Genomic DNA, 71251 nt, shown 5'->3' with positions numbered 1-71251 from the left:
TTTAGTACAATGTAGATACAGTTGAGGCACTTAAATCATTTATTTATATGAATTGTTGGACAATTCTAAATATAGTGGAAAGATATCTCTCTTAGTCATTCCTTATTCACTGGAGGCAGCCTTGAAAATAGGCCTTTCTGTAAAACACCCCATGACGTGGCAATGTGAAACTCTTGTTCCAATGACATGATGAATGGGAATGTTTCCGTAGTCAATTGTTCCCATTCAGGTTATCATTGAATGATCATCAATAATTGGTTGAACATAGGCAATGGGAGTACCTTGCATTGAACCTTGACCAGCAAATGCCAGTTTGTGCTTCTGTCTAGGTTGGAAACATCTCAATTGCAAGGGACCCCTGACTAACTAGCAGCTTTGCCTGTAAACTGGAAACGTGTCTCCCCAACACTCACCATTAAGAGGACATCTACGAGCATTTGGGCCAAAGATTTTGTATGGACAGCAACAGGCTCATATGACAATTTTATTGTGACATTAATGCATTCAAACCATTACATCGCATGTTTGCAAGTGAACAAGCAACAGTTTACCAGGCATTTTTTTTCATTGCAGCTGTGTCATTTTAGACAGAATTGTTCACAAAAATCAGCAGGAAGGAATGGAGGAAAACAAAATGATGTCAGGGAATATAATTCTTTGTAACTGCTTTTTGAAAGGAGTGAAAAAGTAGTGAAACTTACCCCTTTTAAACTTTTATATAAATAAAATTCCTTCAGTGTATGTGAAGATTTAAAAAATACAATTGCTCAAAATGAACAGCCCACGGGTGTTTTTAGTTGCATGCTTAAGCTCATCATGAGGTAAGAATAGGTCTGAATCAGTTAACTGGAAGCTATATAATCATCTGCTTATAATTGTGAACATGACTTCATTTGTGTTATATACTGCGGATGCTGGAAATCTGAAATAAATACAGAAAATGCTGAAAATACTCAGCAGGTCTGGCAGCGTCTGTGAAGAGAGAAACAGAGCTAACGTTGCATGCTGATAACCTTTCATCAGAATATTTTGTGATTAACTGTGTTTGTATCTTATTTCCATTCATGGAAGACCCCGATTCCTGTGTGCCATGTCAACCAGGATTTTATTCAGATGGAGACGAGAAGCCATGCAAAAATCGGACAGAGTAGGTGAAACTCCTGTACAGCTTTGTTGCTAATATGTGTCTGTTTTAAAGCAGTGAAGGTCTGTATGTGATGGAAGTGTCAGGATTCAGGGTCCTCCCATCCACTTTCCCCTTGCTCAACAAAAAGATTAATTCCCACAAACAGGCATTCTCATTCCGCGTGAACTGGAGTGAAAGTTAGTGCAGCAAGTAATCCAGCAACACCTGTCCTGGGCAATAGTAGATCCATTTACTGTCTTTGAGTTAATATGCAGGATTCCACTACACACAGACAACACCTTCATAGATAATTAATATCTGACACTTACACATTAAACTAATAATTCACAGATAACAGCGGTTTGGTATCAGATGGTTGAAGACAGCTCTAGTAACACAGTAGCTTTGATAGTTCTGATAGTTTCAAGAGGGGATCTGGAAAGATATTTGGAGGATAAAGCAATTAAGGGTAGGAGAAGTAGAATGATGCACTAAAGACTGAAGCTGTACTTTGGGACCTTTGAGATCCAGTTAGGTCTCTTCCAGTACCTGTGTGTTTCTATGTTGCAACAGGTACTGTATATAAAGAAATACCCAAACAATGTAACCAGTTCAGTCTAACTCCAACATTATTTACTTTTCTTTTGTTCCATCCTCTGCTTTACGTCATGTCTCACCCAAGTGACATACCTATCCGTACTACAAAGACCACCATAACTCAAGGAAGAACAGCCTCTAACTCTACAACTGTGCCCAGTGCAACGTTGCTCAGTACTTCAACTGGACCACTTTCTTCAGTAACAGAAGGTCAACCAGGTTCGTGCCAATGACTGTCTCATGCTTAAACATAATTTCAGTTTAAAAAACATTGCTTTCTGTATAGTTTTTCTGATGAAGAAGGTTTCGAATGGTCTCCATCATTACACTTAACACTGTGTAAATTAAACATCAGGGCCAGGGATTTTTCTCTACGCAGCAGTAACTTTTCTGGAAGAGTAGCAGCAATCCTGCTCAGGCGTGGAAACACAGCTCATGGCTACAATTCCAGCCGGAGGAATCCCACAGGAATTCCAAGCCCAGGATTTCTTTTTATTTTCCCTGGAAGGAGCAAACAGATCATTGAATGAGTGCTTGCAGCTCTCCCACAAGAGGCGTATCCTCATGCAGGAGCCAGAAGCGTGAAGGCCAGTTGCCCGAAAACCTTTGGGATCAAGATCGGCTGATCCTAATTCTAAGAGCCTAAGTCTTTTCAAAAAGACTTGCATTTCTATAGCATCTTTCACAACCTCACAACATCCCAAAGTATCTTACAGCAGATGAAGTACTTTTGAAGTGTAGTCACTGTTATATTGTAAGAAGAGTGGCAGCCAATCTCTGCACAATAAGGTCCCATGAACAGCAATGTGATAATGATCAGATAGTCTGTTTTTAGTGATATTGGTTGGGGTTAAATATTGGCCAGGAAACTAGGGAGAACTCCCTTTCTCTTCTTCAAAGAGTATCATGGATTCTTTTACAACAACCTAAGAAGGTAGACAAGGCCTCTGTTTAACTTCTCATTTGAAAGACAGATTGGGGTATCATATCCAAGGGGTAGAGCGAGGCTCAGCTCTGCAGATTTGCAAGCACAGTCCATTGGACAGCGATCAAGGGCAAGCAACATACGGGCAAGTATAGAACCTGCAAGCTTTATGTTTTTATGATTTGCAGCCACACTAAGCAGCAGATTTTTTCACTAAGCCACCAGAGACATGTTTCATATTATATACAGGCATTCACGGTTGTGCCCCAAGAACTCCGCATTCTTCCAATTCTGGACTCCCATGCATCCCTGGTTTCCTTTGTTTCATCACTGGTGGCCGTGCCTTCAGCTGTCTCAGCTCTTAAGTTCAGAAATTCGTTCCCTAAGACTCTTTTTCCCTCCTTTTAAAAACATATCTTAATACCTCTCTTTGACCACGCTTTTGGTCACCTGTCCTAATATGTCCTGAAGGCTCCTGTGAAGCTCCTTGGGTCATTTTGCTATATTAAAGGCTCTATATAAATGCCAGTTGTTGTTGCTTCCATGGTGACAAAAGTGCTAGTAATTAATAAATGAACGTTTTGAGATGTTTAAAATTTTGAAATGTAGACCACTTCAATATCACACTGTCTTTTCTCTTTAGCCTTGTCCGTAGAAGTCAAATTTTATATCAGTGTCATCGCTGTGGCGGCTGTGATTTTTCTCATTTTCCTGATTAAGAGGGGAAAAATGAACCTTGGAGTGAAAAAACAAGGTGAGGACATAGAAGTTTTCAAAGACATCACCCCTTCATTTATTTTCTTTATCTGCTTCACAATGCCATTATGCTTCATTTCTACAAATATAAAAACAAAAGCCCCTCAGTAGGTACAGGCTGGAATCAAAATCTACTCTCCATGGTGCTTAATCGATGAATATCAAGGTGATGTTCCAACTAGTTACGGGCACAGGACCCCCTTATCCAGTGTCCCAAAATCCGGAAGGACCCAAGAACATTCAAAGCTGGCGCCCTGGATAGCAATTTAATGTAACCCCTTTATTCTTTATTTTTCATACTTTATTTTATGTATTATAAGTACATGCTAGGCCCAAAATCTGTAAAATCCCCAAATCCAGCACACATCCGGTTGCAAGCTTCCTAGATACGGGGCCCAGTACCTGCACAATGTTGTAGGTTTGCGATCTGCATCACTATCTGCACCTCACCTCAACAGCTGACCTCAAATGCCTGATGGCATTCTTGGCTGCCCTCTATTTCATGTGATGTCCAGATCTTACCTTCCTGCATTATTGCAGTTCCATTCACTCCTGTCATTAGCCTGCAAAATATTCGTTTGTATAATCCATGATCCTTCTCTAGTTGTTAACGTTCGTAAACAAAGCCAGTCAGGAACATGAGATGGACAGCCAAGTGAAGGTGGTAAAGCATGCCTGCATGCAGAGGGAGGGACAGCTAGCCTGTTTGGCGGAGTCAAGCACGTCAAGACTACATATGCTAAATCATTTTTAATTGTGGGGATGATAAACAACAGGACCAAAACTGTGATGGAATTTGGAGGTTGGTGGTGGGGGGGGGGGGGGGGGGGGGTGAGGGGTGAGGGGAAGCCTCAAATTCCTCTTTGTAAAGTTTAACCTTTAAGTGCAACCTAGCAAACTTGGGGTATTGTATAGGGGACTGCCACATAATACCTGCTTATAATGCAAAATGAAAGAAGACATGTTGCTTAAAAAAAAATGGAGCCACAACAAATATTGTGATGGTAAATGCCTTCAATTCTGTTTCCAGGATGCTGTGTGGAATAAAGAGCTGGCTGAGCAGGCAATAGGGAAAACTTTATGCCATTCTTGTCTTTTCCACCCTAGTTTGAAAGGTGTTCTGTAGGGTGATCTTTTTACACCTGGATTCTGACCCTGTCCAATTTTTAATTGAATTAGAAGAAAGAAACAGCCTGAGTAGAATAATAGAAAGCAAACTTATTTAGTAACTTTTTCATCCAAAAGAAATTGACAGGCACACCTTATAACTAACATGGAATTTTACTGCATTGTTAATTACAGGTTTCCATCGGTGTTTTGGGATCAAACAAGATGTAAAGGGTCCTGTGCAGGAAGTATCTGAGGATATCACATCAGTGCAAGTAAAGAACTGACCAATCGTGGGTAGAGAGAGGTCTTTAATTGATCTCAAGTTGACAGCTCAGTGCCTATACCTGAACTGGAGAACAAACCTGTTCATTGATCATGCACTTTTCATCAGACCTCATTATGAATTGGCTTTACTTGGAATACTGTATGTTATTTGTTAATATGCTTCTATACATTCCTGAGGGGGGCCTGGGAAATATAATGGGAACAAACGTATAGCATTTCATTGAGTCCTTACAGTACAGAAGGAGGCCATTCTGCCCATCAAGTTCATGCCATTTCTCATATTCGACAGCTTGAATACTACTTCAGTGCTCATACGGGTGAACTTTCTGTAGTGACTTATGGAAGCATAAAAAGTGGCTTGATAACCATCTATTCCTCGGAACAATGTTCTCATTGACGAGCTGTTCCTATTCAATGTCAAGGCCTTAAGAGTTGGAATCCTTCCTTCAGATCAAGCAGCTTAACTTGGGATATGGACAGCTGAGAAATAGTTCATTACACCAGTTGTTTGTGTCTGGCCAAAAATATTTCTGTCTGTCCAAAAATGTGTTATACTGGCAAAGTAAATTCTAGTAACATTGTTTAAATGTGGAACTCATGAACGGTTTGCTCCATTTTTAGTCAGAGGTGTGTAGCACTCTGGCTCCTGCTTATCTCCTCTGGCCTGTCCCTACTTTTCCCTGGATTTACAAAGAGGCTTGAGTTCCCTCTTGGACAATACTTCCTCCATCCTGCTGTCAGACCACTGTGAATACAAAAACAATTCAACCTCTTGAGAAACCTGAGAAATGGCTTTAGGCTTTCATGTAGGCAGTTCTACAGTTAGAATGCTAGTGCAAGATGAGGAATATGTGTGAATGGTGGACGCTAGGGAAAACAGTGGGCTTGCGCTTTGTCCTGTTGTTTGCACTTGTTAAAGTTAATGGGCTGTCCCGACCATTAGATCAGAACTGAATTCTCTGCAAGTTTTGAACAAAATATTCACACCTTCAGCCTTTATTGAATACAGTGCACTTCTCAAAATTACTGGCATTAAAGTTCTCATTCATAATTGACGTGTCAACAAGAGATAGCTTATTCAGTATTAAGTAGCTTAGTGGAAGCCTGGGGGAGGGTGCTGGGAAAACAGAAGGCTTACAACCAGAAATTGTCCTACACTGACCTTGACTTTATAAACATTGTGGAAATCAGGAACATATTGTTGAAGAAACAGACACACTGAGAAAGAGACAAGATAGGAAAAGCTGCAGTAGGCTGGCACACTGAGCCTTGGACTCTTAAGTTTGAAAGCAGGCTGCAGCAATGATGAAAGGTGCTAGCTAGATCTTGTGAAGATTCTATGCGAAACTGGCAGTACAGTTCCTCATGAGTATAGGTTTCAAGCCAAATATTGACCTTAATTCAGTAAGCAAGTAATTAGCCATGATCTGCAAAAGATTATAGGCATCTCCCTCCATTAGAGAGAGAGAGACAATTGGTTATAGTACTACTTGCAAATAAATTAACGCCTGATATGGCAAAGGGAAAAATGTTCAACGGGAATGATACTCTTGAGTTTGGATCTGAGGCATATTGTTGGGCATCTTAGAGGAAGGTTAACTTGGCTGTGCCAGTCTGGGAATGCTTGAAGTCAAAATGGCGTAGTTAAGATGGGAAAGTGTTCCATTTTGTGACTCTTAAGTGCAAGAAACAATCATCACCAAAATGCAATAACATGAAAATCTCAGGGGAAAGGGGAAGATGAACTGGAAGCTAAGAAAACAGTCAAATATTTTTTATTAAAGAAATGGGGGCAAGGTTATCTACATTATAGCTTGGGTGGATGATCACCTGAGACTGCTTCTGTGCATATGTCTTTACTGTTTCTGGGACGTTTTCTGTAAAACTGCAGTATATTGCAGACACTTAGGGATAGGTCACTGTATGTCTTGCTTTGCGCAATATTATGCAAGTTTGAAATTTCAGATGATTGTGCTATGACTCTGATGTGCAAGGCAATTGGATGCAATGCTATGAAGGGAGAGCAGGGCAGTGGGACTCATTCGGGATTCTTCTTGTAAAGAGCCAGCACAGACACAATGGGCTGAATGACCTGCTTTAGTGCCGTAAACCGCTATGGAAAATGTTGAGGAGCCTATTGCAGGATCTACATATTGTGCCATGCAAAACAAGTGCCCAAGGAAAACACATCTCATTAAGTTAATACTATAGAAAGTTGAGCCAAATTGAATCTTTAATGGGAGGTTAAAGAAATAGGAAGGACGTATGGTGGTATCTCCAAACTAAAGGAGCTTTGTATGGAAATAATTATAAAAACTGCAAAAGTATACAGCTCTGGGGGAAGTTTCACATTTTTTCGTGAAAGTGCTCTGTGAATACAAGGTAACAAATTCTAAGCACTTATTGCATTTTAGGCTAGACGATATAGAAGTAAGAACTCCTCGATCAATTTTTGTTTAAACAGTTGCTTGTTTGCACAGAACTTGGATTTTGTTGAAAAGAGTCATGTTGTTGAACCTTTTTGTCTTGCACTCATCTGGACAAATGCAAGAATGCCAAATTTCGAATGATCACAACAATTTATACTACAAATATTTATATACAAATTAAGCTTCACATCAAGATAAATATTGCAAAAAATCAAATAAAGCAAAATGCAAACTAAACTCTCCAGCAAATATTGGAGCTGCTAATGCCTAAACCTGACCAAATAAAATCTCATGAAAACCTCACAAAAGAGATTTGTTTAAAAAATGGCCTGTTAACATAAAGAGTTTTGAATCCAGCCAAAGCTATGTAACGGCGTTTGAAATGTTTGTGAAGATTTCCTCTGTTCATTATTTCTAATGTAAAGCTTGTTTAAAAAAATAAATTATTCTTCATAAATTTCTCCCCTCCTGAAGGCACAACCTCATGCTCTCTCAATGACAGGAGGTTAAACCAAGGCCCAGTCTTTCTCAGATGGGTGCAAAAGATCCCATGGCACTATATAGGAGTTATCCCTGATGTGCTGGGCAATATTTACCCTCAATCTACATAACTAAAACAAAACATTTGTTTATTATCATATTGTTTGTGGGAGCTAGCTGGGTGCCAATTAGCTGCCACCTTTCTAACATTACAAACAGTGACTACAATTCAAAATGACATCATTGGGTGTAAAGTGCTACACTTGTACATTACAGCACTGTTATGGTTTTACAACAATCAGCAATGGTTTTGTGGTCATCATTTTAATTCCAGATTTTTATTGAATTCAGATTTCACTATCTGCCATGGTGGGATTTGGACCCGGGTTCCCAGAGCATTACCCTGTGTCTCTATAATACTAGCCCAGTGACAATATCAGGGAGGAAAGGGCTGCATTAAGGCTTATAGCTCTCGGGATGAGTAATCAGGTTAGGCTGACAATTACAGCTAAAAGAAAGAGGCGATGGGGGACAGGGCATGCTGAGGTTATAATTGATATAGAAATTGTAGAATTATTTAATAAATATTTTGCTTAAGCATTTACTTGTGCATATAGAAAGGTAAATAATAAATTATAGGTAAAAGGATGTTCAGAAGACAAGGATGTTAATAATGGATTGAGATTTGACTGAAAGGTGGACAACAAAAGCTGGGATGGATTGAGAGATAATTAAGAGACAGCAAAAGGGTGCAATAAATAGAGGTTTCCCAAACTGGCAGGCAGAAGTTAGTGGATGTTGCAGGAACCGGCTTTGGAACTGCTTTTTGCTATTCCTTCCTCATGAAATGTTAAGCCTAGCACCCCCCCACAAACCACCAAGTCCTCATTCTATCACACTGGAATCCAAACCTCAGCCTGCATTAGTTGGTCCTAAGCTGCTTGTAAGATGTGCCATTGTATATACAGTGCAGAATGTATTGCTGTGATATTTTGAATAATGTAAAAAGCTAAATTACAATATATTATGGGAAGGAAATTCTGGGTTTTTCTTTTCTGCAGGCTTTGTGATTTTACTTTGTTAACACAGAGCACCTCTAATTTTTAATTTACCAAGATGCCAGTGGATGGCAGCTGTATTGATGCTCAAGAAATGTGATTCTTCAGGGAAAAATAGCTAATTTCCCAGTAAAGGTGGTACACTATCTGTACCCTATTTGCCAGTTTCATTATATTTTTGTAATATAAAAGTATTTTAAATAAATAAAATCTGCTAAACATCTCACAAATGGTAGTGTTGATTATTAAACAAATGACCACTTTACAAAAGAGCAGTTCTAGACTTCTCAATCTATCCAGTTGTACTGTGCACCCCTGGCTCTGAGTGTGAGGGCCGCACAGGGTCCAGAAATGCAGAGTTGCACTGTGGGAAGATGAGGTGGAGTCAAGTGCAAGGTTCAGGAAGCACAGCAATCTCTGTGAACACAGTGCACTTGATCACAGAAACAAAATCCTCGACATTGGGGAGACTAAAGGCAGATTGGGTGACCACTTTGCAGAACGCCTTGGCTCAGTCTGCAAACACGACCCTGAAGCTTCCTGTCGTTTGCCATTTAATTCACCATCTTGCTCTCATGCTCACATTTGTCCTCGGCCTGCTGCAATGTTCCAGTGGAGCTTAATGCAAACTTGAGAAAAAGCACCTCATCTTCCAATTAGGCACTTAACAGCCTTCTGGACTAGACATTTGTGTTCAACAACTTCAGACCATGAACTCTGTCCTCCATTTTGATTTGGGAACTGGTTGAAATGTAATTAAAGATCAAATGTCCACTCGAAATTCTGCCTAGCATCACTGGTTAAGTGGAGAGCTCTCCCATAAATGAACATTGTACTGCTTCTGGCAGATGACTGAATAGAGGGGCAGGGCAGGAGATCAGGTTCAAACTGGGAAGAGGCGAATTTAAAAGGATGCCAACTATTCCACACAAAGAGCCATCGGAATGTGAATGGACTTCCAAATGGAGACAAATCCTTTGAATAGTTTAGGGCACAGTTCAATTATAAGGTCTTCTTGGATCCATGAGGTAAAATGGGCCAAATAGCCTTTGTAGTGCATATTTATTTTATTGAAACATTGAACATTGAAAATTATTCAGCTGACTTGCTCTATGCTGGCATTTGACATCGAATGACCAATTTCAGTAACTGGTACTTTACATGCGATATTTCAGTTGATATTCATACTAACGTAGCCTGAACGAATCTGATTGTAATCGTGATGAATATTGACTTTCCTGTAACAAATGATCTCACAAGTGATCTTGGTTCGTATGAGTAATTCAAAAGCGTCAAAGGGGTGTGCCCTCAAGAATGAGCAAAATTTACAAGCGATAGAAACTGGTTTGTCTGTCATCCTGCGTTATTTTACGAGAACAGCTGCTTCGAATTCAATTACAAACTCCAAATACATTGTCTCTGCAATTCTGCTTTAAAATGATCAATCTGACCGGAGAAGCACTACGAAAGCAGGGAAAAAGATGATAGAGGCAGCATAGGGCAAAAGTTGTTGCAATCGAGCAAGTGATCCCCTCGCCCCCTTCTCTCTGCCTTTCTTTCTGATAGAGCAGTGCACGACAGCCAGCGGGCACATTTGCATTTGCAGGCAGTCTGCAGTCAGTGGGCACAAAGCTACAGGTGCCAGTCCCAAATAGTGCAGGGCCCATTAACATTTCAATGTGAAGTAGGGGGAAAGCTTCTTTAAACATCCCACTTTACTCAGCCAAACACTAACCGCCGCCCCACACCACCCAACCCCCACAAACCACAACCCAATCTATACAAGTCCCCAAGCAATGTTGAGGAAGTAGCACTTGCCTTATAACCTTTTACTGTACTGGGTATAATCCTCCCATTACAAAAAGAGGATATTCTCTGACTCACTGTGAGCAATACTATGACCCACACCAATAGTTAAAATATTGGTTTAAACAGATTATGACTGACATTTAGCACATCTACTGCCCACTTATTAAATTATGGGAAAATAATACCTATAGTACTGAAAATATGCAGTAGGCGCTTATGGTTTTCAAATGTTACTCAGTACAGAAGTTGTACAGTAATTTGGCAGTTATACTGTTCTACCCACATCCAAAAAAATGGAAAGTTAATGCAAATGTTCAACAGGAATATTCAACATGTACAGAAAATAGCTGCATTGTAGACAGAAAGACAATCATCGGTTCTGTGGCTTTTAATGGGAAATTCTAATTCCACTACACAGGACATTGCGTTTAGCATGGTCACAGTGAAAGGAGAGTAGGGCGTGTATCTTCATAAAGAGTAAAGGAAACTTGCAGTCACTTTATCTAAAGATCTTGATTCACCCATTGAGAAGGATGATGAGTAATCTTGCCTTCAAGTACTGATGAATATTTATTTTATACTCAGGTTGATTACACGCAAGCCTTAGTTTTAAAGAAAATCTTTTTCATGGAACTTCCCTGGTAAGGCAGCAATATACAGGAGTGACTAGGTGATGGATTGGGTCGGAAAATGACCTTTTCACCTCTGGGACATGGACACAAATCCAGACTAAATCAGTGGAATGAAAGTCCTCTCTGCTGACCATAGGATCCTATGAGAATCGAGATCAAACAGTCTCAATCCAGCTTCTTTTGGGTGTGGATCTACCGTACAAAACAAAATGAATTTGAAACTAATTGGCAATTGGCAATGTCATTCATTTAAATCTAAGGGTAGTTGGTATGGGAAAATGCTCTTCTAAGCCTGGGGCTGACCCATACTGTAGAGCCTTGGTAGAGGCAGCTTGACTGTGCATCATGACTATGTTATACCTGACCTGCGAGTACTTGATGCTAGAAATTTTGATCAGCATCTATGACAGATCATTTTCTTTTAGCTTCCCAGGTAGGGGCAGGAGGTGGAAGAAGAGTATTCACAGGCCTGAAATCCATGTTTCACGATGTTTTGCCGCAGTGTGGTGGAGCAGCCCAAGGACTGGCCCCTTCCTTGCAAAGTGCTTAACCTGCTTCAGCATAAAACACAAGAAACATCTGGGGAGGGGAGGAAGCCGAGTCTCCATGTTACATCATACCAACATTTCCTCCGCTGAGGTAAAATATTCTTCAATGGGGAATTCCGTTGAAGTGGACAGCACTTCCCCAAAATGGGCTCTGCAACACTTTATAAAAGAACAATCCCAGCCAAGGAAAACCCCAGATGAGGTAGCTGATTACAGTCTGGGCAACACTATATTTCAGCACCAAAGGTCCTCAAAACAGCAAGATGGCAAATTTTCTGCTTAAAAAAACATAGTAATTATGTTTTATGCTTTCAGGTTTTTGCCATACATTAATTTCGTTCACATATCTTCAATCACTCATGATCAAGTCCCAAACATGAGTATCTTTCCCTGCTGGAGATCCAGCTAAACAGCTAACCCTGCTTGGTGATAGGTTTTAGATACGGGAGTATCTTGTGGCACCGTAAGGTCTCACTTCATTTTTCAAAAGCGATACAGCATCACAACAGATCATGCTTATATGTAGATTCAAAATATGAAGTGAAATTATTACACAACAGCATAATTGAATAGTGAAGTTATACACTGACAATAAAACATCTTTTTATCTAAGTCAACAATTAGATAGAATAATAAAGGATAGTAACCTTATGAGCTAATCAAATCCTTTGCAAACGATTTTTAAATAGTGTTTCTCTTCATTTTCAGGAACATCAACTCATCTTCTCTTTGCTTCTCTCAATTCCCACATTCTGACTCCAGGAATATTCCATTGGCCAACTTTATTCTGAGCAGAGAAGAACCTTTTGCATACCCTGGAAACGAGTGACCAGGATTTCATATCTTTTGAAAACTAGACACTCAAATACAAACTGCATCAAAACACAGTCTGTATGGATGTCTGAAAATTGTGCACTAGACTTTAGCTCAAGCCTGTTACTGGGGAAATTTCACAAGATTGTATGGGGATAGGCTTGATACAAGTCTTTTAGCTGGCTTCTTAATTCCCCAAAGCACCAAAACTTGAGTTTCAAAGAGACAGCGATTAAATCAAACTGCATCATTCGTGCCACGGTAATTCACAGGAATGCCCTTACCAAGTGAATTACTGTCTCTTAATGTAAAAATCTCCCCAGGTTTAAAGTCACTTGGTGCTTGCAGCAAATGACGACAGTCTGGTCTAATGCAGATGCTGTGCAAGATGGGTGTGATGGCTCAAATCTGTCTGGTAGACGCAGCCGTTGAGCACTCTACCTCCTATGGACACGGTGGTGACCGATTAGATTGGATGCGCTCTTGAAGCCCTTGCCGCATTCCAGGCAGCGGTAGGGTCGATCGTCAGAGTGTGTGCGGTAGTGTACCTGCATAGTGGAGGTCTGCCGGAAGGCCTTGGCGCAGATGGGGCAGGTGTATGGCCTCTCCCCGGTGTGTGTTCGGCGGTGCCGCACCAAAGTTGAGCTCTGCTTGAAGCCCCGGCCGCAGGTCTCGCAGCTGAAGGGAGGCTCGCCGGCGTGGGCACGGCGGTGTGCCAGCAGCTGGGCTGGGTTGCCGAAGCGCTGGCCACAGATCGGGCAGAAGGCCGGCTGCTCGCCGATGTGTGTGCGGCGGTGGGTGGCCAGGTGGTGGGAGTGGAGAAAGCGGCGGCCACACACCTCACAGGCAAAGCGCCGCTCGCCGCTGTGAATACGCTTGTGCTTGGAAAGGTTCGACGAGGTTTTGAAGCTCTTGGCACACTCGGGGCAGCGGTACGGCCGCTCCTCGGCGTGGATGCGCTGGTGCACCATCATGGTGGAGGACTGGCGGAAGGCCTTGCCGCACACTGGGCACGGGTAGGGCTTCTCGCCCGTGTGCGTGCGCTGGTGAGTGACCAGGTGGTGCAGCTGGACAAACTCCCTGCCGCACACCCGGCACTTGTACTGCTTCTCACCACTGTGCACCAGCTGGTGGATCAGCAGGTTGTAGGAGGTGCTGAAGCGTTTGCCACAGGGCGGGCACCGGAAGGGCCTCTCACCCGTGTGGACCCGGCCGTGCCGCTTCAGGTCACAGTACTGCTTGAAGCTCTTCCCGCACTCGCTACAGATGAAATGCTTTTGGCCATATTGCCGGGAGTTCTTGCGGGGCTGGGGCTGGGGCGTGGGCAGTGCAGTCCCATCTTCAGCAGCCTCCCCAGAATGAGCGCCAGATTTTGCTTGCTGCTCGGTTTCCGTGAGGCCTCCTGTCACCCCTGCAATACAACAGGTTAATATTAGTTACACATCACAACTCCCTACAATTAAAAAGTCAAATGCATTCACATTCAACACCTCATATTACTGGGGAGAGATCTGTACACTACTGACCGGTGTTTCTCAGTCCTTCTCCTTTAAGGAGGTCTGCCTGTTTCTTGTTTGCTTCTGTCAGTTAATCATAGAATAGAATGGATACAGCACAAGAGGCAGCCATTTGGCCCATCATGTCCGTGTTGGCCCTCTGAAGCAGCAATTCACATGGTGCCACGCCCCCAGCCTTTTCCCAGTAGCCCTGCAAATTTTCCTTTTTCCGATAATGATCTAATTCCCTTTTGAAAGCCTTGATTGGACCTGCCTCCACCACATTCTCAGGCAGTGCATTTTAGATCCTAACCATTCGCTGCGTGAAAAGCTTTTTACTCATGTTGCCATTGCTTCTTGTGCCAATTACTTTAAATCTAACCTTCCACCAATGGGAACAGTTTCTCTCTCTCTCTACTCTGTCCAGCCCCCTCATGATACCTCTATCAAATCTCCGCTCAACCTTCTCTTCTCCGAGGAGAACAGTCCCAACTTGTCCAATCTTTCTGTGCAACTGAACACCTGGAAACATTCTTCCTAAAGTGCGGTGCCCAGAACTGGACACAATACTCCTAGTATTCTAAATAGAACAACCCACAACATTCTAGAAAGAAGTCAATTTGCCCTATCCCAGGTGTTAATAGATCCTTTAAAAAATTACAGGATCTAGATCTTCTCCAAAAACTAATCAGTTCTTCCTTGGGTCATATCCTGTGTTGAAATCCGTCCATTAGTTTTTGAGATATATTGTTTACAGATAAACAGACTAACAAATGGGATGAAAACATTACCTCTGCCCAACTTCAGTGGCGGAGGTAATGAAGAATATCTAACATTCCACAAAAGCATTGATTCAGAATGTGTTTATGTTACCATTCCCATATTGCTTCGAAACACTTTCTGCTTTGCACAGATTGGAAAGCTGAGAACACCTCTGGAATCAGGACCCAACCCAGTTGCAGAGAAAGTTGATAGAAGACACCATCATGGTGTGCTGCTTCACCACGGTCAAAGCAAGTGGACAAGTTGCTCAAGTGTTCTCCTGCCTGGACACCTGCAATGCTGCTAAGTTTTCTTGTTGCTGCAAAATTTCAGGACACCAGCCTTTGGGGAATCAGAAGGTGAGCCACTTGTCACAGGATACCCAGCCTCTGATGTGCTTTAGCGTTCACAGCATTTAGGTGGCTGGTCCAGTTGAGTTACTGGTCAATGATGACTCCCCTGCCCCACGATGTTGATGGTGGGGGGAGTCAACAATGGGAGTGCTATCGAATGCCAAGGGTACAGTTAGGCTCTTACTTGTTGTAGATGGTCATTCCCTGGTGCTTGCAACCTCCTTGGAACAGAGGAAGCTGGGGGGTAACAACTGAGATGTACAAAATTATGAGGGGCCTAGATAGAGTAAATAGGGTTGACTTATTTACTGTAGCAGGGGAGTCAAAAAATAGGGGGCAAAGATTTCAAGAACGATTAGAGGGGAGCTGGGAAAACATTTTTACCACCCAGAGGGTGGTAGGGACCTGGAACTCTGCCTGAAAGGGTGGTAGAGGCAGAAATTCTCATCGCATTTAAAAAATACTTGGATGTATCTACTTGAAGAACTGTGACCTACCAGACTACAGACCAAGTGCAGGGAGGTGGGATTAGGCTGGGTAGCTCTTGAGTAGCTCTTCCTGACCCGATGGGCTAATTGGCTTCTTTCTATGTCATAAATTTTCTATGATTCTATGCATAGTGCGGATGTTGCTAGCTACCAGTCCAAGCCAGAATGTTGGCCAGACAGCTTCATTATCTGAGGAAACAAGAATGGGGCTGAATACGGTAATCATCAGTGGACAGCCCCACTTTTAACCATCTGATAAAGAGGTCATTGATGAAGCTGCTGAAGACAGTTGATCCCCAAACATTGGTTAAAAAAAATCCAGAATACAGTGTAATATATAATAAAAAATTCCCCTATTCAGTCACACAGTTGTCTTAATATTAAATTATGTTGCAAGGCACAATATTCCTCGTAAGCAACTAAGCAACCTTACAAATATATATACCGTACTAAAAAAAAAATCAAATTTGGACCTTGAACAATATAAATAAACCTTAAAATGATCACCCAGCTCAAACATATTGATGTATATGGCTTATCTACTGTAAAGTCTAATAGCCTGTAAGACACAGGGAGTGTGTACAAACTGCAACATCTGGATTAATATTGAATAAATGCTCCCCAAAAATGTTTTGAATCAATTTATCAACATAGCATCAATGCTTTTGTACATAATTACTACTCTGTAAAAGGAGGGGGGAAAAGTGGAATTCTTCTCATATTCTCAGCTTGAAATGGTCCTGTGCAGGTTAATTCCCCTCCCACTTCATTTTGCCCACATTGTACAGCTAATTGTTGGTGTGGAGCCCAGTTCCTTTTCCATCTTAAGGCTATCAGCACAAAACCAAATCACAGAATGAGTACTTCGAAAATACTGACTTCCAACACTGGTTAGGGCTTGTGGTGACGAACAGGAGGTTTCTCTTCTTCCAATTATCTGTCCTCCCTTTCTTGGAAGCACTAATACAGTTCCTATAATTAAAATATAGCATTGTTTTGCTTAACTACATTTAGCCCCACAGTTGCCCCTTTAAATCCAGTCGCAATAGACAAGGAAGTTAAGGCAATCCATGCCTGAGCTAAATCCAATACAAATATTTACAATCGGTTCGATTGTTTACCCTACCCCCTCCCAAACTGTAGGCTTGAGGAGAGGAACCATAAAGCCTTAAACAAATGTAGACCTTAATGTGGTCTTGATTTGTTTAGTTAAATGTACAATCAATTACTTTAAATGGTTAATTATGAAAACAAGTTACAAGTATCAGTGAAAGGGTGTACAAGTGGCTAGATTTGTTTAATAAGTGAGATTGTGGAAGATAGTCTAACGTACTCTGATAGCTTAGTATTAGGTGCCAACTCTATTGTTTTTATTTAAGTTAGATGATAGAATAATATTTTCAGTAGGGAGTCTATTACAGAAATTTTAGACTATATGTTGACTGTTTAATAAATTCACTTCACCTTTTACACTCAGTGAGCTCTGATGTTGTGTCCCTCTTTTGCAAACTCAAAAAAGATTCCATGGATCCTTAGGATAAATTGCATTAGCTTGTAAATAATTCGCAAACAGGGATTGTGATTTGTTGTCCAGGATGTATCGCTTATCTGTCTCTCTAGGCAACAGTGGACACTCTCAAAACATATGGGAATTGATCATGAGAATCATTGAAGATACGAGAGGTGAGAATCTACAGGAAGGAGAGTTGAAAAGATCCCAAAATATAACTGTTGCATCAGTGCCACTCAACCTAAGTGGCCATTATCCACTTGAGAGTATTGTTAGGGTTCATGACAGTGGGAAGGGCATCACAGAATTGTTACAACGCAGGAGGTCATTCGGCCCATTGTGTCTGCACCAGCTTTCCGAATGGGCAGTTCACCTAGTGCCATTCTCCTGCCTTCTCCCTGTAACCCTGCACATTCTTCCTTTTCAGATAAGTCTAGTTCCCTTTTAAATATCTCGATTGAACCTGCCTCCACCAAACTCTCAGGCAGTGCGTTCCAGACCTTAACCACTTGTGAAAAACTTTGTGCCCATGTCCAAGCATGGTCTGCTCTTCAGCTGATACTTTCCTGCAAGAATCGGGACTTGGAATTCTAGCTGACTTTTGTCCTCTTCAATCCTCCAGCACAGAAACATTTTATCGCCTCTCCCTACTGGGGCAGTGGACTAAAAATAGAATGAAATCTGCTCAATCTAACTCTCTGACAAACTCCTCCAATTGGTTTGAGAATGGATCTGGATGACATATGTGTTGGGGGGGAGAAATAACACGAATGGAATTGACTGCCCTGAGATCTGGGGTGCTGAGTGGCACAGGGGAACTCTGGAAAGGGGCAGGCTCAAAGAACATGCATTTAATAGGAAGCTAAATAAACACACAAGGGAGAAAGGAATAGAAGGTTGTGCAGAGAGGGTGAGATGAAGCAGTATTGGGGCGGGGGGAAGAGGCTGGCGTGGGGCATCCAGCAGCTGGGCCCAGTGGTTGGGAAAGCTATGCATCTGAAAACAAATGGGAATAAAATACAATGCAAAAATAAATGAGCTTGTTGCTTTAAGGAAGAGGAAGCCAAAATACACGATCCCATTCTACAAATATCATTAGTCTATTGTAAATTGGCAGCCCAGCTTGTTTGCAGCTGGTAACACTGAAGGAGGGTTTTACCTGCCATTGTCTGCAGCAGCTCCAACAATCTCCAGCACCTCCCACCCAGAATGCAGCACCACCACAGATTCACTTCCGGACCTGCGCAATACACTCCTGCTGTCCATTGCAGAGATAGAGGACTTTCTGTAGCGCTGGGGACTCTGGGTAAAATACCTCCATTATTAAAGGTAACCCTGCGGTTTCTTCTTTGAATCTAGATTTGCGATTCCCGTTGTGTTTTTTTTAAATACTTAAAACACGTTTAATTTCCGTTAACTGCTGTACCAGTTTCGGAGCCGGCAAAAATAACTATTTGCAGTCAGAAAGAAAATACTCAAACGCAAAATACTGCGGATGCTGGAACTCTGAAACAAAATCAGAAAATGCTGGAAATAATCAGCAGGTCTGGCAGCTTTTTTGGAGGGAGAACTAAAGCCAACGTTTCGGGTTAATGACCGTTCAACAGAATTGGCTGTTGGTAGAATTCTTTGTTTCCTTGGCTTGATGAAAACAGCACAGAAAAGTTATTAGTGTACCTGAAAGGAACAGGGAAATTGTTAAGAACGATGAAAATGTCATGGTTCATTGACAATCCAAACGTTGTGAGGGACAAAGTTGCTACCCTTGGTCATTTCCATCATTCGGGAAAGTTTACGTTTATTGTCCTGTCTAATCTCAAAAATTTGTAATTGTTTGTGAACCCTGTTGAACTTTGGTTTCTCAATAAAACTTTTGCTAAGTGTAGAAGTTCCAGTTCACAAGACCAACAAGATCTTCATGTCAGAGTCTGGCGAGGATGATTACATTTGTAGCAACATCTTCGCAGAGAAGTAAAATAATGATTGTCAGCTCCGATAATGGTGTACTGGATAAATGCACCACCCAGTTCTCCTATTAAGTTACATACATGAGACCAGGAAGACACCCATATCCCTAGTCTGGGATGAAGTAATTGAATTCAATCAGATTAGAGGCAGGGATTTTACAATTGATCTCAAAATCTTTGACTAAGGGAAGGAAAAAGTCAGCTAGGCTAACTACCTGTTCTCCCATGGCCCCACTAGAAAGTGTACATGTACAAATGATAGAAGAAACGTGCATTTCTGTAGTGCTTTTCAAGAGCTTGACATCCCAATATACTTTGCAGCCAATTCGTCACTGTTAGTTGGCAAATGGAACAGCCAGTACACACAGCAAGCTCCCAAGCAAGATAAATTTGTTTCACTTGTGTTAGTTGAGGATTAAATACTGATCCAGAATATTGCTCTGCTCAGAATGATATCCTGGGATCTTTTACATTTGTCAGAGCAAACGGGAGAGGTCTTGTATTGTCAGCTTGGCTCAACTGGCAGCATTCCTGTCTCTGAATCAGAAGGTCAAAGGTTCAGCTCCAAGGCAGGACTTGAACACACGATTTAGACTCATACTTCAGTGCAGTACTGAAGGAGTGCTACATGGTCAGAGATGGCACCTTCCAGGTGAGACATTAAACTGAGGCCCTTTTGCATAGATTCATCTAAAGAGGCATCATTGTGCATTCTTTCTAGCTGGACTCAATGGATACTGATGAGGAACACTGACTGATTTTCCCAACCTTACTCCAGAAATACAGAAATTAATTGTAATGCCTCCACCATCCACTTGGATAAGATCACCTAACTCAGCACAAACTGGGAATCAAATGTAAGACCTTCTGGTTGGCACTGCTGAGGTACACATTGGCTCTACAAAATAAGAGTCATCCAATAAAGTAATGTGAACAATATTATTCACCTAAATTCTCAATTTGAATCTGTTCCTAACCATGACCCATTTTATTTGATGCATTTTGTTCATAGGATGTGGGCAGGGCAAGTTCACATTTATTGCTGATTCCTAGTTTCCATGAGGAGGTGGTGAGCCTTCTCCTTGAACCACTGTAGTCCACGTAGTGATAAGTTCTCCCACCACAGCATTAGGGACAGAATGGCCCAGGATCATTGCCCAAAAACGACGAAGGAACAGCAATCTATATCCAAGTCAGAATGGTGTGTGTGACTTGCGAGGGAGATTTGGAAATGTTTTTCCCATTGCTCCAGCATTTTAATTATTTGTTTTCCTCTAATTTTCTTCCTTTCCCTGAGGTACTCTCATATAGCTATGCAGTGCCAGTGAGCTGGTAGCTGTCTTGTGACCATGTCAGAATGGGCAGGTTTATCTGTTTATTGAGTTTTAAGGGCTTAATTATAAATTGAACAAGGATATCAACGTCTGTTATAGCTCAGTTTGCTCACTGAACTATCAGAACACACTATTCCTGTGTATCTACTTGAGAGGAAATCCAGTTTAATTTCATAATTTTGACCCTGAGAGATTGTTTCTGCTGATTGAGGAATCTAAAACACAGGGCAGTCTCAGGATAAGGGGCCAGTCATTTAGGACTGAGATGAGAAGAAATTACTTAAATTTTTTGGAATTTTCTAGCCCAGAGGGTTGTGGATGCTCCTTCATTAAATACATTTAAGGCTGGGATAGATAGGTTTTTGATGTCTCGGGGAATCAAGGGATATGGGGGACAGGCCGGAAAGTGGAGTTGAAACCCATGATCAGCCTTGATTGTACAGAATGGTGGAGCAGGCTCGATTTGCTGTATGGTCTAGTCTTGCTCCTATTTCTTGTGGGGGTGTGCTTTGAATAAAGCTGAACAGAATCTGTTCTTTTTAGAAGGTCATTATGTGTTTAGTTATCTCCCAATTACTGTTAAAGCACAGGACCATATAACAGGGCCATTTAATCTCCCTTGGAATGGATAGTTAATGAATAATTAACATGAATGCAAGTTGTTGGTGGTTTCCTGTTTCATCCGGGTGCTTATCAAATAAATTGCACCATCTACTGGCTACATGTGCAATTACCTGGCATAGTTATAAACCTTAAACATTTTGGAATATAATGATATGGGAACTATCAACTTTCAGCAAAATCCTTAACCAAGTAATTTCAGACACTGCACTCTTTAATTGTAATTACTTTCATCTGGGGTTGTGTCAACTTTTTTCTCTTCCCCAATAACTTTAGTGTGATGACAATTTAAATTTGGAAGAACCCAGACAGATACCCATCTGTATCTTTACAGATTAAGAGGCAGTGATGGGTGAATCACACTTGTGGGTATGCTAATGGAAGAGCCTGATCCTGAATGCAGATATACACCATCAATAATCATACTGAAAGCCAAATGAAGCAGTCACGAGTTGCCTTGTGACTGTCAAATGCCTGGCAGACATTTAGCAACTTCATATTCAGTCAAACCGAAACCCAGCAGACATGCTTGCATCGTGCAGGGATGTCTCCCCAGGTGTTCGAGTTAATACTGCAAAATTTGCACCTTTAGTGCAACTTTGTAGCAATTCCCTCTGCTGCAAACCTATAACTCGCCACACAAGATAGCTTTGGGAATTCTATAAAGCAGGCAGGTGAATTATATTTCCAGATGAGAACAGTTGGACCATTTGGATGAGGCAGTAAAGGTTTGGAGCATTATGAGCAATTAAAAATGTTCTCTCTTGACCTGTTAAACTGCTTCCCCAATTTGCCTTCAAAACCTTTGTTCCTATCAAATCACCCAAAGGGGTCGATTTTCATTGCCTTTGCCCAGCATTCGTGGCCTCAAAATGAGATCACTAGTCTTACCACCCTTAATATTGGCTGTCTAAATCCAATTGTATTATCCAATGTCAGACAACAGGGAAAGTGGGGTTCTATTATGTAAACAGGGCTCCGATTGTAATTTTTGGTCCGAGCCTGCCCCACCAAAGGTAAGGGTCAAATTATTTTTGAGGACCCTGCACAAGAATGAGCAAAATTCTGGTTTTGCTGAAGGAACACGTGCTTTAGTCTGGAATTGCCCATGGAACGAGGCACTAATCTCCCACTGCAAAGTGATCTACAATAATCCATCACCTAAAGCAGTACAGTTGTTATGTAATCCGAGAATGTTGAAAGAGGCAGCTAAAGAGATATTGGTGATCATCTTCCAAAATTCTATAGATTGTGGTAGCATTCCTGCGGATTGGAAGGTAGCAAATGTAACCCCTCTATTTAAGAAAGGAGGGCGAGAAAACAGGGAACGACAGACCTGTCAGTCTGATATCAGTAGTAGAGAAATGCTAGAATCTATTATAAAGGATGTGATAACTGAACACTTAGAAAATATTGGTAGGGCTGCGCAAAGTCAACATGGATTTATGAAAGAGAAATCATGTTTGACAAATCTGTTAGGAGTTTTTTGAGGAGGTTCCTAGCAGAATAAATAAAGAGGAACTAGTCGATGTGGTGTATTTGAATTTTGAGGCCTTTAATAAGGTCCCATACAAGACGTTAGTAAGCAAAATTAGGGCACAAGGGATTGGCATGGAATGGATTGAGAATTAGTTAACGGGCAGAAAACTAGAGAGTAGGAATAAATGGGTCATTCTCAGGTTGGCAGACTGTGACTATTGGTACTGCCAGAATTATGGGGAGGTGGTGGCATAGTGGTATTGTCACTGGACTGGTATCCAGAGAGCCAGGGTAATGCTCTGGGGACCTGGATTTGAATCCTGCCATGGCAGATGGTGGAATTTGAATTCAATAAATATCTGGACCATGAAACTATTGTTGATTGTCATAAAAACCCATCTGGTTCACTAATGCCTTTTAGGGAAGGAAATCTGCTGTCCTTACCTGATCTGGCCTACATGTGACTCCAGACCCAGTGTGGTTGACTCTTTAAAAAATGCCCTCTGAACAAGGGCATTTATTATTTGTTCGTGGGATGCCCATGAATGAATAATAAAAATCAGTGTTTGTGCCCCAGCTATTCACAATCTATAATAATGATTTGGAGGTGGGGACCAAATGTAATATTTCCAAATTTGCTCATGACACAAAACTAGGTGGTAATGCAAGTTGTGAAGTGAATACAAAGACGCTTCAAGGGGATTTGGGTGGGCAAGAACAGGGGAGATGGAACAAAATATGAAGTTATCCACTTTGGTAGGAAAAACAGAAATACAGAATATTTCTTAAATGGTGAGAGATTGGGAAGTGTTGATAACCAAAGGGACCCGGTGTCCTTGTTCATAAATCACTTAAAGCTAACATGCAGATGCAGCAGGCAGTTAGAAAGGTAATAATAAGCTGGCCTTTATTGCAAGAGGAGTTGAGTACAGGAGTAAAGATGCCTTACTGCAATTGTATAGAGCTTTGGTGAGACTGTATAGTTTTGGTCTCCTTACCAGGATATACTTGCCATAGAGGGAGTGCAACAAGGGTTCACCAGACGGAATCCTGGGATGGCAGGATTGTCCTTTGAGGAGAGATTGAGGAGACTGGGCCTGTATTCTCCAGAGAGTTTAGAAGAATGAAAGCTAATCTCATGGATGGGTTGGTGGGGGTCTAGAAACAAGAGACACAGTCTCAGAATAAGGGGTATTTAGGACTGAGATGAGGAGAATTTCTTCACTGAGGGCAGTGGCGGCTCAGTCATTGAGTATGTTCAAGACAGAGATCAATTTCTATTGATTAAAGATATCAAGGGACATGGGGATAGGGCAGGTAAATTGCATTAAGGTAGAAGATCAGCTATAATCTAGTTGAATGGTGGAGCAGGTTCAAGCAATCAAATGGCCTACTCCTGCCCCTATTTCCTATGTTACTAAGTTACGATGAGCATGACGACAGTAGTATGACATTTGGCACCAGCAGGCTGCTGAGAAATTCAATTTACTTACCTGTTTTCCTGCACTCCTAAGATTGATGAGCCTTAACAGTTTATACACCAAACACAATGCAAAATGATGTACATCACAATTTAATGCTTTTATACAATGAACATAATTATTCCCAAATTACAAAACCCTAAATTTTAAATAAATTATGAATCATTTTTGGTCAAAGATCAAATGTAAACATATTTCTTATATTATATAATTTTTGAAGTCCAGCAATTATAATGTTATTATAATGGTTGAAATTTAGACAAGTTTATAACTAGACTAACGATTATGAAAATCCTCCAAAGTAGGTCAAACCCATTCACATATAATAGTTGAAAACAAGGAGTGTAAGAGTTGCCTTTTTGACTATTCAAAGACTCGTGTTGATTAAAGCGGATATGTGAATAGGATTAGGAAAAAAATCCCAGTAACAATATTGATCTCAGTGAAAATAATCATTAAGACATTCCAGTGTTCTTCACATAATTAATTAAAGTTTATCTGCAATTGTTTGAAATCTCTTTCTTTTTGTTTCCTTTTCCCATCCATGTCCTCCTATGTCCTAAAAGCAGTGACTCTTCCTGGGGTAAAAGGCCACTGTCTCCATTGTTCACGTTTCAGTCTAGACAACAAGCAGCAGCTTCTTGGAGCACAGGGAGCATCACAGCTGAGCTGATCTTGTTTTCGCAGAAATTCTGCACATACTGTTTCCAGCTGCTGCGGAAACACTGGATTTTCCACTCCCTAACCAGTTAATAGACCGGCGCTGTTAACAGAATTCACTGACTACAATTTCTGTTCTTCTATAAGGGTTAAAAATGACTAATCTTCCCCAGCTAATCAACTGGGTAAGTGCACTGCCCCTGCACAGACCAAAAAAGGTTCATTGTTCAACCTAAAAATTTGCTGCGCTCCATTGAGGCATTAAAATTGACCTGAATGACAGTGGGGGAACAGGGCAAGGAAAAATCACAGCTGATTGTTAACCATCGATTTCTGTCTGTCTGTCTTTCTGGGTGTCCAGGATCAGGCTTGGATGTCATGTCCTTTTGCAACAAGACACTATCCAGGATCACCTGTTGACAGGCCATTCTGGAAAACAGCAAATGCCAGTTGAACTGTACCCAGAAAGAGGCGGGAGAAACAAAAAAACAGTAAATGGCTTATTCTTTCCACACAGAACAATGAAAGCTTTCCAGGTGTTCTTAAACTAACATACATTCCCTTTTCATTTCCTAACTTGCAAAGCAAATGATATGGTTAAAAGATACATGCAGTATACCAAGAAAACGCAGTTCAAAAAGTTATCTAAACCATATTTTCTAGTTCTACAATTACTTCAAATTTCTCCGAATTCAATCTTGCAAAAGTAATACCGGGGGCTGGTCTCTTTTGAACTGTGGTAGTAATCTTATGGCTTTGTTACTCATTCCAAGCAATAGCTTTTAGACAACTTAATTCAATCACAAAACAGTATCAGTCAGTATCTGAAATGAGAACATTTTAGAGCCTTCATCATGAACTTGTTCATAGCTGGATCAAGTACACCTACCATCTCAGAGCTAAGAACAACTGAATTTAAAAACTATATTTGGATAGTGGGAGGGAAGCTTTTTAAACTTACCTGTTTTACAGAGTATAACAAAGCTATAGAAAACATAAAGGAGTTAACTCATTAGCCTATGTTTCATCTTCTCACAATTACAAGCTCAGCTATACAATTGTGTATCACTCAGCTGGGAGGGGCCCAGAACCAATCCATGGCTTGGATTCAGCTACCCTGTTTCACTGAGGTAGTACAAATGGCTTCGCTGTCCTTGGACAAAAGAAATAGGAACAAAAAATTGTCAGTCACCACCACCCCCACCCACCACCAAACCTACTTCAAAGCGCACAAAATGTTTAAGTCACTGACAACAGAATTAGGCTGGACTGTGATGCATGCCATAGTTAAACAGGCTCACAGCCCACATTCAGACATGAAGAATGAGCATTTGGAAAAGGTATAAGTTTCTGATACCCTTAGAATCATATACCAACAGACGCCACCTTTACAGAGTAGAGAAAATAATGGTGGGAGTGGGAGCAATTTATAGTGTTAACTTTTCTCATTGAAGACATATGATCTTCATTTACACATCCAAAGATTATTAAAGCATGTTCTTGGTCAGCAATAGGAATTGAATTAAAGCTTACTCTTGTGCATTGGAGCTTGAGGCATTGCAAATGAATATTCTTGAAATTTTTTGAAGGATCATTTTCATCCTTTTAAAATGACACCTAGGCTGTTTTACTCAGCTTTTAAAGAGATGGACATCTTCATGGCACCAATACCAGCTGAAAAATGCAGAAACAATGGTGGTTTGTGCTGCAACAAATATTGATGCATGGCAAACACCACTGGCAGCCAAAAAAATACAAAAAAGAGGTTTTGAAGCAGGCCATTTCATGAATCAAAAGTCACTGTGAAAGTAAATGATGGAGATTAGGGATAGTAGTCCTATGGAACGAAATACTTTCTATTTTGGGCAGCGGTGTCTGCAATCATTCCCAGGTTAGCTATGATTACGCTTAAATGCAGAGCAACACTCCCATAATCTGTCCTAACCTTTGAGAAGCATCCTGGCTGTACCTAAATCTATTTTTCACTTTCCATACCAGTCATCCTATGCCCCTTCCAAACCAGTTCTGTACTGTGGGGCCACGCCCTTTAGCAACTAGTTTGAAATTTCTCAGCTTCATTTTACGAAGAATCCATACAGACAAGTGACATTTTCATCCCGTCAGTCTAGGGATCTCATTGAAATGAGAGGCCAATATTTACCCTTTCAATAAACACTTTCGCAGGGTGAAGGGAGTAGCCAATAAATTATTTTCAGGTGAATTGACGTTAAAGTAGTTTTTTCTATTAAACGTGGAATATTTGGTAGCTGAAGTTTGCATTTGAAGATACCACTATTAAAATGCCCAACACAACCCAACTGCTTTACAAAAGTGCACTATTAAGGAAGGTCAAGCAAGCCGTGTTGACTATATAGGTCTTGTGTGATGTTATAAGTCTTTGAAATGAGTGGCAGTGCTTCTCCCAGTATAGCCACAACCTTTTCAGTCGGGCCCATATTCATAATCTCAAAGAAGCTCGCTCGGCTTGGCAGCATATAAAAGGCAACAGCTGCAGCTTTGCATATTATCCAGGGATGGTAGTTGGCCAGGGAGTCATTATAGGCCTCTGTACAAAGGACGGACGTTTTGCTATCGTCAGAAGCTACCCGCAACTTCTCCAGAAAGAGCTGCAGCCACTTGAGGGCACGATGGAGCCGCAGTAACGTACGACAGCCAGAACTCGAGTAGTCGCCCCGCTTCTTCAGGTCCACAAGGTTGTGGTCTACCTCATACTTCACCATTGACTGAATTGTTAGATAATTGTGGCCATTTGCGCCACATCTGTAGTTTTCCAGAATTTGGATTTTGGCGAAGGCATCACTTGAAATAAAGGAAAAGGCCTTCCCGAGGCTATTCATGAACCTAAAGGGTAACAAACAGAAATATATCTTAGCATTACCACCAACATCCTGGCTTTTAAAAATTGAATTAAATCACTGATCTAACAAAAATTAAAATTAAAACTTGAGGAGCAATAATCCTAGAGCAACCACAAAATCAGTCCATTGTCAAGCAGGTCACCACATCCAGAAAAACAGCTACAACTTGAACTCCAGTAGTTCAACCTGTATGTTGCAGCTAAAAGGTTGCAATTTTGACCCCTGATTTTTCACTGAACTGGGATTGTAGAAGCACCACAATTGTACTTCACCCCAAATGGCTAGAGAGAGTGGAAAATAGGGGTCCCTCTCCTGATTGCTAGCCAGTGAGCCCCTGCCAGAAGTACCAAAGAGAATGGGACTGGAGTCAGCAATGATGTTACCAGTGAATGAAATATATCGCCGTTCCTTCACTGTCACTGGATCAAAATCCTGGAATACCCTTCCTAACAGCACTGTGGGTGCACCTACACCACATGAGCTGCAGTGGTTCAAGAAGGCAGCTCACCACCACCTTCTCAAGGGCAGCTAGAGATGGGCATTTATTGCTGGACCAGCCAAAGCCCACATCCTGTGAATGAATTAAAAAAAGTCTGCCAACATGAACCATCAAGACTCGCAGCTAAATACCCACTGAAGAGTTGCCGAATGCCCAAAAGTATCCCAGTACAGAATCAGTACCTTCAGGAGATGAATTAGCTAAGAAAATTTGAGAGGGATTAAAAGTGACTTTTACATGCCTCAGATTATAACACATTTCTTAACAAAATTGGTATTTCTTTTGAAAATTTTGTCAAGAGGCACTCACACATTGCATGTACACATTTTCTCCAAAGTAGCACCCAGCCATTAACTGAGTTCAAGTTGCATCTACTTGTCAGGATGTAGTGACTTGCTTTACAATGAACCAGGTATTGTAGTGACTCTTGGATTACTGTTTCCGAGCAGAACTTTTACACAAAATATTAAAGGTTTTAACCATAGATTAATAAAAATGCGGCCTATCCATTGTCATGTCCATAAGTAGTCACCATGCCCTGTTCCTGAACAAATTACTAATGAAGTGGATTCATTTAGAGAAACGCTAAATTTGGGGAACTAAAAACCACTAAGTTGTTTGCTAGAAATGTGCCACCTGCATGGGTAGGTATACTGAATGTACTATTAGTGTGGGAAAATGGGACATTTAACCAATATCTATTGACTTACAATGTTAGTGAAGTGCATTCTTGCACTAGAGAACTTTAACAGCTCTGTTCATTAAACAGCACAACTCTAAATTCACTGAAAACTGAAAGCTCACTTAACCAAAACTTTAAATCTAAGTATTAGGGCAATTATGAATAGAATTAAATAGGAAAAGAAACTAGGAATCAGGATTAAAAATGGTAGATGTGGAGGTACACAATGAGTCATTGGTTCAGATGTTACTGTGGTAACACTGGCTTCACTACTCCATTGAAAATGGCAGGAACTTCGGGAGTCCAGACATGCAATGAATCACTTGGAAATCCCGAAGTTGCTGTCAGTGATGTTCTGTATTTCTCCAAAGTGTGTACTATTGAGGACCCCCAGGCTGCAATCATTGGGAAATCTATGACATGATAAGAACTTCCACTCTTCCATCATTAGTCTCGCAGTAAAAAATACTTGAAAAGTTACACCTCGCTGACAGAGATGTAATTGGGTTTTCAATGGTGTACCAACTTCATAATTACTGCTAAACACCCTTACAGGCCCTGAAAAGCTCATTTTATATGTGTGGGATGTCTTCTTGATATATTTTAATGACCTAGACTGTGTTGTGCAGGGCATAATTTCAAAATTTGTGACGGATACGAAGATTGGAAACATTGTCAACTGTGATGCGGATAGTCTTGACCTTTAAAAATACATATGGTCGGATTGGGCAGATGAAGTTCAATGCAGAGGTGTGAGGTGATTCATTCTGGCAGGAAGAATATGGAAAGACAATATAAAATGAAGACAGAAACTCTAAATGAGGTGCAGGGAAAAAGGGACTTTGGTGTAGATATGCATAAGTCATTGAAGGTGAAGAGGCATGTTGAGAGAGCATAGGTATCCTAGGTTTTATTAATAGGGGCATTGAGTACAAGAGTAAGGAGGTCATGTTAAACTTGTATAAGACACTAGTTAGGCCTCATCTGGAGTACTGAGTCCAGCTATGGGCACCATACTTGAGGAAGGATGTGAAGGCATTGGGGAGAGTACAGAAGAGATTCACAAGAATGATTTCAGGGATAAACAATTGTAGTTATGAGGATAGATTAGAGAGGTTGGGTCTATTTTCCTTGGAGAAAAGAAGGCTGGGAGGAGACTTGATAAAGTTATTCAAGATCCTGAGGGGTACGGACAGGGTAAATAGTGAGAAACTGTTCCCACTCAAGCATACATCAAGAACTAGAGGGCAAACTAGAGATTCAAAATAATGGACGAAAAGAATAGAAGTGATGTGAGGAAATTTTTTTTTTTAACCCAGAGGGTGGCTAGAGTCTGGAACAAACTTCCTGAGAGCGTGCTGGAGGCAGGTTCGATCAAGGTATTCAAAAGGGAATTGGATTGCTATTTGAAAAGAAAGAATGTGCAAGGTTATGGGATAAGGCAGGGCAGTGGGATTAGGCAGAATGCTCTGTCAGCGAGCCAGTGCAGACTTGATGAGTCATTTGGCCTCCTTCTGCACTGTAAAGATTCTGTGATGTCACTATCTGAAAACATAAAATAAGGGTTTTAAGTGATTTTAACTTCCTGGTTTTGTGCTCTGTGAATATTTCAATGCAACTGACTACTTACCCTGCTCGCTGACATTAGCTGCTGCTGCACGCTAAGGCATTCCCTCGACTTGGTGCCAGATTTAAACTGCCGTTAGGAAAGGGAAAGTACACGCTACGGAGATTACTAGATCTTTGTGGGCATCTTTCTTCGAGGTCACCAGTGAGCATCTTTGCTTTATCACTAACCACAAAATCCAGGCCAATGTTTTTCAGAGGACATGGTTCTGGTAACGTCCCAAAATCCGAAGCTGTCTTTTCAGCTGCAAAAGGCTCTCCACAATTCTATATAGTACCAATATTTCTGCTTCTTAGTAGGTTGGGAGATAGGGATTTCATTTACAAGATATATAAATCACGAAAAGCTATTTAATGAAGAGATTATCATCATTCAAGTGCATTTGGCAATTGAACAATTTACAATAACTTTCATACCCATGTACTATTATCACCATGGGAAATGGCTCACATTATCTCATTCGCCCCAAATATTTGCCTTGTTAACTTTGTATGTTATCAAAAATTTTGTACTTTGTCCACACACTAAGTGAATTTGATTATGATGAGAGGATTATTTGAAGTCACTCACTTTACCAGCCCCTTCCATCCATTTAAGTAGTGCTCCTGCACGATCTCCCCATCGTCAGTCAGACAGTTTCTGAAACACTCCAAGGCCTCCGCCAGACTGAACTTCACCGGTTCAACCATTTTCAAACCGGAAACTGGCCCCACTGGCCCCAGCTATCACAGCGCGGCCACCCTCGCAGGAAATCCCGCCCCCCCGTACCACGGAGCATCCGATTGGTTGATTTCCCCTGTCAGTCGGGGGTGTCTTGGTAACACTGGCCTTCTTGGGCCTGGCTGTCAATGAGGTAGGCCTGAGGCTGGCGTGTTGGCTCTGCCCGGTTAGTGGCTGCGGTGTGCGGGGGAGGAGAGAGAGGGCGGTGGCTGTCATTGACCGGGGCCACCGCGTGTTTAAAACCTGCAGCAAGATAGAGACAATAAACTAAGTTGTGTTTTTAACTGCACTGTCTAAAATGGTAATCCGAAGACTTTGGTTGTGATCTTATAGTAATGTCGACGAATGGAGGCCTCAGCTGGTTTTCTCCTCTGCCCACTTTCACTATCTGGATCTTTGCTGCACCCCACTGCAAACCAGTGTTGTGTACAGTCCATTCAATTCAAATTGGCAGTTTAAATTTTAAAAGTCCCCACTTTTTAATGGGATATATGGTGTTGAGTTTAAACCATTGCATAATTCAAACGCAGAAAGCATTTTTTGGATTATTCGTAGTGAGGCAGTTTTTTTTTGGCAACAGCCTGACTGCTTCATGATCACTTCTATTGTTACTGACTTCAGTTTTTTATTTTTAGTTATCCTTTGTATCCAGTTGAAATTCTCAAGCTCCCAATGTGGGATTTGAATCCATGTTCTCTGGATTATTAGTCCCTGGATTAGTCTCTGGACCACTATGCTACTGTACCCATTGATTTTTATGAAGGTCTTTTAAATGAGTGAGTGCAATTGAAAAGGCCATAAAAAGCAGATGAGTTTCAAGGTTTTATATATTGGAACATTGAATATAAAGTTAAGGAAGTTCATTTGTTCAAAGCATTGCATCCATGGTACAGTGAAGATCTACTAGAATGATAAGCAACAAGTTTTGTTTATTTTTTTTATTCATTTAAGGGATGTGGGTGTTGCTGGCTAGGTCAGCATTTATTGCCCATCCCTAATTGCCCTTGAAAAATGTCCTAAGTTATTTCATGGAGATGTAATCAGACAGAAGTACCAGAAATAAAAGGCTGTAGTTATGATAATCAGCTCAAAAATTGAATCTATCTTCAATGGAGCAAAGAAGGTTAATTAGAGATTTAATAGAGGTTTTCAAAGTTCTTAAAGATTTTAAAGGGTAAACAGTGAAAAATGGTCTCCGCTGGTTGACATTTTGTAACAAGATTTAGGATTATACTGGAAGAATGAAGGGGGAACACTAGTAGAACCTTTTTGACACAAAGGCATTGTACAAGTGACTATTGAGGTTGAGACTATAATGGTTTAAAAAATAAATTGAATAAGTGTTTGAGATGGACATTTGGAAAAAGAAACAGGGAGAGGGAACCTGATAAGAATAGATAGCTTCAGTTGAAGTGGCAACACCACAAACTAAATGTTATGATTTCACTGTTTGTTTAGTATTGAAAGAATGATTGGGAAAGTTAGAATCTTTTTCACACAGGCATTACATACGTGGCTACTGAGGTTGAGATTGTAACTGTTTAAAAAAATGAATAAGTATTCGAAAAAGTCATTTTGTAAAAGTATATAGGGATGTAGCTGTTGAAAAATTGATTCTAAGGTTATCACAGTTACTTAGAGGTACTATTAATCTTCCTCTAGACTTCAGGACACACTGCTACTCCTTTCCCCTCTCCAACTGGTACACAGAGACATCCTCCCCTCCCCTTCCGTATCTATACATAGGAGACAGCAAACACTGAACCAAGAGGTCTCTCATGATGCATTTTGCTGATAATGTCTGCTTTAAACTTAGCAGATCTGTTTTGCTGAATTTAAGATGAGTGACTGATTTCATCAGCGCGATCTTGGAAGCACGAGGTGCAGGGAAACCTGGTTGCAAATGCCGGAAATAAAAGTCACACCTTTGGGTAAGAATTCAGATGTTCAGCCAAGTTAATGGACGCAATCCTTAGAACGATGAACTTGCAAAATGACGAGTCCTTGCTTTTTCAGGGGCAGGCCAAGATGTGGGCCGCAGCTGCATCCTGGTCTCAATTGGTGGGAAAAACGTGATGCTGGATTGTGGAATGCACATGGGATATAATGATGATGTAAGTACATGGAATTATTGAAAAGTAGAAAATTTGGGAAAATTCTTCAGCCAGTGCTATTAAATAACAGAATTTCATATGGTTCGTTTGTCAATTTTTGTGTCTTCCTAAAGACATGGGCCCGGTAATTTTTGGGCCGCTACTCCATCAGTAGAGGTGTTGCAGGGTTCCCAGCCTCCTGCAGCCTAAGGCATCCCATATCATTGGGGGCAGAGTTATTTCCATAACTGGGACAGGTGCCCATCCCGCTCTGCCGATGGTAATTAGCATTGAGGCCCAGGAAAGGCCCTTCCTTTCTGTTCATTGGCTGTTGTATTCTGTTAGCCCTAGGGAGAGTGTAAGAACACAACAAGTAGGAACAGGAGTACGAACCCTCAAAGCGCTTCCACTATTCAGTAAGATCGTGGCTGATCTACTACCTGAACTCTGCTTTCCTGCTTTATCCCCATATCCCTCTATCCCCTTAGTGCCCAAACATGTGTAGTAATCTGGAAACTCTCCCCTGTAACTGTCTTTGTATGTAAGGGGTAGGGTGATGTCTCGGCCCCTTCAGACTGGCTTGTACACGGAATTAAATCAGACAGATCTGGGTACTTAGCTATCAGCTATCTTAGCTTGGACTGCGGTTCAAACCTGGGGCCATCCTAGCCTATATGGGCCAACTATTCATGGTTTAAATATGTCAGGGAAGCTACTGAGCTAAATAATTTTATGAATAGCTTCTATTTCAAAGGTAGAGTAAGTTTTTTTTTAACCTCAACTCCACATGTTGTGGCCTTGCTGAATTTTGTCTCTTTAACATGTACAGTCAGTGCAACAAATGCAAGTTATGTCCCTGACATTTTCATAAAGCTATCAGTGGAATTGAAGATGGCAGTGAAATCATAGTTAAGTATAGCAGTGGTTAGTGCCGTAACTGCAACTGAAAAGTGCAGATTTCAGGATTAGGACTTAAATTGAGTTCATTACTTACAGACTATATTTGCCATGTTGTGAATGAACCCTCAGTTACAGCTGCATCACAAGCAGAGTCAGAAATTGCTGTATTTCAGTACGCTACAGCAAACATTATTATTTTTTCCCTTGTCACAGATGGGGACAGTAGTTTGAGAACTTTTTCTAATGTATTTACAAATGCACACAACCCTTGGAGTAATTTCTCCTTTTTATTTTTTCAATCGCCTCTTCTTGCGAGGTTCCAGTCACTGGATGCCCTCTGGCGTTCCTACCATCCCAGATGGAGGGGTGATTTCATGAGTTTGTGCTTCCAATGGCGAGTCTGTCCCATTCTGAGCACTTGACTGAAGTTCAGGTGCATGTGATACTTTTAAGAAAATGGCTGGAAAATGATGCACGGACCATGCCTAGATTTCCAATAATGCAGATCCACTGGACAAGAGTCTCTTGCTGAGAGCACTTAAGTCAGAATGCTACCCCTCATGATTTTAGAGAAGGTACTCAATCATGAGGAGTAGAACAACTGGGCCTGATTCCTGCCTTCACTTGGCATTCACCCACTTGCATTCTCAACACATGTTTCTAGATAACAATTAGATGCAGGAGCCCTCTGATGTTTCTCCTAAGAGGGTGAGCAGAGAGGTCAAAGGAAGTGTCTTTATCTAGGAGGTTGTTGGAACATAGAATGCTTTTCCACCACAAGCTGGAAGACTCCATTGCATCTTTTCACATGGGCTTCGATAAACCTTTGAAGTAGATGAAGATAGATAACGATGAAATTAGTAAAGTGGCAGCACAGACCTGATAGGCCAAATGGCCTTCTTTCTGGCTGTAAGCTTGCCAATTATTCCCCAGCTGCTGTAGCAGCACAGACAGGGAGTTGAAGCGGAACTTTCCCTGTCCCTACAGCACTGTCCAGTAATTTGTGATTTATTGCTGCTTGTTATTTCAGAGACGCTTTCCTGATTTCTCTTATATAACTCAAAATGGAAGACTAACAGAATTTCTTGACTGTGTCATCATCAGGTAAATATTACTCTCATAGATTGTAACTTGTGACACCATTGGAGCTGAGCTAGAGGTATAAAGGAGACCTTGCTCCTGGCTGTAGTGTTTGTTTTGAATTTTATTTGCTGCTGGGCCTGATGAGTATTTTCAACAGTTTCTGTTTTTATTTCAGATTTCCAGCATCTGCAGCATTTTGCTGTCACAAACAATGATTTTAGTCCCAAAAGATTTAAAATTGGTTTTGCTATTATTTTCAGAATGCAAGGATTATTCTAGCACGCTGCGATGGATTTTCTTCAGTTCTGTACAGAATCTGCTTTCTTCTTATGACCTGTTTTTAAAAAAAAACCTCCAATTAGAGTAAATAGAATGGAGATACTGGATGAATCCAAAAGGGATTCTTCAGTAATGTAGGTGATAGGTGAGCTGTTAATTTCCTAGCCTTGCTTTCTCAAAAGCAAACGTTTTACTAAGTTAACCCTAAATTTTCCAACTTCTCTGAAAACGTACCCTTGTTGTGTTTATCTATACAATCTTTAATCTTCTCAGTCATTTCCACCTGGATCACTGTGGTGCCCTTCCTTATATGAGTGAGATGATTGGCTACGATGGTCCCATATACATGACCCACCCTACAAAAGCCATTTGTCCAATCCTTTTAGAAGATTATCGGAAGATTACAGTTGATAAGAAAGGCGAGACAAACTTCTTTACTTCTCAGATGATCAAAGACTGCATGAAGAAAGTTGTAGCTGTTCATCTGCATCAAACCGTACAGGTAAGCAATGTTGTTGAAGAGTCATACGGACTCGAAACGTTAACTGTGCTCCTCTCCGCAGATGCTGCCAGACCTGCTGAGTTTTTCCAGGTATTTTTGTTTTTGTTCAGGTAAGCAATGTGTTGGTTGCAGTCTTTTGTTTAAAAAGTAAGAAATATTAACTTGCACTAGGAGAACAGATACGAAGGAAATGTAGATAATGCACCAATCTGACAATGATCTCCAGGCTTATGGTATCTTAGATAAGATTTTTGTTTTAATGTTACTTACAATGAAAGGATTTTCCATTCTGATGCCTCTTGATTCCAGTACAGACTGATTCACTGACCTTCCATTCTATACTGCCTGCCACCGTACTCTGGTCCCATGCTGCAAACAGGATTACTAGAATTGTCTAAATTAGAAAATACTGATTTGTATTTTGGAATGATCTTCTAGGTTGATGATGAACTCGAAATTAAAGCATATTACGCTGGGCATGTGCTAGGTGCAGCCATGGTCTATATCCGGGTGGGCTCCGAATCAGTGGTGTATACAGTGAGTATGAATGAACCTCAGCCACAGCACCATTCATCTATTATTACAAGGGTGTAATGCCAATCAGTTGTTTGAAGGCTAATTATTCTGATTGAATATTGATTTTTATGGGCTATACTGCCTTGGATATGAATGATCATAGAGGTGTGACAATGCCTCCCATTGCACTGAACTATTTGTATAATGCACAGTGGAATCATAGTGCCAGATACACTGAGAGATGTCCACATTGATATACAATCTATATCAATGATTTGGATGAAGGGACAGAATGTATGGTAGCTAAATTTGCTGATGACAAAGATAGGTGGGAAAGTAAGTTGTCAAGAGAACATAGAGTCAACAAAGGGATATAGATAGGTTAAGTGAGCGGGTAAAAATTTGGCAGGTGGAGTATAATGTGTGAAAATGTGAACTTGTCCATTTTGACCAGAAGAATAGAAAAGCAGAATATCATTTGAATAGAGAGATTGCAGAATTCAGAGGTACAGAGGGATCTGGGTGTCCTGGTACGTGAATCACGAAATGTTAGTGTGCAGGTCCAGAAAGTCATTAGGAAGTTGAATGGAATACTGACATTTATTGTAAGGGGAATGGAGTATAAAAGCAGGGAAGTGTTGCTATAGCTGTACAGGGCCTTAGTGAGACTGCATCTGGAGTGCTGTGTATAGTTTCAGTCTCCTTATTTAAGAAAGGGTATAATTAGAATCACAGTGCAGAAGAGGCCCTTCGGCCCATCGAGTCGGCACCGACACGTGAGAAACACCTGACCTACCTACCTAATCCCATTTACCAGCACTTGGCCCATAGCCTTGAATGTTATGACGTGCCAAGTCATACATTAGAAGCAGTTCAGAGAAGGTTCACTTGACTGATTCTTGGGCTGAAGAGGTTATCTTATGAGGAAAGGTTGAGCAGGTGAGAGTGAGAGATGATCTGATTGAAATATGCAAGATCCCGAGGGAACTTGACAGGGTGGATGCTGAAAGGCTGCTTTGCCTTGTTAGGAGTCTAGAACTAGGGGACACAGTTTAAAAATTAGGGGTCTTCCATTTGAGATAGAGCTGAGAATATTTTTTTCTCTCCAGGGTCATTTGTGGCATTCTATTTCCCAGAGAGCAGTGGAGGCTAGATCATTGAATATATTCAGGGCTGAATTAGATTTTCGATTGACAAGCAAGTCAACGGTTATGGGGGGCAGATGGGAAACTGAATTTGAGGCTGCAATCAGATCAGCCATGATCTTATTGAATGGTGGGGCAGGTTCAAGAGGTCAAATGGTCTACTCAATTCTATTATTCTTGTGTTCTAATGCTGTTCTATGATATACAATACACTGATCCTATAAAGCAGCTGTTTTTGTCCTGTTAATTTTCATTTGCTTTCATCTTTACTGAAGCTGTTGATGCCAGACTATGGTTATAGTGGCCTGAAGTATTGTTCATGTGTGAGCTTACACTGAGCACGCTAGAAAACTATTGAATCACGGTGGGGGAGAGCATCCAATTGTACCCTCATCCATTTACACATCCGCACTTTCTAACAAGAGTCATTGGATACAAATTAAGGATGGAACTTAGGCTGGCTATTCCTGTCTGCTTTTTTTTTATTCGTTCATGGGATATGAGCGCTGCTGGCACTGCCAGCATTTGTTGCCCATCCCTTATTTTCCTTGAGAAGGTGGTGGCGAGCTGCCTTCTTAACCGCTGCAGTCCATGTGTAGGTACACTCACAGTGCTGTTAGGAAGGGAGTTCCAGGATTTTGACCCCGCATCAGTGAAGGAATAGTGATATAGTTCCAAGTCAGGATGGTGTGTGGCTTGGAGGGAAACTTGCAGGTGTCGATGTTCCCATGCATCTGCTGTCTCTGTCCTACAAGGTGGTAGAGGTTGAGGGTTTGGAAGGTGCTGTTTAAGGAGGCTTGACAAACTGCTGCAGTGCATCTTGTAGATGGTGCACACTGCTGCCACTGTGCATCAGTGATCGGGTGAGCGAATGTTTAATGTGGTGGATGGGGTTCCAATCAAGCAGGCTACTTTGTCCTGGATTGTGTCGAGCATCATGAGTGTTGTTAGAGCTGCACTCAACCTGGCAAGTGGACAGTATTCCATCACACTTCCGACTTGTGCCTTCTGGATGGTGGCATCTAATCCGGAAAGCCAGTTGGTGAAGAATAGTACTGGAGCCAGTCTCTACTTGGTTTTGCATTTATTTACAGAATGAAACATTACAAGCATACACCTCCTAACTCAGCCACACCACATTGCATAAGTGTTTCTTGAAACCCCAATTAATGCTACCATCTGCATACAATTAAACACCATTTATATACAGTTAATTGGTGGAAAAGCTTTGGGGTGTTAGGGGGTGAGTTACTCATCACAGAATTCCCAACCCCTGACCTGCCCTTGTAGCCACAGTACTTACATAGCTGGTCCACTTACGTTTCTGATCAAGGGTAACTCCCAGGATGATGACGGTGGGGGAATTCAATGATGGTAATGTCGTTGAATGTCATGGAGAGATGGTTAGATTCTGTCTTGGTGGAAATGGTTCTTCCTCGGCACTTGTGTGGTGTGAATGTTACTTGCCACTTATCAGCCCAAGACTGAATGTTATCCAGGTTTTCCTACATGCAGACACGGGCTGCTTTAGTATCTGAGGAGTTAATGAAACTGAAGACTTTGCAATAATCAGCAAACATCCCCACTTGTGACCTAATGTTAGAGGGAAGGTCATTGCTGAAGCAGCTAACATCTAGCCCAAGAGGTGCTGAGATCATTTATAGTGACCCCTGATACTTGTCTGAAAGCACAGACTTCAATTTATTTAAATTAGAAAGTGCTGAGACAAACCAAAAATATAAGGATCAACTTGAGTTTTTTTTTACAAGTTGGCTTTTCCCCCTCTGATTGTATTTATTTTGGTTTTAACATTTGCAGGGTGACTACAACATGACACCAGATCGACATTTAGGGTGAGTTTATGCATTTTGTCATATTCTTGTTGTACTTCCAAATGTATTTGCTTCAACTACAATTTGCCGGTGAATTGTTCAGAATGTTACAATACTGCTATTCTCCTTAATGCTGAATCATGGATATAGCATAGGGCTACAAATCTGCCATGCTTCTTTTAGTTTTACCCAGCCTCTGCCCTCTGATTTCAACCTCCCGAGCTCACCATGTATTGCATGAGAGTTTGCTTTTCCCTTGAAAGGGTTGGATGCTGAATTCCCATGTCCGCCATTTTCCGTTCAGATTGCTGCGCATTGGCAGCGTTTGACACAGAGTCAAAGATCCCAACTGCGGCACTTTTTAAAGCATTTTGGAAAATTCTCCAAACTGTGACCTGCACTGTGTATTCTGGATCTTTGAATGCATATGTAGGACACCAGACTAACATTAAAACTTAGAAAGCTTTGATTGCACTTTTTAAGCATCCTGTCCCTAATGTACCTAAATAATGGTTTGATTAATTCAAACTTCGTCATTCTTCTGTATAAATATTAAAGAATGAAAGTGCTCAGGTAATTCAGGACTTTTGTCGGGGCCCACACACTGATTTCTGTTCTTAATGGTTTTTATTCTGTATGCTAATGAATTGGGCAAAAAATTTCCGTGTAAGCATCACAGGCTGTAAATCGGTGTAAATTTTGACATAAGCTTCCGGTTATTCCATTAAATAAATTCTAGATCAGCGTTTACCATTCAGTATACTTTTTATTTTTGTAGAAAATATTTATGATGCAACATGTAATACCACAGGCATCCACAAAGTGTCTCACTTGCACACTGTATATAAGACCATAAGACATAGGAGCAGAAATTAGGCCATTTGGCCCATCGAGTCTGCTCCGCCATTCAATCATGGCTGATAAGTTTTTCAACCCCATTCTCCCGCCTTCTCCCCATAACCTTTGATCCCCTTACCAATCAAGAACCTATCTATCGCGGTCTTAAATACACTCAATGACCTGGCCTCCACAGCCTTCTGTGGCAATGAATTCCATAGATTCACCACTCTCTGGCTAAAGAAGTTTCTCCTCATCTCTGTTCTAAAAGGTCTCCCCTTTACTCTGAGGCTGTGCCCTCGGGTCCTAGTCTCTCCTACTAATTGAAACATCTTCCCCACGTCCACTCTATCCAGGCCTTTCAGTATTCTGTAAGTTTCAATCAGATCCCCCTCATCCTTCTAAACTCCATTGAGTATAGACCCAGAGTCCTCAAACGTTCCTCATATGTTAAGCCTTTCATTCCTGGGATCGTTCTCGTGAACCTCCTCTGGACCCTCTCCAGGGCCAGCAGATCCTTCCTGAGATACGGGGCCCAAAACTGCTCTCAATATTCTAAATGTGGTCTGACCAGAGCCTTATAAAACCTCAGCAGCACATCCCTGCTTTTATATTCTAGTCCTCTCAAAATAAATGCCAACATTACATTTGCCTTCCTAACTACCGACTCAACCTGCAAGTTAACCTTAAGAGAATCCTGGACTAGGACTCCCAAGTCCCTTTGCACTCCAGATTTCTGAATTCTCTCCCCATTTAGAAAATAGTCTATGCCTCTATTCTTCCTACCAAAGTGCGTGACCTCACACTTCCCCACGTTATATTCCATCTGCCACTTCTTTGCCCGTTCTCCTAACCTGTCCAAATCCTTCTGCAGCCTCCCCGCCTCCTCAATACTACCTGTCCCTCCACCTATCTTTGTATCATCTGCAAACTTAGCCAGGATGCCCTCAGTTCCTTCATCTAGATCATTAATGTATAAAGTGAAAAGTTTGGTCCCAACACTGACCCCTACAGAACTCCACTAGTCACCGGCGGCCATCCTGAGAAGGACCCTCTTATCCCCACTCTCTGCCTGCTGCCAGACAGCCAATCTTCTATCTAGTGATTTTCCAGTCCTCTGGGACCCTCCCTGACTCCAGTGATTCCTGAAAGATCACCACTAACGCCTCCACTATCTCTTCAGCTATCTCCTTCAGAACTCTGGGGTGTAATCCATCTGGCCCAGGTGATTTATCCACCTTCAGACCTTTCAGTTTTCTTAGCACTTTCTCCTTGGTAATGGCCACCATACTCACCTCTGCCCCCTGACTGTCTTGAACTTTGGGGATGTTACTAGTGTCTTCCACTGTGAAGACTGACGCAAAGTACCTATTCAGTTCCTCTGCCATTTCTTTGTTCCCCACTACTACTTCTCCAGCATCATTTTCCAGTGGCCCAATGTCCACTTTTGTCTCTCTCTTACCCTTTATATATCTAAAAAAAACTCTTGCAATCAGAGTATGACACTAGTTTGGCCTCAGCTGCAGTATTACATCCAGTTCTGGGTCCCGCACTTTAGGAAAGATGTGAAGGCATTGGAGAGAGTGCAGAAAAGATCTACAAGAATGGTTCCAGGGATGAAAAACTTCTATTATGAAGGTGGATTAGAGAAGTTGGGACTAATTTCCTTGGAGATAAGAAGGCTGAGAGGGGATTTGATGAAAGGTCTGGACAAAATAGACAGGGAGAAACTGTTCCTGCTAATGAAAGGATCAAGAATGAGAGGGCACAAATTTAAGATAATTTGCAAAAGGAGCAAAAGTGATATGAGAAAAATCTTTTTCATGTAGTGAGCCTGGTCTGGAATGCATTTGCCTGAGAGTGGTGGAGGCAGGTTAAATTGAGGCATTCAAAAGGGAATTAAATTGTTATCTGAAAAGGAAGAATGTGTAGGGTTACGGGGAGAAGGCAGGAGAATGGCAGTAAGTAAATTGCCCATTTGGAGAGCTGGTGCAGGCACGATGGGCCAAATGGCTTCCTTCTGCACTGTAAAAATTCTGTGATTTGTGATTTCTTACACCCCGCTTACTTTACTGCCATTGGCAGCAGACCTAAGTTTGACAGCTTTGCTGAAAGCAAGTGAGTTGGTGCTACTGCTGCTGGAGTACCTGAAGATACTTTGCTTGTCTCCTTCACCGGAGCCACTAGCATTAAATATAAAAATGCGCTTCTGTGCTAGTCAGCCGCCTTGGTCATGGATGCTGAGGACTCAGCCTGCCCTTAAGACCAGTTGTACAGTTATGGAGTTTCTCCAGTCTGTGGCCAGAAATGACCTTTAAAAAAATGTGCGCCCAAGATTGCATGTGCACAGTTGCCAAAGGTTTTATGTGATCCACCCTTCCACATAAATGGGATAGGTTTCTGTTCAAAACAGTCCTGAGTTAGAAAGAAGGTTTGGCACATAATGGATTTTGTCATTTGTCAACCTTTGTGGTCATATACAGCCCACAGATTACTTGTATTCAAGCCAGTTGCCCCCTTGTAACGTTGGCACACTGTTGCTTTTGATCTGGATGTGAGATTCATTAGCTGGATCTGAAAACCATGTACCCTAACTCATGAAATGACGCAGTTTAAACTATCCTCTGTTTCATAAGCCTGAAGATGGATGAAGGGAAATGAGGGAAAAATTTGCAGGTCTTGCATGATTGCCTTCCTGTAATTGGCACAGTGTCTTGTGTGATTCTCAAAAACACCAAAATGATCATTCTATTGGTTTCAGTGCGATGGCACAGTCTAAACATATCCTTTCCCCACGTACAGCAGGTTAGTTCTGTCATTGTGAGGGGCAGGCTGGCTTGCAATTGGAAGGATATATTTTCTCATGGGGTAAATTGATGTCCAAATCGCTTCCTGATATCTTCGGATGATTTGAAAAGAAGCTACATGTTTATCACTTATTTCATTTTAGCTCAGTAAGGTAGCTAGTGATAGAGACTGTGTTTTCCTTATCCTAATTTGAGTTCCATTTTCATTTTCAATGAATGAGGTAATTCCAGAAGCTTTGATACCTCACTTGTATTTTGTTGTTATTTAGAAAATATTTTACTGTTACTGGATTCCTTTTGCAAGTGTAACACGTCTTATTCAATAGAAGAAAAATTATGCTTTAGGGGCATATATACGAACAGAAAATAAAGTAAATTAAATAGTTTCTTGAAAGAAAGGAATATTAAAATACATGGGCAGTAAACGGGAGGTGGGATTGCGGAGCTGTGGGGGAAGAGTGGGGGAATTGGGACTAATTGGATAGCTGTTTCAAAGAGACTGCAGAGGCACGATAGGTCAAATGGCCTCCCTCTATGCTGTAAGATTCTATGATGGACTATGGTTTATGTGGAGAAAAACACCAGTCCAAAGTTGATGGGCCAAACAGCCTGTTTCAGTTACACCAATTATTCTATGTTTTGAAGAATTTGAAGCAATTTGTCAAACCGTGACTTACCTTTCCTTGTGTTAGAGCTGCTTGGATTGACAAGTGTCGTCCTGATTTATTTATCTCGGAATCCACGTACGCAACTACAATCCGAGACTCGAAGCGTTGCCGAGAAAGAGACTTTCTGAAGAAAGTGCACGATGCAATAGAGAGGGGTGGAAAGGTATGACGTGAATATCAAACTCTGAAAAAAAAATGAAAAGTAGATGTGTTTCCTGAATACTCAACACATTTTTCTTTCAGCTTTTTTTTTAAAACATTCATGTAACCTCTCTAAAGCTGATCTGAGCCTTATTGTAGTCTGAGCCTTATTGTAGTCTCAAGGCTCAATGTCTGGTCTGTGTTGAACTAACTGATCACAGCCTTATTGCTGTACCTGCCCTCTGCACCCTGGATCAAGTGGCCACTGCTGAAGCTGTGTGCCAGTAAGGGTTGGATAAGGGTAGGGTCAACTTCATCAGTGGGACATCAGTCGCCTGATAACCTGTGGACATTGCTATGATGTGGGGCCTTGAGTACAAGAGGGCAACCAGCGTCCATGGACCTAGATTTGATGTCAGGACAGATGAAAGGAGATTAGTGAGGAAAGAAAAAATGAAAACATTCAAAGTTTAGCATGTATTAACCAGTCTCCCATGGATTTGCACAGAGGTAGTCAAGACTTAGAGTAATCTTCAGATGAAACAGGTGGATGAAGGTCATTTGGCCCAGGTATGGTTACTTCCCCATTTTAAAGTTATATATTCTGTCCTCATTTTTGTCTGTACATCTGTGAGAACTGCCTGTGCCCACATTCAAAATGGACACTGCCTACTCAAGCTTGTCATGTGGTGAGTGCAGCCTCCTTTACTGGTGCTACAATTTCCATTATAAAGGTGGCATTTTTGTTGATAGGAAGTGTGAGCAATGTAAAGTTTTTAATGTGTTACCAGTAATTCTCCTCTGGCTTTGTAACCTTGTCTTGAAAGCCAAGTTAAGTAGGTTAAACGAGGGGGTTCTAGGGAGGTGATGGGTCAGGGTGGGGGTGGGGTGGGGTGGGGAGAGAGAGAGAGAGAGAAAGAGACACGTTTGGGAGACTACACAAAGGTAAGAGGGAGGTGCGAGGGCATTACCATTGACATGTGACAAACTGACATGTGAAAAGGACTTCAGACTATTATTTTTTTTCAATAGCCTGGCTTTAATTTTCCTTTTGACTCGTTTCTTATATATGTTAGTGGCCAACTTTGGTCTATTTTGTTGTTTGTATTGAGAACTTTTAAATTTTTATAAAAATCTTAGCAATTATTCAAGCTTATTAAAAGCACATATATTATATTAAAAATGAAAATATTTCACTGTTTCAATGTTCATAGGGCAAGACATGGTGAAATACTGTATTCTGATTTGGCCATTTGTCCATGATTCTTGGAAGTAGGGTCTCTGATTTTCTAATTTGCTGTTTGAGTGGTATGATTCAGACCAGAAGGTCCCAGCTTCACCTTCCAGCCTAAGTTAGAAATCTCAACCATGGTGGAGGTAGAAATGGTACCTCAGAAGCTGCAATAGCTGTGATCAGCCTTAGCAGCTCCATGTCTGCTCAGACTACTGCCAGTGGAACAAGGAACCCTCTGCCATCTTCAGACTCTTGCAGCTTTCAGTCCAAGCAGCAGCAAAAGGTGTTCTTCAGCTTTGGTGCAAGCCAACAATCCCACAACAAACATGTAGCTAAAGAACGTGAGATATCTGTGAACCCCAGCAACTGATGTGGAGGCTTCAACTGGATCTAGCAAAACATCCAACTATATTGGGCCTCTTTCCTGCAGATGCAGCCTGACTCCCTGATCTTAGGCCAATTATTGAGCAACATAATCTGTGATCTTCTCTCATATAATCATGTGTGAAACCGCTCTTGTGACAGTGAGCTCCCTCTCTCTCGACCACCCACCCACCCACACACACACACACACACACACACCCTCCCCCCTCCCCCGCCCCGGCTTCCTTTCCAATATATCCTGAGCCTGCTGGCCCAGCCCTGCTGAAAATGCTTCATGATGGCGGCCTCCTGTCTTGTGTCATAGTGGTCAACTCTGTGTTAAGCATCGCCTGGTGTGACTCAGGAACCACACTCTGGCATGCCAGTCCCTGCCGCACTCGCTGGTTTAAAAGGCTTCACCCCCGAAATGTGAAAACTATGTAATGAAAGGAATCTAAATGTATATGTTTACAAACGATCTCCACAGCAGAGCATTGAGTCTGTTCTTTGGTGTACCACTGTCTGAGCACAAATACAAGTATTTCACAGTTCAATAATAAAATGATTTGGGGAAAACAATGGAAGTAGCATATTGCCCTCGACAGCAGAGATTGCAAAGCTTACAGAGTAGATTTCCTCTCATTATCACATTGCATGATTGAAAATAATTTGTTTCAAAGAATTGTTTTATTTAGTCCTGATTTAAAATTTAAGTGAAACTCTGAAGATATGTCGAGAGGTTGAATCACTTTGAGAGGTTCAGCTCCTTTTTTTTGCTATGTGGTTTTCAGCACTCCCTCATGTTCTTTTCCCAAATGTAGGGGAAGGCCTGATCTCTTGTTCGGTTGCAAAGGTGATCATGGCATTGACCAGTTATATTTTTTTGGTTTGCCTTCAATGTACACTTTGGAGGAGGAAGGTTGGGGGATGGTGTCTGGGTTTGGGGGTTGGTGGTGTTAAGCCATTCTCCAATGAACAACCAGTGATTTCTCCCCCACCCCCAAGTATTGTTAGGTATTTTTCTAAATTTAAAATGGCCCCTTGTGAATATTCTCTAATTTTCTGCCCTCGTCTCCTATACACACTGCCTCATGCTACATGGAGTCGAGGTGCAGATCAGCCATGATCTAATTGAATGGTGGAGTAGGCATGAGAGGCTGAATGGCCTTTTCCTCATGCCAGACAGCCTCCAGTACCCTACTCAATGTGTGAATCTAGACAGCGAGTATCAGTGCCAGCTGTCGCATTGAGGAGGGATCTCACATCTGAGCCTCAACCAACACATCAACACCCACAATTAAAACAATTAAATTAACACCCCAACACCCACACGCAGCCATTTTCCTGCAGGAGTCAGCAATTCGGAGCGGAACCCCACCTCTTTCACTCCTACAATACCCCCCCATCTGAGATTACTGAGGCTAACGGCAACAGGTTGACTGAGATCACCCAGCTCTCAGCATAGTCCAGTAAGCACAACTGGGACCCAATGGTCTGAATGACTTAGTGCTACACTGGTCAGCATCTTTACTCACTAGACAACCAGGGAAACTCAATGAATAAAACATGAATAAATGTAGTACTGTGTTTTTTTTTAAATGCTTGTTTAGAATTTTTAACCAGATGTAGAATGGTGTCACAAATGCATTTTGACAAACCTTCATTTTAATAGGTGTTGATTCCTGTCTTTGCCCTCGGACGAGCCCAGGAACTTTGCATCCTACTGGAAACCTTCTGGTAATTTTTGTCAGCTTTCAAAGAAATGGCATATCTAAAGATAATGGAGATTATTTTCCGTGAGGGTAGAAAGGCAGTGAGCAGATATTAGTCACATGCTGCAAAACTTTACAAAAATTCTGAGAAAAGTTCTGAAATCCAGCTGATAGTCAGCTTTTTTGCTGAGAACTCCTACCCAAGTCCTTAGATCACCACAGTCCCAAGGTCTCACTTACATAAAAAATCAGTCAATTCTTCTTGGTACTTAAACAATTAAAGCCATTCAGATGTTAGCAATGATCATGTAACTGCAGTATTGACTTTACATTGCTTAAAGATACTGTTTCATATGTTATAAAGTCTGGCAAAAATACTGTTTTAAATATTTTCCTTTCAGCTGCACCTGACTTGGCTTCCCTCTCTTGTTCTCCCTTAGTTAAACGTGATAAATAATTTATATGAGGGGGCGGCTAGCTCAGTTGGCTAGATAGCTAGTGTGTAGATCAGAATAACACCAACTACGCGGGTTTGATTCCCGTTCCGTATGATCCGACTTGGGACCTGCCTCATCGCCCCCTGCCCCTGAGAGTGGAAGACAACGGCAAACCACCACTGACAAAAACTGCCAAGAGAATGGCTCAGGGTTAAACATCGGCAGACAAGGACCTGCCTTTGGGCTAAGCACACATGAATGCAAAAACAAATTCAACTTTTAATATGTTTCTTGTGTGACATTGTTCACAGCCACATGTACACCAATGACATCCAGCTCTACCTCTCTGTTGTCAGTATGTTTTTCCAACATCCAGTCTTGGATGAGCTCAGATTTGTTCCATTTCAACATCGGGAAAGCCAAAGACATTGCCTCTGGTCCCCACCGATTCTATTGCCCCTTCCTTGACCATTGTTTTAGGTTGATCCAGACTATTTGCAAACTCTGTCCTATTCGACCCCGAGCCGAACTTCCAGCTGCAGTCCACTCAATTATAAAGATTAATCCACTTGACCTCCATAAAATCACCTATCTCTGCCCTTTGCTCAGCTCATCTGCGGACAAACCTCCTCTATGCCTTTGTCACATTCAGACATGACTATTCCCATGCTCGCTTGGTTGGCCTCCCATCCTCTAAACTTCAGCTTATCCAACACTCACCCCACCCTGTCTCTGCAACCCCCACCAACTTCTGCCTCTGGCCTGTAATGCGCTCCCCATCCACCTTCACCGCTTCTGGCTGTTCACGTGCAAAATTTCCTGAAAATGAGATGAGGTAGATATCAAGCTATACAAGATGTTCAATAGCAATTTGAAAAAATAGGAGTGTGCTTCCCAGTCCCCACCGATGAGTCATGATGGACTCAAGTCTTCCATGTCTCTACCTATCAACACCATCTTCCCCCTCTGCTCCTACCCCCTGCCATGCACAGAAGACCCAGATGAACCGAGTACTTCCAAATCTCAAATCCCAGGTCTCATTTCCTCACAGGTCTGGTTTCTGTATCTATTTCATCCGCAAACCAACAGTGAGTGCCCCCACACCATGCTTCCTGTCAGTTCCTCCCAGCCCAGCACTTCCTCTTTCATTTGCATGGGTTTTTTTTGTATTTTTCTGCAGCTCTGATGGCACAAATTAGCTGTATTAATAATATGTTGTAAATTAGTTAGCATAACATCTGGCCATTAAAACACCATGGGCCAGATTTGCTGCCAAAATAACGGTGAGATTAATGCCATTTTCATCACGTGTGTGTGTGTGTGAGTGGTACAGCAACTGCAGGAGTGAGGCATGTGCACGGTTAAATATGAATATCAAAAAAGTTACAGTCCAAGATGCAACATTAGTTATCTTTGTGAGAACAGCATCTTGCCGTCTGCCTAACCGTTAAACAGCCTCGAATACCATGCAGGCGCTGTACCTGCACAGTAGATGTGATCTAAGCCAGCTTTGGATATTTAGAGCTTGTAATTAGTAATATTAATACCCTTTTAACAATGTGGTAATTGTTAATTACTGCAAGTCAACATCTCTGATGCTGAAAATTAGCTATTGCATCATGGAGTCTGAGTTCACCAGGTTTTGGACTTTTTGGGGCAATTTCAACCATGTCAATTTTTTAAAGAATTTTTGCTTTTTTTTCTGTCTATCCCTTCATCCAGCTTTTCTTTCGGTCTGTTTATTTCTTTCTCATAATTAATTTGACATTGAATTTACCCACTAATTCACTCTCATTCAGCTAAATCACCCATGATAATACACTGACTGATAAAGACGGTTTCAGAGTTTGATTGTCATGTCTACTTTCAGGGAAAGAATGAACTTGAAGGCACCAATTTACTTCTCAACTGGATTGACAGAAAAAGCTAACCATTATTATAAATTATTCATTACATGGACCAATCAGAAAATTCGGAAGACATTTGTACAGAGGAACATGTTTGAGTTCAAACACATCAAGGCATTTGATAGGACATATGCCGACAATCCTGGACCAATGGTATGTTGCTGTCGTATTTTGACTTGTTGTTTCGATCTGCTTCAAATCTTTTAGTTGTGTACAGAAATTTCTGGTTCCAAAAAAGTTTGTTTGTTTGAGTCGATATAAACATTTTAACATAGACCAGATTCATATTTTGAACTAAAAGCCTCTATATGCCTATAGTCATGACATATGGTTGAAACCCAAATGGTACAGAAGGTGGTACTAATTAAGGTGTTAATGGGGTGAGAAAGTTTAGTTGCAAACAGAGACTAGAGAAACTGGGGCCCTTTTCTCAAAACAGAGAAAGTTGAGGGAGGATTTGATAGAGGTGCTCAAAATTGAGGTATTTTGATTAGATTAAATGGAAAATAGTATTAATGCAGTGATTTTACTACTACTGGTCATTTAGTTGGTAACTGGAAAGGCCTCATTTAACATCGTGACCAAAAGAATGAAGGAGATATTCGGAGAAATCTTTTTATGCAAGAAGTTGCTAAGAGATTGAATACTTAATCAGAAACTGAGGGAACCAAAATTCATAACTATTGTAAAAAGGAAGTTGGTAAATATTTGGAGATGGTAAATTTTAAAGGGTATGGTGAAAGAGTAAAAGAATGTTACCAAACTGCTAGGTTGTCTTTGCGTGCTGCAAAATTCTACGGACAGAATTTCACCCATGTCAGGCGGGCTCGGCAGGGGTGGGTGGGGATGGTTGGGAAGCTGACCACCGCCCGCAATCGGCACCAGACCGCGATTTCACGCTGGCGGGCCTTAAGCGTGAAACGCGAGCGGCAGCACTGAGTGCTGCCTGTGCGGGTGGGGGATGGTGGGGAGGTGGATGGCATGGTGATTGCAAGCCGGGCGAGCACGATCTTCGCGCATGCGCGCAAGTGAGTGCTTCATAATCTCCCTGAGGCAGCTCTGAGATGAAAACATATGAAAAAAATAAATAAAAATGCAATGAAACATGACCCTCATGTCCCTGCTCATGTGATAGAGTCACATGCTATTAATGAAAAATTAAAGTTTTTATTTTATTTGCTTTTGGAAACCTCATCCCGCCCGTGGATGAGGTTTCCAAAAAAGTGCAAAGGCCACTTGGCCTTTTCGCCTGCCCGCCAACCGCAAGGTTGGATGGGCAGTGAAAAGTTTCTCATAGTTAACTTTTTATTGACCTTAATAGGCCTTTTAATTGTCAGCGGGCAGGCTGCCAACTCTGGCGCACGCCCGCCGACCGAAATATCGCGTGAGTGCACTATGACACTCTCCCGACATCATCTCACATCATTTTACGCTCGGTTGGGTCGGGTGCGCACCCACCCGCCAAGCAAAAAATTTTACCCTTTGACTCCCTAGCTCTGTCTATCTAGTTTATGTCCAATATATTTGAACAACCCAGACACTGATTTTAAACTTCTTTCTCTATCCTCTTTGTGTCAGTTACAACAAAAGTGTAGTTCCATGGGTGCTGACAGCTTATCAGAGTGAGGACTCTTTATGTGTGAATGTTGTCAGACTATTCAACCATAAAGGGCATACTGTCAAACCTATCCCTGTACTCACCCAAGAACAACCCATTGCATTCCATCAGGGATTCCTGGATAGTGGTCAGGCACAGGAACACCAGTTGTGGTTGTATTCTCACTCCTTAGCCTGGTGGCACTGAAGCCAATTGTAGTGACTCAGCTACCATTTTAATGAGATTAAATAACTGACTAGACCAAATCTGAGACTTCTGGCCTATTTAGCTGAATGGTTTCCTACACTGGTAGCTGTGTACCAGTACTTGGGAATTCACAAATGTAGAGTTATGCTTTTGAAAAGAAAATTAGGCTCTCATAAAACTGTTCTGGATATTAAATTTGTACAAAATCCTACTTGGAGCTTTGGGCAAAAATGCCCAATCCCGAATTAGAACCAACAAAATCTCACCCTATCTTATTTTCAGCACCTTGCTCTATACCCCAACAAAAATAACATTTGGAATGAGCCAGAATTTGGGCTTCCGGTTTCCAGGTTGGTGTGGATTACTGGATTTTTGGAGATTCTAATAATTGTTTGAATTGCCTGTATTCGAAATGTTTACCTGTCCTTAATTACTATCGATTATACTTTAGCTGTCTTTGGCGTTTTGATTTGTTCAGTCATTATATTTCATTATCCTCACAATTGTGCTCTATTTGACTATGAAATTAAAATGTAAAAGTTTGTACCATGATATTTGAATGAATTAGTCATCTTGAAGGTTGATTTTTTTTTCCCCTCAGGTTGTCTTTGCTACGCCAGGCATGCTTCACGCTGGGCAATCCCTCCAGATTTTCAGGAAATGGGCAGGCAATGATAAAAATATGGTAAGACAGCAGGCCCACTGACACCTAGTTTTCAACGTTTGCCTTTTCTCAGCTATAAGTTCAAAATTAAATATCACCTGGGCTCTAATATGCTTGGTTGCTCTCTCAGGTCATCATGCCAGGGTATTGTGTACAAGGAACCGTGGGACATAAAATCCTCAGTGGCCAGCGGAAACTCGAAATGGAGGGCAGGCAGACTGTAAGTGTTCCTTTGCATACGTTAATAAATTGGGCTTTTAGACATTCAGGATTGTACAGAACCAGAAAAGACCATTGTGGTCCTCTTAACCAGCCCCAAAGCAAAAGGCTTTTGTTGCTGTGGTACTTCATCATATTGATTCACATCAAGTTAATTGCTTTGCAGTGTAGTGACTGGTGAAAGCAAGATCCCACAAAATGGTAGTGATTTGAATGACCATCCGTGTTGTCTGGCAGTATTAGTTGAGGAAGCAATTTATTAACTCCCTGAACTTCTTGCAGAAGTCCTATGGGTTCTTTAACACCCTTCTGATCTGGAAGAAGGAAGGAACTTTGGTTTAATGTCTCATTTGCAGGACAGCTAAGGCAATGGTTAATGCCTCTGCGTTCTCCTTCCCATTATCTTTCATTATTCTGTATGTAAGCCAACTGACCTTGATGACTTTTCTACTTTTAATTTAGAGTTTAAACTTTCAATAAGGTCTTCCCTAATTGTTTTTCTTCCTGTGTAACATTCCCAACTTCATTGTCTGTTCTTGTAGCTCAGATAGCTAATCTCCTCTGAGTTTAGTAACCCTCCTCTGTATCCTCCCTGAAACCAGGATTTCCTGATTGTAATCAATGGCCAAAATTGTCTTAAATTATCCACTAGGACCCCTGATGCCTCTCTGTATTGTGTCCTGTATTCTTCTACCATTCATCTTGCAGTTCCAATACTTCTTCCCCATCTCCACCAGCAATTGTCCACATTTGGCAGCTGTTAGACTGAGCCATAATTCATCCAGATTTCCTGTAATTGGTGTGCTTAATCCCTGTTATTTGTAGCTCTTCCTTCCCTGCTGCTAAATTTCATATCATTAACAAACTTCAACAGCATTGTTTTTGTCCCCACCCTGAATCATTTATGTACATTGTTTAAAAAAAGCCTCATCACTAATTCCTCAACCGCCCAATAATCACCTCCCTTTATCTTGCTCTAGCTCCATGTCCTTTGTTTCCTGTGACTCAGCCAATTCCTGACTTGCTGCAGGAGCTTCTTTGGGGCTCCAGCTGTTTCACTGAATAAAGATTTGCCTTGAATATATTTACAAAAGTCATCCACTTTAATGGCGTCTTGTATTTTTGTAATTTTAATCTCATTATTTTATTTTCCTGACCAGTTCTCTAATCTATTTTCATAAATACCTCTGACTTTGGTCCATTGGGATGTATACATGAGGAAGGACATGTTCACACTTCTTTATTAGTGAACTAGCGTTGTCATTTGGGTCAGCTTGTCTATTTTAAAATTGTAAACGTATATCATGGGATGTGCTGAAACCAGCTGAGGAGGCCCTTTATTCTTCATATTATTAGTCAAGTTGATCTTGTCTCCTTTTGTGCTATTATTAGAGATCTCTTGACTGTTAGGCATTGGGAGTTACAACATGTGTCACAAAATAGATTTATTGTTCATTGTGTCTTAAACATGGTTTGTCTTCAGGATTTTTTTGTATTAAATCTAAATTTGGAATTGAGATTTTGAGTTTCTTTAATTAAAGATCATTTTAATTCTATTCGATTGAAAATAGTATTTATAATACTGCTCATTACTTCTGTTGTTCATGTTATCCTCCCCAGCTAGAAGTGAAGATGCAGGTGGAATACATGTCATTCAGTGCACACGCTGACGCCAAAGGCATCATGCAACTTATCCGTCAAGTGGAACCACAAAATGTGCTGCTGGTCCATGGAGAGGCTAAGAAGATGGGATTCCTTAAAGAGAAAATTGAGCAGGAGTTCAGTAAGTATCACTGAAGCTCGCATACGGTATTATTACCCTCTGCAAGGCAAATATCTAATCTTTTCATGTGAAGAAAATATCAAGTATTACATAAAATAAGAATAGGACAAGATATTCAGCAAATTGGCATTCTCTACCAGTTTGCTAACAATGAGGATTTCATCTTTTTAATCCCAATTCCCTTTTCTCACATTCCTTAATTGATACTTTAGGAAACATCTTTATTAATTCTGCTGATGGAGCTGTATATACCACATTTTCACAGCCTTTTGCATGAAGAAATTGTTTCTGAATTTACTATTGATTGGCTTTCTTTGGATTTTAAGATAATGTCCTTTTCGATCTAGATTCTAATACAGGAGGGCAGTTTTTTTTCTCTCTTAACCCTGCTATTCCCTTCTTCATTACAAATACTTAAGTCAGATAACCCCTTAACCTCTCTTTAACCCATGTTTATCCAATTTTTTGACATGGCTAAATCCCATCACCCCAAGTATCATTCTGGTGAATTATTGCTGTACTTACTCCAAGCATTTGCTTTTATATTCTATATGTCTCGCGATGAAGCCCAGAGCCCCTTTGTTTTATTTGATTCCTCTTAATGATTTATATACTCGGACTACTAAATTCCTTTATTTATCTGCACTGTTCTGTTTCCTCGTTTAGACTGGATTTTCATCTGTCATTCTTGTGTCCAAAATGTACTACCTCACAGGATAGTCTATTACTGTCATTTACTTAATTGAACTGTCCTCCTCTTAAACCTCACCACACTTCCTAGCTTAGCATCGTTTGGAAAGTTGGAAATACTTTTCTATGTACGAATCTCAATCATTTAATATAAAGTGTAAAGCTGGGCTCCTAGCAGCAATCCTGCGGAACATCACTTGTCATTATTTGTCAAGCCAAGAATATTTCTTTAATCCCAACTGTTTTCCTTGCACTTCCTAATCACTTTCCTATCCAAACGCAAAGTTTAACCAACAATCTGTTATGCAGAACCTTATCCAACTGAACTCTAGCTGGAATTTGTGATATTTATTGTGCTTTGACTGACCCAGTGTAGTGATTTAGTACATTGCCTTTTGTATCTCTGGGACCTGGATTTGAATCCTCCCAGACAGCTTGGACAGAGGTGCCCTCTCTGCCAGCTCTAACGATGCCATGTAAAATTAATTTGGATAGAATTAACCTTGGTGCTTGTGTGTACAAAGCCCAGGACAGCCCACATTCTGGGATAAATTGGCACTAACTGGGTAACTCACTGAGAGGCCATCAAGAGGCTGATGTGTGAAGTGAAGGGATTTTCCGGCCCCCGTCGTGGGTGGGCCCTGCCATGGGTGAGGCGGCGCCCCAGCCAGAAGCCCATTAACTTGCGGCGGGATCGGAAGATCCCAACAGCGGGCGGATGTGGAAAATCCCACCCGAAGAAAATCACACTGGTACGATGGGAGTGCTGTTCTCGGGCGGGATAGAGTGACTTTTAAACTGCATTTGGTCTTGTTATACCCAGCTTCGAGGTGTGTAATATAAAAAAAATTGTGCCCAAAGGAGAAACATTCATTGTTCTTGAATGCTGATATCCCTCACCTCAATCAGCACAAAATGGACCCCCAAAAAAACTCACGTTTTCTTTCCTTTTCTTTCCTATGGATATAATTTTGAATCATTCCACTACCCAGTTGGAATGAAGCAAAAACCCTTTGTATCTGACAGACTTCCGCTTGATGAAAAGCCTGATTCCCATTGGTATCAAGTAGCTCATTGATGTCATCTGATGTCACTGTCCCCAAACACAGCCCTCAGATGTGGCGTTTCTTCCCATCCCAGTCAGGAATGTGGCTGCTCATTCCAATTGCAGATGAAACCTCCCCAAGTATGATGATTACCTGTTCTGGCAGTTTGTATTCCCAATGTGCCAATCCACTGCCAAGGTGCAATTTCACTAATTTTTTGTAAATTATGTTTTGTTGCTGGCATTTTCAATACATTTTTGGTTTAACGTGGTGGAGAGAAGACTTTTAATACTTATTCACATTTTTGTTTTTTTGTTCAGGTATTAACTGCTACATGCCAGCCAATGGAGAGACAGCCGCAATCACCACTAATCCCAATATTCCCGTGGATATATCTCTCAGCTTGCTCAAGGGAGATTCAACTCTCGGTAACAGAATAGGTCTTAACCTTAAGATTTAGGAAATAGCCTACTTTTTTTTTTAAAAAGACCTGAGATTCCCTTTATAAGTAAAAGTATGATTGAATTATGGCTCCAATGTTTAATGCATTGCCCAGCCTGGAACTGAGGCACACCAGTCAAGATTGCCCCAGGTTTGTTCACAGATCTGTTGGTAGGGAAGGGACACACAGATAACTCCAAGGTAAGAGTCACGTGGGCAATCGGTTTATGCTCACCTAACTTATATTATCAACTGGAAAACACAGGTGCTTAGATATTGGCCAAAGAAAAGCTGGAGTTCAGCAGTGATGCTCGCTGTTGTTGAATAGCTTGCCCACGCTTATTATCTGCACTCATCTATGAGAGGCAATTGAGCGAAGTATCATAGCATGACCAGCACCTGTGGAACTATCTGCCAGCAAGACTCTTTGCTTCAGCAGTGGGGCGAAAAATAATTAAATTAAAGAAGGAAGGACATGCATTTATCTAGCACCTTTCACAATTTCAGGACATCCCAAAGTACGTTTCAGCCAATGAAAGTGCTTATGAAGTTTAGCCATTGCTGTAGAAAGCACAGCAGCCACTTTGCCCACAGCAAAATCCCACAAGCAGCAAATTGATAAATGACCAGAAATTCAAGTTTAGTGATAATTGAAGGATATCGGTCGCAATAGCATGAGAGCTCTTCTGCTCTTCTTCAGATAGTGCCATGGGATTTTTTTTTTACATTCACCTGAGAAGGCTCCTGATTTAATGTCTCACCCAAGAGGTGGTACATCTACCAGTCCTCAGTATTGCATTGGGACTTGAACCACAACTTTGAGTTAGAGGTGAGATGATGTTCTTGGTGGTCACTTGCAAAAATTCTTCCTGTGTGCCTATTTTCCTCGAAACTTCCTCATTAGTTGTGTCTTGTTGAACTAATCTTCTTCATATGCCTTAGAAACCACATCTCTGCTGCCATTAGTTCATTTTCCATTGTCTTGCTTATATTCCAACTTCCATATCCATGTAGTAACGTTAAGCAGATGCAGCATTTCCGTAATCTCTTTCTGCTTTCCATAGGGATGTTCTTATTTCTAAAGACGTGTGAAATTGTTTTTGTGAAGGTTTGTTTGCAAGTGTTATGTGCTTGCTGATGTCTTGATCACCTTCACTAAGTGAAATAGTTTGGCTATTTTCAACCCAGTTTCTGGTGAGCGCAGGTCCTTACTACAAAATTTCCCTTTATCTGTGTCACCGTCATGTTTCATTTACAGTCTGACAGACCACAAGAGTAGAAGATATGCAAAATGGGAACGCCACATATAAGTGCAGTGGAAGTTTTATTATTGTGGTGTGAAGTTTAACCTACATTATTGATAGAATGTAGAAGCATCTTTACTGTGTATGTTAACTGACAGAGCAGCTGATGCACTGGATGCACAATTTGAAGATAGGTCCATTCCTATCACAGACATTTTGATTTTTCTTTATACTGACATGGACCAAAGACAGTATGATAGCAGGTCAGTGTTAGACTGTAATGCAGGAGACTATCACTCCACTGGTATTCAAAGAACAGGCCAGTAGCAACCTGGAGACCCAGGAATTTGGGTCTGCGCGAGTGAGTGCCACTGAGAAGCCACAACATTCCATGATTTATATTGTATTGAAGTAAAATTCACTACAATTTCCTGCAGAGGTTAAAAACTTCAACTTATTAGATGATTTATAAGAAAATAACAAAACTAAATATTTTACATTTCATAAAAACTATGTCTGTAAGCACGGTCACTGCTACTGATACTTGCTGTGATGTCTGTGACTTTTCTCCCCTTGTTCTGTAGGCCCAGTACCTGATCCAAAGAAACCAAAACTAATGCATGGTACACTGATTATAAAGGATAATGTGAGTAGTGCATGTTTCATGTATTTTTAGTGGAAATTTGGGAATAATTGAAGGAAAAATTAAAAGTCATCCATTCCTGTTGCTTTTACGTTTAGAGCCTTCGCCTAGTTTCACCTGAACAGGCTGTGAAAGAGCTGGGTCTCAGTGAGCATCACCTTCGTTACACGTGCAAAGTTCAGATACAGGACCACCACTCAGAACAGGACACCTTAAACCGAATATACAACCACCTGAAAAAGTGAGCACATTACCCTACTTAGGTCAACGGAGGCAGTAACTAGCTCCACTTGTTTTTATTTTAACTGTAGCAGAATACAGGGGTGAAGTTAGACATATGAATCAACGAAAAATGTGTCACTCAGAGCAATGGCTGAAAAGGATAAAAAAACACAATAATAAAGCAAGAAACAGCCAAATGTGTACACACAAGGAACTATGAAACTTAAAAATATATAATTCAAAACTGATTATTGTTCTGTTCAATTCACTGCTGAGGTGCAGGAGATATAATGAAGGGTTTTTTTGTATTTTCTCTCCATTGCCATTATGATTTTGAATCTGCTGCCATACCTTCTCAGGTTTGGTGGTTTCGGTTCCTCCTACGTTTGGATCCCGTGTCCCTTATGAGCAGCAATTGACTCGCGTTGCATAATATCTATTTATATGATAGCATAACCCTAGGGATGTTACAATTCTTCTCTTACGAACTGGTTATTGTGTCTTTAACTTGTGATTTCACAAATTTCTTCAATCTGTCGCAATTATATTGATCAGAGAACAAATTAACATCAAGCAACAGTTATGATTGGCCTTACTTAATTCAAACAAAACACTTTATTCCTTGAAATAATACAAAATAATGAAAATGCTACACTTCCGCACATCTGTCATTCATCTTCGACTTAAATAACCTCTCCCCACCGTCCTATATGCTAACCTTCTGAGTGTAGGCAACAGTTGGCCCTAACAGATTTTTGTTTAAGAGTCAGACAGCCTATTTGTGTTTCTGTCTCTGTTCTAACCCCCTGCAGTCACAACATAGAAGAGAGCCTAATATAGAAAGTTTCCGCTGCATATCTGGGACAAGAGACTTCTTAACATATTGGGTGTGAGGTGGTTAGAAATTACCAATGCAAGCTAAAAAAAACTGGTTATTGTTTAAATCTTTGGGAAAAGCACTTCAGTACCTAGCTTATTAGCATATTAACTATTTTTTCACCTTAGTACTAAAAAAACAACTTTTGAGTGACTGTGCTATCTGGTAAACCTTTATGTTTAAATGTAGCTTCAAACCTTTTCTGTGGCAATATGGACAGAAAATCCCAAAGAATGACAAATATCTATTCTCCAATTGGTGACTAGGTGTCCTGTTCTGGACTGGACCCCTCAGTATTACATATATAACTGATTTGCATAAATGATAATACAGATAAATATTGTTTTCTAGGAACAAAGACAAGGGAGAAATTAGCTAACGAAGGGTGAAAGAGTCCAGTTGCTGGTGAAGGGTGAAAGAGTTGTTGGCCTTTAATTTGAGTCCTATATATATAGTTACTGTTTATAAAGCATTAAGATACAAGAGCTTTCAAAATTGCTCAACCGGTCAATTTTTAAAATTCTTTCCTTTCTTCAATGTCTTCTTGAAGCATCTTGAAGGACTATCCCATTCAACATCTCCCTGATGGCTCTGTGATGGTGGAGTCCATTCTCATTAAAATCAGTGCAATGTCTGATGATCAGAGTACTAAAGATGTGTTAGTTTCATGGACCTACCAGGTGAGTGAAGCAATTTTGGAGAGTCGGTGACTTTCATGCACAGTGGGGAATCCTGCAAAATTGCAGCTTCTGTTTAGAATGTTCCACATGTTATCAGACATCCAGCTAGAGGCTCGGTGAATGTCTTTCACACTCCCATGTCCTGTTTTATATAGGTCAGTAATTGGTGAGATTGGGTAATGTCCAAAGATACCCCACACATCTAAAAGTGCCCCTCCTCTGAAAAGGAGGGCGACTCTGCTAATATCCAAACTAGTGCCCTTAAGTGAAGAAATGTGACAAACTGCAATTGTGAAATTAGATTGAAGGATGTAGCCAATCCCTCAAGATGCCCATCAGTGGAGAATGCTGCCAGTGACCTGTGAAACATTGTCTGCGCAGCAGGGGGTACGCGTGTGCGCATGTGCAGGCGGGTGGGGGGGCGCGGGCGGGGAAGCATGTGTGCCCATGCTGGGGTGCATGTGTCTGTGCGGCATGGTGTTTGTCTGTGTGGGCGTGTGTGTGTCTACTTCCAGGATCACCCACAGTTTGAAACATAGCTTAGCAGTTAGATTAACATATTACCCTATCTATCTGTGAATGGTTGAGATAGCCAAGTGCCTCAGCAGACCCGCCAGTAGAAGTTCCCTGATCTGCTTGCTATATTTACAAGATGGTTGCTATGATGGTCAGCCAAATGTTGAGGAGAATCTCCTCAACTGGCGAAACAGAGATCCTGAACCTTTGGCATAGCCCATACATCTATGAATAACGATCTTTCTCTCACTGCAAAAGGGTGTGAAAAACCCTTTTTCTAAAGGCAGTCATTTCATTCTGAGATCCAGTGTAAGTTAATTTCTGTTCGTGAGATGGTTTGCAGATTTACCTGTAAACAGAATTTGCAAGTACCCAGCAATCTTCACATTTATCTCACAATTGACCTCTTGGCCAATGTAGACCAGCTTCTACCGAATAGATTGGCGATCCACCGTTAAGGGTCTAATTTTTCCTCCATCTCCACCAATTTTGAAAGGTTTGGTAGAGAAACATGCAGCCCCAGGTCTCCTCAGAAGTAACTGAGCAGCCTTGAAGGGACAGGTCCGGTTAGTAGCGAAACATCAGACCTCGGGCTATCCGTGTGCAATGTCATGGGAGACAAGTTAATTTGGATAATTTATTGTACCATGGAAATGAGGCCCAGTTCCTGCAATTCTGACATTCGCATTTCTGAAAACAAATTTCAGTAATTTGCCGTGGAGATGGTTTATTTTTGTGGTGCCCTGACTCTGGAGTGTTGTGTTTACATTCAGCCATTAAGTGAGTATTTTGTTGGTCAGTCTATTTATAAGATTTGAAGCTTCTAGCAAACTCTTGTTGTGGATGCTGAATTTGCTTCAATATTTTAAAAGTTTGAATACCTGCTTAAAGGGGAACGCAAACTGCACCCCAGCAGAAGTCAGGAGAGGCAGAGGAGGAATATCCAAAACAAAAACAGAATTACCTGGAAAAACTCAGCAGGTCTGGCAGCATCGGTGGAGAAGAAAAGAGTCGACGTTTCGGGTCCACATGACCCTTCAACAGAACTGAAGTATAGTTAGGAGAGGGGTGAAATATAAGCTGGTTTAAGGTGGGGGGGCGGAGGGAGAGAAGTTGAGGGTGGGGTGGTTGTAGGGACAAGCAAGCAGTGATAAGAGCAGATAATCAAAAGATGTCACAGACAAAAAGATCAAAGAGGTGTTGAAGGTGGTGATATTATCTAAGAAAAGTGCTAATTAAGAATGGATGGCAGGACACTCAAGGTACAGCTCTAGTGGGGGTGGGGTGGAAAGACTGACGAGGTATTAGTTGTAGATTTAAAAATAATGGAAATAGGTGGGAAAAGAAAAATCGAAATAAATTATTGAAAAAAAAACAAAGGGGAGGGGGAGGAAATGGGGTGGGGATGGGGGGAGGGGGAGTTTAAGATCTAAAGTTGTTGAATTCAATATTCAGCCCGGAAGGCTGTAAAGTTCCTAGTCGGAAGATGAGGTGCTGTTCCTCCAGTTTGCGTTGGGCTTCACTGGAACAATGCAGCAAGCCAAGGTCAGACATGTGGGCAAGAGAGCAGGGTGGAGTGTTAAAATGGCAAGCGACAGGGAGGTTTGGGTCTTTCTTGCGGACAGACCGCAGGTGTTCTGCAAAGCGGCGCCCAGTTTGCGTTTGGTCTCTCCAATGTAGAGGAGACCGCATTGGGAGCAACAAATGCAGTAGACTAAGTTAGGGGAAATGCAAGTGAAATGCTGCTTCATTTGAAAGGAGTGTTTGGGCCCTTGGACGGTGAGGAGAGAGAAAGTGAAGGGGCAGGTGTTGCATCTTCTGCGTGGGCATGGGGAGGTGCCATAGGTGGGGGTTGAGGAGTAGGGGGTGATGGAGGAGTGGACCAGGGTGTCCCGGAGGGAACGATCCCTACGGAATGCCGCCAGGGGGGGTGAAGGGAAGATGTGTTTGGTGGTGGCATCATGCTGGAGTTGGCAGAAATGGCGGAGGATGATCCTTTGAATGCGGAGGCTGGTGGGGTGATAAGTGAGGACAAGGGGGACCCTATCATGTTTCTGGGAGGGAGGAGAAGGCGTGAGGGTGGATGCGCGGGAGATGGGACGGACACGGTTGAGGGCCCTGTCAATGACCGTGGGTGGAAAACCTCGGTTAAGGAAGAAGGAGAACATGTCAGAGGAACTGTTTTTGAAGGTAGCGTCATCAGAACAGATGCGACGGAGGCGAAGGAACTGAGAGAATGGGATGGAGTCCTTACAGGAAGCGGGGTGTGAGGAGCTGTAGTCGAGGTAGCTGTGGGAGTCGGTAGGCTTGTAATGGATATTGGTGGACAGTCTATCATCAGAAATTGAGACAGAGAGGTCAAGGAAGGGAAGAGAAGTGTCAGAGACGGACCATGTGAAAATGATGGAGGGGTGGAGATTGGAAGCAAAATTAATAAATTTTTCCAGGTCAGCATTTCACTTGCATTTCCCCTAACTTAGTCTACTGCATTCGTTGCTCCCAATGCGGTCTCCTCTACATTGGAGAGACCAAACGCAAACTGGGCGACCGCTTTGCAGAACACCTGCGGTCTGTCCGCAAGAAAGACCCAAACCTCCCTGTCGCTTGCCATTTTAACGCTCCACCCTGCTCTCTTGCCCACATGTCTGTCCTTGGCTTGCTGCATTGTTCCAGTGAAGCCCAACGCAAACTGGAGGAACAGCACCTCATCTTCCGACTAGGCACTTTACAGCCTTCCGGGCTGAATATTGAATTCAACAACTTTAGATCTTAAACTCCCCCTCCCCCCCATCCCCACCCCATTTCCTCCCCCTCCCTTCTGTTTTTTTTTCCAATAATTTATATAGATTTTTCTTTTCCCACCTATTTCCATTATTTTTAAATCTACAACTAATACCTTGTCAGTCTTTCCACCCCACCCCCACTAGAGCTGTACCTTGAGTGTCCTGCCATCCATTCTTAATTAGCACTTTTCTTAGATAATATCACCACCTTCAACACCTCTTTGATCCTTTTGTCTGTGACATCTTTTGATTATCTGCTCCTATCACTGCTTGCTTGTCCCTACAACCACCCCACCCTCAACTTCTCTCCCCCCGCCCCCCCCCACCTTAAACCAGCTTATATTTCACCCCTCTCCTAACTATACTTCAGTTCTGTTGAAGGATCATGTGGACCTGAAACGTCGACTCTTTTCTTCTTCACCGATGCTGCCAGACCTGCTGAGTTTTTCCAGGTAATTCTGTTTTTGTTTTGGATTTCCAGCGTCCGCAGTAGTTTTTTGTTTTTATCTCTGAGGAATATCCAAATACAAGTACTATTTACATATTTCAAACTGGTGCATAGAAACCATGCATGTGCACAGGGAGCCTTTTCAATGTTGAGTCCTCCCCTCTAGTTAAGTAAATAAATTTGCAAAGAGTTATGCTTGATAGAAGCTGTGTAATATAAATATGCCTTTGTTCCATTGGAGAATTGTCATTGGTTAATTGTTAACAGGACGTCTCTTACAGTCAGCAGCACTGTCACTGATTGGCTTCCTTACTAGTTTTTCATTTATTGCCAAATCTGAAAGATGGAGATCCATCATACAGGGCATCACCATGGTTCAGCTGAGTCAGAGATAAACCGATATAAGTAAGCAGTATGATTAGGTGATTACAAGTTCAGATTTTAACAGCATGGATGTCTAATAGGAAGTGTGTGAGCTTAAAAGTGGCACCAAACTGCAGATAAGAGGCATACTACACCACTTCTACATTACGCTAGTCTGATGATGTACTTCATATTGAGAGAACTTCTTTTTAAGGTATTTCCCATATGAGTGCTCAGTGTAGCGGAATCATAAACCATTCTTTATATTGAAGGTATAGGAGATTATAGTTGACTGGACATACATGGTGTCCTCCAGTAGCTCAAAAATAAGAAGCAACCACCTCTAGGAAGATTAGTAGATTGATGATAATTCTGTATTAAATTGAAGTGAGTGATTGTTCCATCTGCTGATTAGACTGTGACAGTTGGATTAAAGTGGGCAACAGAGCAGAACTGATTCATCACTCCCAGTCACCTCCATGGGATTGGGTGCTGATTGAATACTGTTTTGATTGAGAATTTAACCGGTTATTTATATTTACAAATAGTCCTCTGAAATTATACTGTCGGGATTGTGTTCCTTGGAGATTTTGTGATTATGATTATCACTGATTGTTACCTTTCAAAATACAGCTTGTAAACTCACTTCAGTTTGACTAATTATTCAATTTTCCAAATAAATCATTGATGATTTACACCCATGTAATCTTTTAAAATCCGTGACAGAAATTTGTAAAGGGAACTAAAGCTGGAGTAATTTTATTTATATTTTTTTTAATTACGTTACTCAATCTTGTCTTTTACTAGGGCTGACTGTTCTTAGATTGTCATTTGATCATTTTTCTTAGTGCTTGGTTCACTTAGTTGGATGTGAGTCTTTAACCTGCTCATTGACATGTGCAAATTAAATATTTAAGAATCTGTACTGTTATATAAACCTGTGTGACCCATGGAAAATTTCATTACTTAAATGAGACATTATGGAATTTTCCAGTATGCAACTGTTATCAGTCAGGCAAGGTAACTTCATAGTTTGTGCCCACAATAACACTGATTGGGTGTTGCATTACTTGGAGGTGGTTTCATTTTCTGTGGTAGAGGATTAAAAACTTACCAAAAGGTTAACTGCAGCAGAAGGAAAATTACACCGAGTTCACTTTTACAAGTGTGACCTGGTCAAATTTGAATACGACACAAGTTGCAAAGTTATTTGATCTGTTTCCATCAGATGAAAGCTTTAGCTCAGCAAAGCAACTCCCCCCCCCTGCCCCCCAGTGGAACTAAAGTGCAGTTGTTAATTAACATATTACATTTTATATGATGAACTGTTTAACAATAACTTGCATTTATATTGTACCTTTAACACCTTGAAAAATCATAGAATAGTGCAGTGCACAAGGAGGCCACACGCCCATCTACTCTTTGCTGAATGCTTCAGAGTGATCCACAGAAGAAATATTAAAAACTGAGCTAGAACATGCAAAGCACTTAAAAAAAAGGCAGGAAAAATCTGGCCCATCAACCTGTCCCAATTAGGACATTTAAAATCTGGAATATTTCTCTTTAATCCCCTTAGGTAACTAAAGCAATTCCAGGGACCCACTGACCCTGATTAACCAGGTCCTTATCTCTTCTGCAAGGCCTTGCCCGAGTCAGGTCTAATTCTTAATGCTGCTTCTGAACATACACTACTTACTGACTAAATATGCTTTTTCCTAGGATGAAGAATTGGGCAGTTACCTGATAACCCTATTAAAGAAAGGACTGCCTCAGTCTATTGCTCTCTGATCCACAGGGTTTCGGAAACAAATTAAACAGCACAGAAAGATTACCTTTTTGATATTTTTATATTTGCTTCCTATCTAAAAGAGACATGCCTTGCAGGAGTCAAGAAGTTATGTTAAATATGCTGTTGTTTATAGAGAATTGGAGATGGGGGCACTGAGACCTACGTAATCTGTAAATTACAACATGAGTGACTTTTTGCATTTTCTGTGGTTCCATTTTATTTTTCTAAACAGGCATGTTTTTGTGGGTTGGATTGGGAATTGAGAAAGGATGTGGCTCACATGCTGTTTCGTCTGTTATTTTACCAAAACATGTTTGTAAAATAAATTTTAAAAATAGAGTTTGGATTTTGTGATCTATTTTGTGTTGCTTTATGACATCCTCTGATAAGCAGAGATAAACATTGGCTTTTGTAAGCATTGCAGTCTGTTGAGTATCTGGATCCTCGAACGCAAGGCCAATATTCATGTCCACTACTACTTGAAACATAACTGGACCAGCTATATAAAACTACAAGAGCGGGGCAGAGGCTGGGAAATCTACAGTGAGTTACTCGTCTCCTGGCTCCCCAAAGCCTTTCCACCATCTATAAAGCACAAGTCAAGAGTGTGATGGGATACCCTGAATGAGTGCAGCTCCAACACTCAAGAAGCTCAACACCATCCAGAACGAAGCAGGCCACTTTTATTTTAACCTGATCAACTAACTTAAACAATAATTTCTTTCACCACTAGTGCACCATAGCTGCATTGTGTACTGTCCACTAGATGCACTGCAGCAACTTGCCAAGGCATCTTCGATAGCACCTTCCAAACCTGTGACCTCTACCCACGTAGAAGAACAAGGGTAGCAGACACATTGGAAAACCACCACCCTCCACGTGACACACCATCCAGATTTGTGAATATATCATTGCTGTTCCTTCACCAGGTCTGGAACAGCATCTTGAACTTCCTACCTAACAGAACTGTGGGTGTACCTACGCCATAGGGATGTCTCACCACCACCACCTCGAGGGCAATTAGGAATGGGCAACAAATGTTGGCCTTAGCATTGATGCCCACATCCTGTGAACAAATATAAAAGATTCTGAACTGAACTTGGTTGCATGTTCCAGTCAGGCTGGGCTGGGTCTTTGAAGGTCCAGTCTGAAGCAGCTGTGAGCTTCATTAAGCTATTCAATAGAGAACGGGAAAGGGCGCAGCTTCAATTAGCAGCTAGAGGTGTCAGCTGTGGCTCAGTTCATAGCACCCTCGCCTTTGAATCAGAGGGTTGTGGGTTCATGTCCCACTCCCGGAAACCAAGAACTGTGATTGTACTCGAAAGAGTTGCAATCTGTGACTGTTGATAACTCGAAAGAGTTTCAATTAGCAGCTAGACCTCTAGCTCAAAACACCCTGGACACCTAATAGGAATGGGGTCACCCAGTGAGTCTTCAGGCAAGAGGACCTATAGAACACCCCCAGATGATGTTGGTAAATATTTAAAGGCTTTTATCTGGGCCTTTAGTAACTTGTTTTGATCATTTCTTGCTGGCACTGAGACTTTCATACGCATTTGCTGCAGGACTTAATCACTAGGTAGGCCTCTAAGTGTCAATAAAGGTAAGAACCCATTGTTGAGTCTGCTTCTACATGCTCCCAGGCTTCCCTCAGCTCTTCCACTCTGAAGAGGATCCTGATACAAGCTGGTGGCCTTCAGGTGAACTTTGGCAAACATTCACCAATACAAGCAACAGCTCATGCCTTAGATTCAGGTACAAAATCCATAACTTTCAGTGTTCTTTCTCTCAGAAAATTGGGCCTCCATCTGGCACTAGTCGATATGTCAGCAAGGATTGATTCACCCTCACCTCTGGATGCACGGGTGATCCCAGCAGGGTATTGCATTGGAGGGGAATGTCCTACAACGGCCTCTCCCACAGTTATAATCGGTGCCTGTTAATTCATTTGGCATATGAACCAGTGTTTTCTTCAACAAAACGAGGCCTTAATTAGTTGACAAAAATTGTATTTTCCCAGCAAAGACAAATATAGATTCATACAGCACAGAAGGAGGCCATTCAGTCCAGTGTGCCTACACTAGCTCTTTGAAAAAGCCATTCAATTAGTCCCATTTCCCTGCTCTGAAACATATCAAAGACCAGCTATCATTCAAGTTCCCAGTTTATTATATAGTATTTTATGAGCTTTGAGACATGAAACAACATGACATTTTTGGAACAAACTCCTGAAAAGACTACACAGAAAAGATTGAAGCAAAAATATTTTTAATTAACATTTTTCTTAAAATACTTAAAATCCTAAAATAAAATTTCTTAAAAACATCACAATTAAAATGCAAACTACAACTTGAGAACTAAAGACCAGAAGTAGAACTAAATTTCATTTGAAGACTAGATTAAAATAAGACTTAACATTTCAAATAAAGAGACCAGAAGGAAACTGAAATTACTTTGAAGGAAAAACGCCCAGCCACCTGGAGTTCACATTAGTGTGGTTGGTTCTGGTACATTTTCATACTTTAGTGCTGAGCAAATCACTGTGTGCGTAACTGGACGATACTGGAGTAATCCTTGTCATCAAGTTAGTGGGGACCCTGAACGGGATTAAATTACTCAACATTATTCAATGCGCAGCACATACTTCTTCAAGAAGCTTCTCATGATTAGCAACAAGTTTTTCTTACCTTTCAGTCCATCCTCAATAGATTCTCAAATTGGATACACACCATGGGAACTGCACGCAGATTGTCAGATTCTTTTGAAACGTTAACTTAGTAACTCATTATTTCTGTAGCCACAAACAAAGAAAAAATGCTTTCTGCAACAATAGCACTATTTTCTTTCAGTTAGCCTACACTGGCTTCCAAAATGGAGGGTCCCTAGGAATGTAATATTTGTAGATGGACCCCAGTTGGGCATAAATTAATATTTTCAGGAGATCTTAATATTTGCAAATGATCACCAGCATTGTATTAATATTCGCACAGGGTGCAATGGAACTGGTTAATTTTGTGGCTGAGTTGGGATGGGGGCAGGAGGGGCAGTGTAATTCAAATCAGTTACTATTTATAAGGGGTTGAATGGAATTTGTTATTATTTGCAGAGTTCAGCAGCAGTGAGTTACTATTTGCAGGGCATGCCTGGAATATTTGCAGTCAGTTCTTCAGAATCTGCTAATATTTTGTGTAAAATTTACATGAAAGACACAGGTGGCTTAATCCAATGGGTCTATGCTCCACAAGTCCCTCCACCGACCCTATTTCGCCCAACCCTATCAGTATATTTGCAGGGATTGTCACGAGAGTCTGGTAATATTTTCAGAGGTGGTTGGAGAATATCTATCCCTAATGGATAAGTTGTTAACACTGCATCCATTGCAGGCATTAAGGGAAACTGGGACTAGAAGCAATAACAACATTTATTTACATAACTGAAACATAAAATATTGGGAGCACTCAACAGGTCAGGCGGCACCTGTGGCGATCTCTGCTGAGTGCAGCATTATCTGTTTTTATTTCAGATTTCCAGCATCTGCAGTATTCTAACATAATCTATCAATCTCAGTTTTGAAATTGTCAGTTGACCTCCAGCCTTTACAGCTTCTTGGGGGAGGGGGGAGGGGAAGAGTTACAGATTTCCACCATCCTGTGTGTGAAGACGTGCTTCCTGGCATCACACTTGAATGGCTTGACTTCATTTTTAAGGTTAGGCCTCTTTGTTGTGGACACCCCACCACAGGAAATAGTTGTTTTCCGCCTACACTATTAAATCCTTTGGGCAATAGGTACTCAATTATATCCATTTTATTGGAATTGATAATTAACCTAAATGAATATTAGCAACCAGTGTAATTATGAATCTAATGCCAACTCACTTTTATTTAAGTAAAATTAACAAAGCTGTGATACCCAAAAACATCAACCTAAACTTTAGTGTAAATTATCTTAATGCACATTTTCTTTTGTTTTTGTGTATTAGCCAGGATAACCAGAGTGCAGCCAGAGAGCTGCAATGGAGATTGAGATCTGACACATAGCGATTGCTGCAAGGACAGGAAAAACTTGGAAAAATTACACTGGACGCCAGTGACCAAATTACAGACTTCCTGTCACCTACTGAATGCCGATCCATGGTTTCAGGGCTCAAGATCCTAAACGGAAGAGATGGGGGATAGAGAAAACTATTTCTAATAGCTGGGAGTGGAGGACTAGGGAATATAGTCAAAAAATTAGAACCAGACCTTTTAAGGAGTGATATTAGGGACAGAATTTAACCCTTGGCGGGCGGGGGCGGTCGGGAAGCCGCCTGCTGCCCGTGATCAAGGCTGGAAGGCGATTTCAAGCCTTGAGTCCCACCCAGCGTGAAATATGAGTGGCAGCGCTGCCTGTGTGGGTGGGGGGAGGAGGGCGAGCAGTGCGAGCATGAACTTTGTGCATGCGCGTGAGTGCACGCTTGAGAATCTCCCTGAGTCACAGAGCTGCTTCAGGGAGACGAAGAGTTTAAAAAAATAATAAAGAAATGAAAAATGTTATAAAACCTGTCCCCTCATGTGACTGTCACATGAACAGGGACATGTTATTAATTAAGTTTTATAATTTTTATTTTATTCTTATTTGCTTTAGGAAACCTCATCCCACTCATAGATGAGGTTTCTTAAAAAGTGCAATGGCCACTTGGCTTTTTTGCCTGCCCGCCTACTGTAAGGTTGGACGGGCAGCAAAAAATGTCAGTTAATTGAGACTTTAATGGCCTTAACAGGCATGTTAATTGTCGGCAGGCGCACTGTCGATTCACTCGCGCGCCCGCCGACCGAAATATCGTGCGACTGTGTGTTGACGTTGGGACGCTTGCCCGATGTCAACACATTTCATTTTACATTCGAGCAGGTCGGGCGTGCGCCAGTCCGCTGAGGTAAAAACCGTGCCCTAGGAAACACTTCCACACACAAAGGATGGCAGTTTGGGACCCTCTTCCAAGAATGGCAACTAATACTAGATAAATTGTTCATCCTAAGTCTGAGATTGTAGATTTTTCTTAACCAAGGGACATGGAGCAAAGGTGGGTATACAGACTTAGGCCACAGATCAGCCATGATCTCACTGAATGGTGGAACAGGCTCGAGGGACTATTTGGCTTATTCCTGTTCCCATATTCCTGACCACTGCACTGAGATAGGAAAGCAGTAAATTGTCACTTTGACTTCAAAACTCAGCTGGTATAGTCACACAACCAGCATATATTCAGACTCTGAGTGACATAGTTTGTACACGTGTCTGGCAGTATCAGATTTCAGTTTTCTGCCAGGCTATGGTGCTAACCTGCTGAACTGATTTTTTTCCCCCTATTGAAATTTAAAACTTGCTGAATGGATCTCTTTTTTCGATTGTAATTTGACCTAAAATGGTTGGTTGCAAAGTAATATATCAAAGGGTCTAAGCAGCTGTTGAGGCTGAC

At 41.4% G+C, this 71251-nt stretch overlaps 4 protein-coding genes and 2 long non-coding RNA genes across 8 annotated transcripts in view; 3 read left to right on the top strand and 3 right to left on the bottom strand.

Annotated features, from left to right (window-relative positions):
* Positions 1–1147, top strand: part of LOC144690475 (uncharacterized) — a 2719-nt gene extending 1572 nt beyond the window's left edge. Inside the window, exon 3 of the long non-coding RNA XR_013578897.1 lies at positions 1072–1147. This is a non-coding gene — a long non-coding RNA (uncharacterized LOC144690475). The remainder of the gene's footprint in view (positions 1–1071) is intronic.
* Positions 1148–1818: 671 nt separating this feature from the next.
* On the top strand, positions 1819–5329 carry LOC144690474 (uncharacterized). Its single transcript, XR_013578896.1, has 3 exons — positions 1819–1942; positions 3292–3402; positions 4707–5329. It is a non-coding gene; the product is annotated as an uncharacterized LOC144690474 (long non-coding RNA).
* A 5618-nt stretch (positions 5330–10947) lies between these two features.
* LOC144690471 (uncharacterized) lies at positions 10948–18393 on the bottom strand. Of its 3 annotated transcripts, none has more exons than XM_078558005.1 (3): positions 18337–18386; positions 16532–16639; positions 10948–13979 (listed from the first exon to the last, which is right to left on the bottom strand). In XM_078558005.1, exons 1-3 carry the CDS (start codon positions 18341–18343, stop codon positions 13006–13008), a joined length of 1089 nt encoding a protein of 362 aa, XP_078414131.1. In that variant the 5' UTR covers positions 18344–18386; the 3' UTR covers positions 10948–13005. The 3 variants fall into 3 exon arrangements, 1 of the variants encoding a protein (XP_078414131.1); XR_013578894.1 differs by lacking the exon at positions 16532–16639 and adding an exon at positions 15677–15856 and having other exon boundaries at positions 13839–13979; positions 18337–18393; XR_013578895.1 differs by lacking the exon at positions 18337–18386 and adding an exon at positions 15677–15856 and having other exon boundaries at positions 13839–13979; positions 16532–16619.
* A 5742-nt stretch (positions 18394–24135) lies between these two features.
* On the bottom strand, positions 24136–31104 carry cptp (ceramide-1-phosphate transfer protein). Its single transcript, XM_078558004.1, has 3 exons — positions 30977–31104; positions 26112–27581; positions 24136–24838 (listed from the first exon to the last, which is right to left on the bottom strand). Exons 1-2 carry the CDS (start codon positions 31093–31095, stop codon positions 27059–27061), a joined length of 642 nt encoding a protein of 213 aa, XP_078414130.1. The 5' UTR covers positions 31096–31104; the 3' UTR covers positions 24136–24838; positions 26112–27058.
* A 98-nt stretch (positions 31105–31202) lies between these two features.
* Positions 31203–66133, top strand: ints11 (integrator complex subunit 11). Its single transcript, XM_078558053.1, has 18 exons — positions 31203–31259; positions 32946–33057; positions 33143–33240; positions 35150–35223; positions 35755–35983; positions 36422–36520; positions 39463–39497; positions 43813–43951; positions 47199–47263; positions 49546–49735; positions 51988–52071; positions 52181–52270; positions 53890–54052; positions 56109–56216; positions 58058–58119; positions 58215–58357; positions 59766–59895; positions 65725–66133. The coding sequence occupies exons 2-18, from the start codon at positions 33030–33032 to the stop codon at positions 65791–65793; spliced, it is 1806 nt and encodes a 601-aa protein (XP_078414179.1). The 5' UTR covers positions 31203–31259; positions 32946–33029; the 3' UTR covers positions 65794–66133.
* Positions 66134–70163: 4030 nt separating this feature from the next.
* The window catches only part of LOC144691183 (lysophosphatidic acid receptor 6), a 4701-nt gene continuing 3613 nt past the window's right edge, over positions 70164–71251 (bottom strand). The window contains exon 2 of the mRNA XM_078559248.1: positions 70164–71251. This exon is cut by the window's right edge and continues 904 nt beyond it. Coding sequence (XP_078415374.1) covers positions 71111–71251 — 141 coding nt within the window. The 3' untranslated portion in view covers positions 70164–71110.

This window comes from Cetorhinus maximus, chromosome 15 (assembly GCF_964194155.1).
Source record: "Cetorhinus maximus chromosome 15, sCetMax3.hap1.1, whole genome shotgun sequence".
NCBI classification, from domain to species: domain Eukaryota; kingdom Metazoa; phylum Chordata; class Chondrichthyes; order Lamniformes; family Cetorhinidae; genus Cetorhinus; species Cetorhinus maximus.
The sequence above is the reverse complement of the archived record's forward strand: the minus strand, read 5'-3'. Positions and strand labels throughout refer to the sequence as shown.

Bases quoted from the DNA above. Each gene is read 5' to 3' on its own strand.
- LOC144690471 (XM_078558005.1), bottom strand. The intron at 13,980-16,531 runs GTACTCATTCTG...GTTGTATTGCAG, and splicing joins TGGAAGTCAGTATTTTCGAA to GGGTGACAGGAGGCCTCACG.
- cptp (XM_078558004.1), bottom strand. From the start codon at position 31,095: ATGGTTGAACCGGTGAAGTTCAGTCTGGCGGAGGCCTTGGAGTGTTTC. The intron at 27,582-30,976 runs GTGAGTGACTTC...GTTACCCTTTAG, and splicing joins GGATGGAAGGGGCTGGTAAA to GTTCATGAATAGCCTCGGGA.
- ints11 (XM_078558053.1), top strand. From the start codon at position 33,030: ATGCCGGAAATAAAAGTCACACCTTTGG. The intron at 35,224-35,754 runs GTAAATATTACT...TAATCTTCTCAG, and splicing joins CTTGACTGTGTCATCATCAG to TCATTTCCACCTGGATCACT. The intron at 47,264-49,545 runs GTAATTTTTGTC...GTCTACTTTCAG, and splicing joins ATCCTACTGGAAACCTTCTG to GGAAAGAATGAACTTGAAGG.